Source organism: Talpa europaea (assembly GCF_964194135.1).
Source record: "Talpa europaea genome assembly, chromosome: 4".
Lineage (NCBI taxonomy): Eukaryota > Metazoa > Chordata > Mammalia > Eulipotyphla > Talpidae > Talpa > Talpa europaea.
This window is the reverse complement of record NC_140070.1, coordinates 57,225,876-57,297,964: the sequence shown is the minus strand read 5'-3', so window position 1 is coordinate 57,297,964 and position 72,089 is coordinate 57,225,876. Positions and strand designations below refer to the sequence as shown.

The following is a 72,089-nucleotide window of genomic DNA, read 5'->3' as shown; positions in this document are numbered from 1 at the left end:
CACTATTGAATTAAGTAACCTGTTGTGGGAATAGTTATAAGCAGCATTCATCTCTGTTTTCATCGCTGGTTTTTGTAATTATGTCATTTAAATTTATGAAATTTTTTTTCTGTAAAATTAAACTAAGCTACCTCCAAAAAGTAAAGTAAAATAAAAGGTATTCTACTTTCTCTTAAAGATCAGAAGATTGGACCTTCAGGCTATGATCACGGTGCATTGGAACTAAGCAGTGACATTCCCCAAGAGAGAATGTTCTCTTATGGCTTCTACACTGAAGAGAGAACTCATTGCTATTCTGAGAACTCATTGCTTTTGCTCATCACAACACACTCATTTTATTGTTAATGTCATGCCCCTGTATGTGTTTTCATGAGTCGCTCCTATCCAAATATCAATGCTCCCAGCCATTTTAATATGTTGCCATTATTTTCATCCATTCTACCTTCTTTAAAAATGACAAACATAATAATTCCAGTATCCATATGTGCATCTGGAGAATTGGAAATTACTCTTTCTCCTTTAGCTTCATTCCTCTGGGTTAATGCAGTTTCTTCATTTGACAGATTACAAAGGTCAATTCTAAAAGTACATCAAGGCCAATGGACACAAGCCTTGGCAGTTTTATCTTTTTATTGTTGCATTCTGAAGAGACGGTACTATGTCGTAGCACACAAAAATACAGGTTTGGAATCATCTATATTGTATCCTATTTACTGAATACTCAGTTTCTTCCTTATCTTTTAAGATTCAATTGAAACATTATTTTAGGATTTTTATCCCAGTGGTCAAATGACTGGGGTAGTGTATCTATAGAAAGGGGTCTAATATGACCAAATGAAGAAAAATAAGCAGAATTATATTAAGTAGGAGGTTAGCTTAGAATATCAGTGTAAACTGAAAATAAATATTGACTATATAGCAGCAACAGGTATGAGTATCTTTGAAGGCCATTCCTAAAGGAAAATCATCCCTATGGTCATAGTTGCCAGGAGTGCACCTTTTCATCTAATTTGTGTATGAAGTGAAAGGTGATAATCCAAATCAATTCCTTATCAGTAGCCAAAGGCTTGAACTTCTGGCCTTGGGACTGGAACCTGGAAGACTGAAAGATAAGAAGTATGGGGTAAAGGCACACACACACACACACACACACACACGTGTGTGTGTGTGTGTGTGTGTATATATATATATATATATATATATATATATATATGGAATGGACATAAAATGTGAATAATGTGAATAGTTTTATAGCAGTTTTAATGCCCACCAGAAAAGGATGTGCCACAGAAAAGAGACTATACAACCAAGGAGACAAATTACATAGCCAAATGACATTACCAATTCTTACTAATAATGCCAGACGTAGCACAAAGGGCACTTTGAAAGAATGATCACAGGTAGAGGCACTGCAAGGACACAGCAGCGCTGACTCCCACTTGCTAAGTTCTACATGCTTCTAAATGTGTAACTTTCTCAGCAATAGAGGCCAGTTCTATATATCTGACTGTTAAAAAACAGTTATCTGTTTCCTCTGATATATCTGCATGTTTTACTAGTAGAGGTTGCTAGCCGATTTTGCTCAGGACAATCATTTCAAGGACGTTTGTATAGATTAGTCTTGGAAGAAAGAAATCATTTCTCCCTTTAGCACAAAGTGTAGGTTTGTTTAGTATGCAGTATAATAATGATAACACCTCCCCTCATGAAAAGACACAAGCTTATTCCACATTATAAAATATCTGGGTTCCCTTAGGCTGGGATCCTTGTTCTGTTGCTCAAGTCACTATATATGCATTTCTCTTCACAAACTTTTTTAGGATTTGAGGGTGGGAAAATCAGTATAAAATTGATGTCTCTAACTACTGCCATTACTATACATAATTAACTTTTTTGTCATCAAAAGTCTGATGTCTTCTGCCAAATCTATGAAATTATGTCAGAATAACTTGTAAACATAGTAAAATCTCTACTATTTCAGATCTGGATGGCCATGTGGCACTTTTACTTGAGAAAACCAATTAACCACTTAGGAGGTACATAGACTACTTTGGTCCCTTACATACTGGAAAGACCAGAAGTTCATATCACTCAGAGGGCAATTGTCAATTATGAATGTAGTTTTTTCTATAATTTTAGTAAACACCACTGTATGTTTGTGGGGGGTGGGTAGTTGTTAATCCCGAGTCATGGCTCTCACATGGCATCACACCAGGGGACATACTTGCAACTGAAACTATGGGACTGGACCAACCACCACAGAATGCATTACTTTCAGCACATACCTAATCAACCTCATGGAAACATCTATCCTCATAGAATGCTGGAATAATTTTAAAGGTTCAGCTTCAGAGAAAATTCTCTGAAAGATGGGATACCTCCATTGGTGTGTATCACATGCATTAAATCAGTAACCTCAATGATATTGTGTCCCCCATAGCAAAAGTACATGGATTTGAGAATCAAAAGGTGGAAACAAGGGTAACCCTATGTACCATCACTATCTATGACCTGACGGGATACTTTGCACTTTGTATCTCCAAAACTCTAGTCTGTGCAGGAATCCCTATCTTGAAACTCAGAAGTGGTATACTTTTATCAGTGGGTCTATTAAATCACAATGGCTAGAGCTGCTATGAAGGTAATTTTTCTGCCAAGACTCCTTCTGTCCAGATACCAGTGAAGAATAGAAACTACCATACTAAAGGTGGTAATTGATTCTCAGTAGAGGGGGGAAAGTAGGGCTACTTTTATAGAATTGTGGGCAGTAAGTAACACATTAAACTCCAGTTATTATTAACTTGAGTAACTCATGCTACTCCTTTGCTCCACTGAACAGATCTTCTCAGCAGTCAGACCTGAGAAGGTCATGACTATCACCATACTCCAGATTTACTGAGGTGATCTGAGAACAAGGGAGATTTAGAATGGATTATGCCGGAAAGAAAGAATGAGTGCCACATGTAGATAAAGATCAACTGCAGTGATTAAGGAGTAGTTGATTCCATCTTTGTCTGTTTTAAGTTTCCTGTCTGAAAGATAGATCTGTAGGAATCTTAGTCTGGAGGAATAAATCTGTATGGAACAAGATTATGGCAATCATGAAAATGCATAACAGAGATTTCTTTCCAAAGGGAGTTGAATGAAGTTCTTGGTGCTGCATTTGGAATTCACTAAATATGATTTGCTGAAGTCACACTTCCCACGTGCTGCTTCCAGCCAAAGACTGAACACAAAAATAACTACTCTGAATGGTGAATTTAGCTCAGCTACTCTGGATTGACTTGGTTAAAACTTTCTACAAATTACAATATAAGACTCATCTTCTCTCCTCTTCATCAGGAGTCAGAATTGCATTAAAGTTTTGAAGACTATCCCTACTTTCTCCAGCTCCTTCCCATTTGTCTTGCTTGGTCATTTACTTCTTGTACATCCAGTCCCGTCTTGGTGGCTGCTCCCCACAGGACAGAAGTTAGAACAGCGATTTATTGATATAAGTGCATCAAGAATAAGACCTTATGTCAAGTAAGCCAGTATTGATAGTTTTAAGATTGATCTTCAATGGATCACAAGGATATAGCCATCATTAATTATATTATGAATTATATGGTAGAAATATATGCAAAACATCCTGAGTGCTCTACCGTACCATTATTCTATAGCATAGTGCTGGCATTTTATTGTGATATTATTGAGGTCAAAGCCAATACTAAAATTTCTGTGATCAAGAAAAATGCATTCAACCACTGTTTTGAATGCCGAATGGATTTGGAAATTACCTTTTGTAGTGAATTTGATAATGTTTCTTAATTAATCAAGTCAGAAATTACAAGGCTAGCTTATAAGTACTGATGAAAATATGTATGTGCAAAACTTATACTGCAGTAAAGTCATTTTGATGACAACAAATATTGCTTGAATTATACATAATGTTAAAGTACTTTAAATGTTTCCTAAGTTGTCAAATATTAGGACAAAAATAAATATTTACATTATCAAATAACTTTGCAGGAGATATAATTTTCAAGCTCAAACTTAAGTCTCAATTGTTTATTTCACACTTTGGTTAAACACTTTTTTTTTCCAAGGTCAGAGAAAATTCCCATATTCCAAAGTTCATTTAATTGTATAAGTGATGAATGTTCACATAACTTTCAACTGGAAGTAAATAATCTAAAATGCAATGACATGCCATAAGTAAATATTTAGAGACAAATATAACAGGATTCTATGTTAATATCAGTATTTGGTAGTATTTATCTGTGTGAAAAAGCATTTTCAAAGATGAAACATAAAATCTCATTACAGGTAAGCATTGCAGGTGAAAATTTTATTTTGATGATCAACTTTGAAACCCTATTAAGTGAAATATTATTCTTAAAATAATTCTTCTCATTAACTGATCTATTTAAAATTTACCTTAACTTATATTTTTTTTCCAGGGACCAATCAGCTTGCCAACTTTTTATTGCCAATTAATAGTTCAAGAAAGAATATTAAACATATACACAGCTAACATTGCTATATCATAAAAGAAGTTACTTCAATTCCAAAAAAAAGTAGGAAGGGCATAGTTTCAGAATAGAAAACAATTTTGAATTGAATAAACAACTTTTTGTGAAAAACTCACACATTAATCTTATTTAGAAATTTTGTCCTAGAAAGGAAGCACTAAAAGCACTTAGGAAAAATTGGCTGCCCGAGTCTAGAATATTTTTAAGTCTCCACTCTAGATTTTTCCAATAAACCCTTGGAAATCCAAAATATGAGGTTGGATGTCTCTCCACAGTTTCTCAGAGATACCTGTGAAAGACGCTATTGTAATCATCATCACCCTCCACTGTAATTGTTTGTTTTCCAGTCTGGAGTTGCCATCTGTTCTAGAATATTTTTGATCTACCTCAGTATTCCAAAGCCTATAACATTGCAAGTCCACAGACCATACCCAATACATATTTGAAATAATGATTCAATTTATCAATCTTACTAGTAATTATGTTTTGTTTTGGATAGAGTCAGAGACAGTTTCTGAAGTACAAAATTGTAGCATGTGTAAATTACACAGAAAACATACATATTAAGAATTATTTTATGCAGCACAGGGCTTCTTGTGTTTTGTTTTATTTTGTTTTTCTGTTTTTGTTTTAATAAGGAGTGCATCACAGTTATCTTTACCTGTTCCTTACCTTGACCTGAAGAGGCTTTTCCAACTCTTGTTTTGAAGTGACCAAGTAATCTGTTTTGTGAATCTGCAGATTATGGGCAATCTCTGTTTTCTAGTCTTCTAAATGAGCTACCATGAATTTTAGAGGTTTCTTATGTCTTAACCTACTCCGATAGCCAGGGTGCTTGGCTTTGTAAACAGGAATGGATAGCAAACATCCATACCTAATGATAATGTTTCTTAGTTTTCTTCAACTTCAATTTATTTACTTTTATTAAATTTATTTATTTTTAAAGTAATATTTGGAGACCCCCCCCCTTCATGTATTACCACCATCGTGCACCCACCAGCAAATCACCCATAGTTCACCACTATAGTCCACTGTGCTTCCTTCCCTCTTTGTTCTTATTCCTCCACCTTCCTCTCCTCCCCTTGGTGCAGAGTTCTGTTGTCAGCAATCAAGTGTTAGTTTTTAAACTTGTCTTTATCTGACTTTTAGTTTAGTTAGCTTATATTCCATTTACTAGTGACACCATCCAGTACTTATCTTTCTCCTTCTGACTTATTTCACTTAGCATTATCCCTTCCAATTCCATCTATATTGCCACAAATGTTTTGAATTACATCAGTAGAATTAGAGGAATCCTGTTTTCTCATTTGTTATATAAAGCCCCCATAAGGGTCTCAATTTTGCTTCTTTACCCACAAAACCTAAAATATTTATTACCCATTCTTTATAGTATAGGTTATCCGTATAAGACTTAAAAACAAAAACCATATGCAAAGTCTCATTGTTGTTGTTGTTTTTTGTATTTTACAGAGTTCTATTTGAGAACAATTACAGTATGCCTTCATATTCAAATAAGTATGAAACAAACCAAAGGTTTATAAGAAGCTTTAGAATAATGCCAGTTATATTTTTACAGTCCAGTTCCCCTAATCCTATAGAGCCTGAAGCATTATTTGTAGCTTGACACATGACACAATTAATTGAAATTGTTTTATATTCTCTTTTATGGTAGTACCCAAATATGACATTTGATGCCATATTTTATTTTGTTAATTATGCTGCTACCTAAAAGCACAGTTAGATATATTTAAAGTAATCTTAAACTACAATGTTATAATAGAAATCTGGGGTAGAATACATGACTGCAGAAATTATGTGCTTGGGAAGATAGGGAGTTATTTACAGAATATACCCACCTTGTTTCCTTATCATATTCTTTGGAACATCAGAAAAATACTGGGAATGAGATAAATATGTGGTTTATACTCAGCAGAAGTTTAATAATAAAATATGTTAAATGAACAATGTGCTCACATTGATAATCCTTCAAAAATATGTTACAACAATGGTACCACTAATAATGAAGCTTTTAAAAAATATGCACAACCAAAATAAAGCTTTAAATTAAAAGTAATGAATATTAGTTATATAACTCTTATGGATGGAATTTCAAGACTGTTATTAAAAGTACAAAACAAATTAGATTGAGATTGTTAATGTTCTTTTTATTATTTTAGAAGATAAATGCTTTGTTAGAATTAAATTCATCTTCAATTTATTCCTCAGCATGCTAATTAATAGAACAGGATCATGGATTTGTTAATTAAAATAAGATACCTCAGGGAATTGAAATTAATTTTGATGTCCTAATAGATATCCTTATATCAATAAATCTCCCAGATGTTTTGTCAGCATTATAAGAAAGTGAATAAAAGCATTTTTAGTTTGACTTTGGCAAAAGCAAGAGGGAACTGTCCATTTTAGACTGATCACAATGCTCAAGATAGATTAATGCAGTTTTTCATTAAGACTAATCTTCATGTTTATGTCGGAAATTTCAGAAAAGGTTTCCAACACTATATATCTAAGTCATTTGTTCAAATGTGATCCAGTTTAATAGTCACTGAAAGCTATAACCATCTGGCAGATGTTTTCTAGTCTATGTGAAATGAGTTGAGGGGCTCATTTCTATTTCTATTGAACACATGTCCAGGTCACCAGAAATACCACCACAATTTGCACCCTAATTAGCAACCTCAAGCATGTTGCGGGTTGCATGGTAATAGAGCATGGGCTATTCTCCAAATTTGGAAATGAATCTATTCAGATACAAATAGAAATGCCCCTTTAGTGTCACCATCGGGAAGACTTGCATTTCTGTCTAGTATAAATTTCAAAAACACAAAAGACTTTTATAATCGGTTGAATGTAACACTGAAAAATATTTTCCTCACTAAAATTTAAGATATAATTCAGAGCAAATATTAAGTCATTATGGTAATCAAAATTTTGGGGCCTCCCCGGTGGCGCAGCGGTTGAGCGCTGGGTTGCGAAGCTGCTCCGCGGCTTCTGCGGCGCCGGTTCGATCCCCAGCTGCTCCCCTGCCACAGGAGGAGGGTCCCACATGGCGCGCAGACCTCTCCTGCCGCCCGCTGCTCCCCTCAGCAGTGTACTTCGGTCCTTCTGCCTGCTCTGCTCCCCGCTCTGGCTCTGGTGAATTCTCTCACCCTCCCGCGCTTCTGACTGTACCCAGTGCATGTATAAACAAAACAAACAAACAAACCAGCAAACAAATAAATAAAGCATGCCTCTATTAAAAAAAAAAAAAAAAAAAAGCTTAAAAAAAAAAAAAAAAAAAAAAAAATTTTGCTGAATACTGACTGCTCTGAGAATTTGTTGAAAGCTACAGAAACTACCACAATAAATAAATGTGTGCTTATACCAATATATTGATACAAATTTTTCATAATAATGACCAGCTTGATATCAATAAATACTTTTTTAATTACAATAATAAACCCAATAGAAATTCATGACAATTTTTAAAAAAATAAAAACATCAACAAAAGTGTCACATTTTTCAAAATCTAGCTGGAATAGCAATAAAAGAAAAGTTAAAATCTTTTCTTAAGTAGGTAGCTTTTATTTTGGGGGGCACTATTCATTTATAACACTGTATATTTAGTGTTACAGATTCACACCTTTTCAAATATATGATACCACATCACATCACCATCATGGTAGAAATAATCCTCCACCATAGACCACTGGATCCCTTTCAAACTTGGTTCTCCACCTTCCTCCTCCCACTCTAAAAATTTAAGATTTACAGTCATTTCTAGGGTATGTTTTAGATTTAGTTTTATCTAACACTTGTTTTTGTTTCTCTATTCCATGTCATTTAATTTTAATGATTTTATTTTGATGAACACAAGAGTTTTAGTTTGATGTAATCCTATTTGTTTAGTTCTGCTTTATTCCCTTTACTATTGAAATTGAGCCCTAAAATACATATATGAACCCAATGGGAGTGTTTTTCCTGTGTTTCCTCTATATATTTTAAGGTTTCAGGTCTTACATCCAAGTCTTTTATCCATTATGAGTACATAATATATTTTTTTGCATTTTTTGCTTCTAGGGAAACAATTGATTTTTGTATAATGATTTTGTAACCTGCCACTTTTCTTTTCTTCTAGGAGTTATTTAAAAGAAGAATTGTAATTCTTTCCCAATTTAACACATTTTATATCTATCTCTTACCTATTTTCTCTAACTAGAACTAACAATATTATTTTGAAAACTAGTGGTGAATGTCAACAACCATATCTTGTATGTGATTTTAGAGGAAAAGCTTACAGTTTCTCATGATTTAATAGGATGTTGAGTGTGGGTTTGTTGTATGTGGCCTTTATAATATTGAGTTATGTTCCATCTATGCCCATTTGGGAGAGATTTTATAACAAATGAATGTTGAATATTGTTAAGTATGTCTCTGTATCTATTTATATTATCAAATGATTTTTATCTTTCCTTTTGTTTATGTGTTACATTGATTGATTTTGGGATGCTGAACCATCTTTACATACCTGAATATATACTTCTTGGTCATGAGGCATGATATATTTAATTTATTGTTCAGTTTGGTTTGCGAAGGTTTTCTTGAGGAGTTGTGCATCTATGATCATCAGAGATTTTGATATATAGCTTTCTTTCTTTTTTATGCTTTTGTTTATTTTGGTATGAAAGAAATGTTGGTCTCATAAGATGTTTTAGGAAGCATCCCCACTTCCTCAAATTTCCAGAAGAGTTTACGAAGGTTAGAAATTAATTTGTCTTTGAAGGATTAGTAAACTTGTGAAGCCATCTTATACTGGAATTTTCTTTTGGGGAGACTGATTGCAATTTCAATTTTTGCTTGTAATTGGTCTAATAAGTTTTATTTTTTTTCTAATACAGTATCAAAAGGTTGTATGTCTAAGAATTTATCCATTTATTTTTGTCAATTTGTTGACAAATAGTTGTTTGTACTACTTATTTTATGATCCTACATATTATTAAGATAGCTATTGTTACTTCTCTTTCATTTCTGATTTTATTTATTAAATTTTCCTCTTTTTACGGAGTCTAGCTATAGGTGTGCTCATTTTGTATGTTTTTATGAAGAACCAGCTTTTGGTTTCATTCAGATTTTTGACTGTTATTACTATTTAATTTATTTCTGCTCTTTATTATTACTTCCTACTTGCTATGTCTTTGTGTTTTGTTTTGTTTTTAACTTTTTAATAGTTTGGGCATCCCCTGGTGGCGCAGGCTGTTGAGAGCCTCTCTGTGAAGCTGTCCACAGCCTCTGCAGTGCCGGTTCCATCCTGGCCAGCCAGCAAGGGTCCCACATGGCGCAGCAGACCTCTCCTGTCTCGCCCGCTGCTCCCCTCATGAGTGTATTTCATCAGACTGTCTGTTCTGTTCCCGCTCTGTCTCTGGTGAATCCTCTCACACTCCGGCACATCTGGCCTGTGCCCCAGTTCTTGTATAAACAAATCTTAAAAAAAAAAAAATTAAAAAATAAGTTTTTCATAGTTCCTTAAAGAGTAAGGTAAGATAATTTACTTGAGCTTTTTCTTGTTCTTCATGAAGACCTCCATTGCTGTATGCTCCCCTATTAGTAATACTTTTACTGTGTTTCAGAGATTCTGGTAGTTCATGCCTTCATTTCATTCATCTTCACCTTTTTTTTTTTTAATTTTGCCTTTGATTTCCTCATCAACAATACAGACTTTCAATAATACATTGTTCAGTCTTAACATGTTAGAGGTTATTTCTGCTTTCTTTTGTGGTTGATGTCTAGTTTGATACCATTATAATCAGAGACAGCATTTTATGTGATTTCAGGCTCCATGTACTTATTGACACATTTTTGTGACCCAAGTTATGATCTATTCTTGAAAATGTTCCATGTGTACTTGAGAGGAATGCGTATTCAGCTTTTCTCATATGCAGTGCCTTATGGATGTCTATTAAAACCATGTAATCTAATTCTTCACTTAAGACTATTTTTTTCTCATTGATATTTTATCTGGTTGATCTACATACACATGGGTAAAATTGGAGTGTTGATGACTCCTACATCTATTATGTTGTTTCTAATGTTTATTTTCAGATTTGTTGATAACTGTCTTGCATATTTCTATGCTCCTTTATTTGGTGCATATATACATATACATATGTATATTTATGTGTATATATATATATATATATATATATGATGCATTGGTCACTGAGTTATTAAATAGTGCCCATCCCTGTCTTGTTATTTTTTTTTTGGCAGAAAGTCTATTGTATATGACATAGGTATATTTGTCTTTCCTTTTTTTGATTCCTTTTATTTGTAGAATTGTTTTCTAAACATTTACTTTGAACCTATGTTTATCTTTGGAACTTGCATGGTCTGGAGCAGCAGAGAGTTGTGGCTTGTTTTTTGATCCAACCACCCACTCTGTGCCTTTTGATTAAGAGTTCAGTAGATTTACATTTTAAGGTGATTAAATATGAGGGTCAGCTATTGCCACTTTAAATTTCTTATTCTACCTATTGCTTATTGTTTTTTTTTCTTTATTTTTGATTAAGATAACTTTTTCAATATTTCTTTTTTATTTTTAATATATTTTATTTTATATAATTCTTACATCATTTTTTCATTTTTGCACAATATAAGCATTTTAATTTTGGTTGTATTCCCCATACAGTTCTGCCCCCCCCCCTTATTTTGACCCTAATCCCTCCTCTCCTCCCCACCTCCATAGATGATCCAGCAATTCCTCTCCTAGGTATTTACCCAAATGACACAGAAACATTAATTCAAAAGGGTACCTGCACCCCTAATTTTATAGCAGCACTATTTACAATAGCTAAGCTATGGAAACAACCCAAATGCCCCAAAATAGATGACTGGATCAAGAAGATGTGGTACATATACACAATGGAATATTGCTCAGCAATCAAAAAAGATAAACTCATGCAGTTTGCAGCAATGTGGATGGAGCTAGAAGGGATCATGCTCAGTGAAATAAGCTAGAAAGAAAAAGAAAAATACTGGATGGCCTCATTCATAGCAGGAATTTAGAAAACCTAAATAAAGGACCACGAAAAAGACTAATTATAATAAAGAAAAAAATTCAACATTTCTTATAGTGGTGATTTAGTGTTGGCAAACTCCTTCAGTTTCAATTTGTCTGGGAAGACCTTTATTTTCCCTCTCATATCTGAAATAGTTTCTTGCAAAATATAAGATTGTTGGTTGGCATTTCTTATTTCTTGGCATTTTGAATACATCATGTTATTCTCTATTTGCTTGTAGGTATCCCTTTAGAAGTCTATGAGAGCCTCATGGGAGTATTTTATAGGCTATCTCCACCCTACCCCTAGCCACATTCAATGTTCTTTCTTTGTCTCAAATTTGTGGATCATATTGTAGATCTCATTATTTTTGGCTGGTTAAGTGTCATTTTCACTTTATGGACTTGTATTCAGTTCCATCCCCAAGTTTGAGAAGCTTTCATCTACATTAAAAAAAAAAAAATCTCTGTTTCTTTCTCTCTGTCTTCCCCTGTTAGGAATATCTATTATTCTTATATTGTCTTTACTAATAAATTCAGATAATTCTAGAAGATTTTTTTTCTTTGTATTCTCTTCCCTCCACCTGGGTCCTTTCTATTTTACTAAATTTGAGGTTACCTATTTGATCTTTAATTTGTTCTATTCTGCTTAATTAGCTTTTTTTTTAAAATTTCATATTTTGTATTGGCTTTTACAAACTGTATCTCTGATATTATCATACTAATGACTTGATGTCTGTTTTCTGTTCATTAATTTTTTATATTATGGTGTTCACTTTTTTTTGTTGTTTTCTTACATTTCTCTATTGCTTTATCATGAAAATTTCCAGCTCTGCATCTAGTATGACAATAAAATCTTCCATATCTCTGTGGCTATATTCCAGGAAGTCGTTCTCTCCTTGTGATTACATATTCCCTGGATATTTCAAGGTGTCACGTGCTGATTGTTGTTGATGTTTTTGTTTTTGTTTTTCTGTCTGTCTGATATTTCTCTAACCTTGGAGATTGTATCATAGGTCTTGGTATGATAGACCATACATTTTCCAGTTTACATGGCCTCTACCATTTTATTCATAAATATCAAATACATATTTTGAAATATTGACTTGAATGTTCTCTTCATACTAAGAAAATAATTATAGAATTATGAAAATAGACACAAAGGAGAAAATATTAATTTTTGTTTTACATCAAATTTACATATTATTTATTTGGATGTATAGCATTAGAGAAAATCCATCCATTTACATTAAAAATTATATTAAATTAGAAAGAAATGTAAACCATGTAGAATGAGTTCCAGTCCCTTTGATACTGTGTGTGAGAGATGTACATGAAGAAACAGGGAGTTATGGGATAGCATGTTGTCAACTGTGATGGGGTGACACACTGCATGGTTGCCCCTAAAAGACCTAAGACAGAGCTCAGGGTTTGGGGTGTATTTTTTCTGGAGAGTGCATTTCATTTGATGTTAAGTCCTATGTCCTGTACTGTGACTGAATTATAGGAAAACTATTAAAGATTTAGTTTTGAAAATGCATTTTATCATGGAATTGTTATTGGTGACGATATGGTGGTGATATTGGTGATGGTGGAGTAAGTGTACAATTTTTAGAACACCGAAGTGTTTTGGAGCAACTTTACAGATTTTTAAAAAAATTATTCACAAAATTAAAAAAATACGTACAAATCTAAAAATCATTATAGTGGTATGGACTAATTGGGAGTTGACAGAGTAAGTACCAGTATGTGGAAACAGTTGTTCAAGGACAGGATTTAAAATGAGAATATTAACAAGCACCAAGTTTGTAGTATAGGTAACCCCAAAATCAAAAGCTAAGTAAATACAAGAAAGCAGTCAGAGTTATAAAAACAAAGCCAGAACAAAATAATGTCAGAAAGCCAAATAACTAAAGTGTTTTAAAACAAGGAAGTTGTCAATGCTGCCTTGTCAGTGCCAAGAAGGTCAAATGAATAGAATTTCAAAGCATTTTTTACATTGGGAAACTAGGGAGCCATATGTTACTCTGGAAACAACCATTTCTGTTTAGGAAGATATCTTTGAAATAAGAAGTAGAAGTCAGATTCACTTACCCAACCAGAAAAAAGGTGGGTTGTGGGCAGGTTGAGGAAGTTGAGAAGGCAAATTTGACAAACATTTTAATAAGCTTTTATTCAAAAGGAGACAAAGACTGCAGCATTACAACTAACACAGACACAAATGAGAGAAATATTGCCTCAGGTTTCTTTTTTGTGATATTTAAATTGGTATAGTGTGGTAATTTACATCTGAAAAGGTGTGTATCTATCCCTTAAATCATATATAATATTGCAAGTCAATATTACCTCAATTAAAAAATAATAATAATAGAAAAGTTAATTTTGTAGAAAGTTTTTTCCATACATTGAAGAACTTTCCGGCAATGAGAGGTCAATTAAACATTACAATGAATGACTAGAAATGGTTTGTAAAATCACCTTTCTTCTAGGTTTATCTATCAAAATTACATGTAAAATGTGCCTGAGGGTAGGGGAAGGAAGCATTTAAACTCTGGAGAAATTTTACAACTCTTTATTATTCTTTATTTTCCCCCTTAATTGGTTTCCTAAGAAGCAACTTATAACAGTCAATGTAACACTTCTCATATTCTATTTGGTTGTAAAGAATATAAAATATGTGTGTGTGGGGGGAATTAAGCACAGAAGGTAAATAAACCCTACTTCAATTTTCTTATCTACATATATTAGCAATAAAATTATACAATTTCACATTCATTACTTGATGTTGTTTTATCTGTTTATTTCTACTTGAATTTAATAATTGTTTTAATTCTGGAGTTCTCTTTTATACTAATGTGTGAAAATTTATGTTTTTCATCCCTTTATTTTTATAAATATAAGTATTTTGAAATTGAAAATTATCAAATATAGGTGTTTTCCTTTGTTTACTTTAAACTAATGGATCATCTAATTATCTCCTTTCCTCTAGAACACTAACAAGAATGAAATGATGGGATTTGTGTGATCTCTTAGGGTCTCCTACTTCCCATTTGATATTGCCATTGTAGTTTAAAATAAAACACTGTTTGGGGGCCTCCCCTGGTGGCGCAGCGGTTGAGCACTGGGTGCAAAGCTGCCATTTTCAACAACATTTATGAAGCTTGGGGGCATTATGCTAAGTAAAATTAATAGGATAAAGACAAATATCATTAGATGTGGAATTTAAGTATAATGGCGACCACCAGAATATAGGGGTTGGGAGAATTCAAGAGATGTTTATGGGTACATATTGCAACTAGGAGGATATATAAATCCTGCAGACCTAATGTACAACATAGTGATAATAATCAACTATACTGTATTTTAATATTCAAATTTGCTGAGACTAGATCACATTTTTCCAACCATTTAAAAAATGTAAATTGTGTAACTCAATAAAGCTATTAGTTAATGTTAAGAGACTTCAATGCCCCATTCTCACCAATGGATAAATCAATGAGACACAAACAGGAACAAAGTAATTTTAAAAAATGAATTAGACTATGTTGACTTAATTGATAACTATAGGACTCTGTGCCCCCAAAAGCAGAATACACATTTTTCTCACGTACATGGGATATTTTCCAGGATTAACCACACATTGCACCAAAAGGCAGTATCAATAAATTCATAAAGACTGAAATATTCAAAGTATCTTCTTATCATAAAGGTGTCAAAATATCAATTACACAAAGAAAGCTAGAAAATCCTCTAATATGTAGAGTGAACAACACAATATTGACAGGTCAATGGGTCAATGAGGAAATCAAAGAATAAATTTAAAACATACTTCAAGATAAAAGATAATGAGGACACAACCTTCTAAAACTTATGAGGCATCAAAAACAGTGTTAAGCAGGGAATGTATAGCAATACAGGCTCATATCAAGAAACAAGAAAAAGCTAAAATAAGTAACATTCTCTCTCATTTCAATGAACTAGTAAACAAAGAAGAAAAATATGTACAGGATAAGAAATAACAAATACTAGAGAACAAAAAATGAAATAGAAAACAAAATGACAGTCCAAAAGATCAATGAAATCTAAGATCAGTTCTTCGGTTTAAAAAAAAAATTAACATTTAGTTAGACTCACTAAGGAAAAAAAGGAGAAAAATCAAAACGAAAAAGAAGTTACAACAGACATTGCAGAAATCTATAGGGTAGTAGAGTTTGTCATGAACATTTATGTTCAAACAAGTTCAACAACCTGGATGAAATGGTCAAATTCTTAGAATTAGTCAATTATCCAAGATGGATTAAGGAAGAAATAGAAAACCTGAACAAATAAAACTTATCACAAGCAAAGGAAATGAAATAGTAATTAAACCTCCCCCTCCAAAAAAAAAAAAAAAAAATCTCTAAGACCATATGGCTTCACAAGTCTCTTTTTTTTCTTTTTTTTTAAGATTTATTTATTTGTTTGTTTGTTTATACAAGCACTGGGTACAGTCAGAAGCATGGAAGGGTGAGAGATTTCACCAGAGCCAGAGCAGGGAGCAGAGCAGGCAGACTGACTAAGTACACTGCTGAGGGGAGCAGCGGGCATGGCAGGAGAGGTCTGGGTGCCATGTGGGACCCTCACTGGCGGCTAGGGATCAATCTGGCCCTGCAGAGGCTGAGGGCAGCTTCTCAGCCCAGCGCTCAATAAATGCACCACCAAGGAGGCCCATCACAAGTCTCTCTTTTTTTTTTAATAATTTATTTTTTAATATATTTTTACATCATTCTTCATTTTTTTTTTACAATGTATGCTTTCTCATTTCAGCTATATTCCCCATGAAATTCCCACCACCAATTCACTGTGTACCATCACCATAGTCTCTTGTGCTCTCTTCCCACCTGTTTTGATTCTACTCCCTTCTACTCCCCTGACGCCCCCCCCCCTCAGAATGTCTCTGGTTTGTTTCACAAGTAAGTCTTACTAATCTTTCAAAGATGAATGAAAACATAACCTTCTCAACTCTTTCATATTGAGAAATGGAGTCCTTCCAAATATGTTTTATGAGAACAAAATAATCCTAATACCAAAAACAAACACAAAGAAAACACACAAAAGGAAAACTACAGAGCAATTTCCCTAATGAACGCAGATATAAAAATCATCAATAAAATCTTAGCAAATCATCCAGTATTTTTCTTTTTCTTTCCGGCTTATTTCGCTGAGCATGATCCCTTCCAACTCCATTCATGTTGCTGCAAATTGCATGAGTTTATCTTTTTTGATTGCTGAGTATTATTCAATTGTGTATATATCCACATCTTCTTGATCCAGTCATCTATTTTTGGGCATATGGTTTCACTCATAGCAGGAATTTAGAAAACCTAAATAAGGGACCAGGAAAAAGACTAAATGCAATAAAGTAAAAATCAAAATCAACAAGCAACTATAGACCAGAGACACATTACAGGGCAGGAGGAGGAGGAGAGGGATTAGGGTCAGAAAAAGGGGGTGGGAATTGTATGGGGAATATAACCAAAATGAAAATGCATACATTATGCAAAAATGAAAAATGATGTAAGAATTATATTAAATAAAATAATTCATTAAAAAAATCTTAGCAAATCAATCAAACCCAACAATACATTATAAGGATTAAATATCATGACCAGGTAGGATTTATAGCATGGACACAAGGATGTTTCAACATCTGAAAATCAATCAGTGTAATTCACTATTTCAAAAGAAAGATAAAAACTATATGACCATATGAATAGATGCTAAGAAGGCATTTGTGGGCCTCCCTGGTGGAGCAAGGGGTTAAGCACTGCACTATGAAGCAATCCGCAGCCTCTGCAGCACAAGTTCGATGCCCAGCTGGCCAGAGAGAAATCCACATGGCGAAGCAGACCTCTCCTGTCTCACCCGCTACTCCCCTCAGCAGTGTTTTCGGTCTGTCTGCCTGTTCTGTTCCTGGCTCTGTCTCTGGTGAATCCTCTCACCCTCCCGCATCTCAGGCCTGTACCCCTGCTCTTGTATGCATAAATAAATAAATCTTTAAAAAAAAGTATTTTATAAGATTCAACAGATATTTATGATGAAAATCCTAGAAAAATTGTGGCTAGATTGAAAATATCTTAATATATTAAAAATCCACATAGGACAAATGCACAGCTAACATCATACTCAATGGTGACAAATTGAAAGCCTTTCTACTAAGATCCAGTAAAAAAGAAAGATATGCATTTTCACCACTACTATTTAAGATAGTATTGAAAGCCCTAGCTAGAACAATTAGGTACGAGAAAGGAGATATCAAAGGAATATAAACTTGGAAAAGTAAAACTATCATTATTTGTATATCATAATATACATATGTAACTCTAAAAACTCCAAGGAAAACTAATTAAAACAATAAAATACTTCAGAAAAGTAGCAGGATATAAAAACATTACACAAAAAGTGGTTGCCTTTTTATATGGAATGAGTAAGCTAAAAGAAGACGTTAAGAAAATCATACCACTTACACTCACAACAAAAAATAAAATAAAATAAAATAAAATAAAATAAAATAAAATAAAATAAAATAAAATAAAATAAAATACCTAGGTGTAAAGCTATTAAAGGACATGAAGGACCTATACAAGGAAAACTGTAAGAATTGTTAAAAGAAATAGAAGACACAAAGAAACAGAAATATCTTCCCTGCTAATGGATTGGAAGAATCAACATGTCAAAATGGCCTTCTTACCCAAAACAATCTATATGTTTAATACTCAATGCAAGCCCAATAAAAATTTCAATGGAATTCTTCAAAGAAGTAAAACATTACTGAGATTCACATGGAAACAAAAAAGAATCTGAATAAACAAAGCAATTCTGGGAAAATGATGATATTATATCCCAGACCTCAAACTATAATATAAAACCGTAATAGGTAAAATAGCATGGTACTGGAACAAAAACATACTCACAGACCAGTGGAACAGAATTGAGAGATCAGAAATTAACCACCACCAACATGGAGAACTAATCTATGACAAAGTTGCGACAAATATACACTGGGACAAGAAATGCCTCTCTATAAATGGTGTTGGGAAAATTGTAATGTGACACACAAAAAATGAAACTAGACCATTAATTTACACCATATAAGAAAGTCAACTCAAAATGGATAAAATATGTAGATGTGAGACCTGAAACCGTAATGCACATAGAAGAAAACATAGGCAAAACCCTCTATGACATAAACTTCAGAGATAGTGGGGCCTCCTTGGTGGCACAAGGGGTTAAGTGTCCACACTATGAAGCTATCCGCAGCCACTGCAGCATGAGTTCAATCCTGCCTGCCGGGGGAGAAAACCCACAAGGTGCAGCAGACCTCTCCTGTTTCACCTACTGCTCCCCACTCTGTCTCTGGTGAATCCTCTCACCCCCGCCTCACATCTCTGACCTACACCCCAGCTCTTGCATGCATAAATAAATAAATCTTTAAACAAACAACAACAAAAACTTCAGAGATTTTTTTGCAGAATAAGTCCCAGCAGCACGGAAAAGAGAATATAAAGAAAAGAGAATATAAACAATTGAATATAACCATCAAACTAAAAGGTCTGCACAGCAAAAGAGACTATAACTAATATAAAGAGATACCATACTGAATGGGAGAACAGATTTATGCACCATACATCTGTCAAGCAACTGATATCAAAGATCTCTATAGAGCTCATACAATTCAACCAAAGAGAACAGAAAACCCAATCAAATAATGGGCAGAGAAGCTAAATAGACATTTCTCTTAGGAATACAAACAGATGGTCAACAGGAACATGAAAAAAAAATTCATCATCACTTACCATCATGGAAATGCAAATCAAAATGACACTAGATATCATGTCACACCAGCAGGAATGGCCCACACTAAATAAACCAGAAGCAACACATGCTGATGAGGGTGTGGAGGAAAATGAACACTTTTACATTGTTGCTGGGAATGCAAAGTGGTTCATCTCCTATGGAAGGCAGTGTGGAGACTTCTCAAAAGACTAAAAATGGATCTTCCATACAACACAGCAATTCTACCCTAGGTGTCTACATTAAGAACACAAAAGCACAATTCGAAAAGAAATTGAACTCTTATGTTTCTTATGAATGGATCAAGAAGATAAGGAATACACAAACAATTGAAAACTACTCAGCAATCAAAAAAGATAAATTCATGCCATTTGCAGCAACTGGATGGATCTGAAAGGGCTTATAATAAGCAAAATAAGCCAGAGGGATAAAGATAAATATGGTGTCATATTACTTACATGTGGAATATAGAGAAATGAAACAAAGGGTCACACAAAGACAAACTTTAAAACCAACCCTTGAAAGCTGGCTGACTATAGATCTGAGGCATCGTGTGGGAAGGGGAGGCAGAGGAGGACAGGGTATAAGATGAAAGCACAATGGATTATGGTGGAAGATTATGGTTGTTTGGGTGGTGGGATTGTTACTGTGAACTACTTCAGAGTTAGTGGAACACTACAAGGATGTAAAACAATGATAGTACAATTAAAAAAAATAAGATATACCTATAAAAGTTAAACTGTTAAAGGCAGGGAAATATTGAAGAGGAAATATAGGGATCAGTTATACATATATTATATTTTCTATAGTTAAGATATAAGTATCTAAGATAATTCCCTTAAGATATTTTTTTGATTCCTTCTTTATTAATTATTTGCTGCTATCTATTCAGGTTAATATGCGTACCTTTTGTTAATTATTTCTAGCAGATATTTGTTATTCTCAGTGTATAATCACCAGATCCACTTAATTTCAAATTTTAAAAAATGGAAACATTCTTCACAAACATTTACCTGTAATTTGTTTCCTTCATTTAATATTATGATTGTGATAAATAAACATATTACATACATGTATCTATAGTTTATTCATTTTCATTTATGTGTAATATCATTATACAAGTATGCAAATGCCAATTATTTTATGAATGAACATTTTGGTCATTTCTCATTTTGGGTTCTAATGATCAACATTTGTACAAATATTTGTACATATTTCTCATGGTGAAGATACTGCCAATACTCGATATTATCAGTCTTTTTAATTTTTGCCATTTCATTAAGTGCATAATGGCATATCATTTAATTTTCCTCTGTTAACTATTTAAGGTGAACACAGTACAGTTCTGTCCCTATAAGATTTATACGGGTAGAAACTTGAAACATATATCCCCATATTATAAGTAAAAGTATATTTTTGACACAAACACATATACAACATAGTTAACAATGATTATCTGGAGGGAAAAGAAGTTGAATAATGCTGCAGGAGAGGTCTGCGAGCCATGTGGGCCCCTCGCCCGGTGGCCAGGGATCGAACCGGTGCTGCAGAGGCTGCGGGCAGCTTCACAGTGCGGTGCTCAACAACTGCACCACCTGGGAAGGCCCTATCATTGCTCATTTTTAAATAATATTTGCTTCCCCCTAAGGTGTAGTTCCCATAGAATTTCCCTCACCAATGCACCCGTGTACCATCAGCTCAGTCCCCTGTGCTTCTCCCTCCCTCCCTCTTGTCCCTCTCCCTCCTCCCCCCATGCAGTATGTCTCTGATTCATAATTGTCTGTTTTTGCTTTGTTGTGCTTTGTGCTGTCATTATTTTTTTACACTGATGTCTTATTTGGTTCCCCTATATTCCTGCTATAAGTGAAACCATCCAATATTTTTCCTTTTCCTTCAGGCTTATTTCACCGAACATAACTCCTTGTAGCTACATCCACGTTGCTGCAAATGACATGAGTTTATCTTTTTTGATTACTGAGTGATATTCCATTGTGTATATGTACCACATCTTCTCGATCCAGTCATCTATTTTGGGGCATTTGGGTTGTTTCTGTTATGGGGCAGCCCCGATATAAAACGGATTGCCTGGCTGTGGGTCCTCACCCGCGCACTTAAAAGGGACTTATTAATACTCCACTGCAGGCACACACAAAAGGTTAATAAAAGGTTTATTTACAAGGGAAAGGGAATTAAGGAAATGTACAACTCAGGGAGAAAATAGGGAAATAAAGTCTTTAATGCGTCCTACCCGATCCGCCAACCTGGAAACCCAAAGCCACTCTCAGAGCTGGCCTAAAGCTGCGAGGTGGCGGAGAGCCAAAATGGGGGAATCTCCTCCAAAGCCCACGTGTCTGGCTTTATACCAAACCTAGCTGCTTCACACCACCCTCAGGTCCCAGCCACCTTCCCTTTGGTGGTGATGGGATTTGGAGTTCCCAGTGTCTTTTGGCTTTGGTCTGGAGTCAGGGCTGGAGTCCACAAAGCCTGTATGGAATTAGCTTTAGGACATCCTTTTCCCCCTAACATTTCCAAGTTTTGCCTATTGTAAATAGTGCTGCAATAAACATAGGGGTACAGGTGTTGATGTGTCATTTTTACTTAAAATATGCATTCAAAATTGTATAAAATTATTTGAAAAACACAATTTATGTTTAAGCAAACATGCAAGATTAAAAAACAACTTTTAATCTGTCACTAACTGTATCTTTTACTGGATACATTCACTAGGAGTTCCAGATCCAATATGGTAACCACTAGCCAAGTGTGAATGTGGATTACATGAAAAGTTGCTAGTACCATATGTTGAAATTATATTTTAAATAGTAAGTTAAATAAAATATATTATTTATCTTCATCTGTTTCTTATTTTTTTAGTGTGTGCCTTAGAATGTTTTAAATTACATATGCAACTCAAAAAACATTTTTATATTTCTGCTGACAACACTGTACTGGAATCTAATAGCACAAGAAAAATGTGACTAAGGAGAATCCAAAAGGAAAAAGAAAAGTGCATTAAACATAATTTACTTCAGATTTTACAGACAGAATTTTTTTCTAGACATGCCCAAATTACAAAAGCATACCTACAAACCTCTTATTTAAATCACAACTGACTATAATGTGAAGTCAGGAGCAAGACCATAATTTTCTTCCATTTTTCATTTTTCATAAATTTGCTTGCAGGCAAAATGATGAAGCAAAGTAGACCCAAAAAAGAAACAATGATTTTGGTAACATTTATTCAACTTTTTTGGGGTTTTTTCCAGTGAGAATTTCAGGAATGTTACACGAATCAGGACCTGCATTAGGCAATGACAACATGAAAAAGCGTGTACACAGATAGCAGAAAAAAAAAAAACCTTTAATTTTCACTCTCATACATTGAAGCAATGTTATACATAACACATAGCATCTAGCCCACTTTGCAGCCACTCTTAGCAAAGCATGCATTCAAAGACAGTGATATTTTCTCAATGGCCTACCCTATAAATAGCATAAGAAGTAAACATTAAACATGCACTTTTGAACATTATTTAACTCTAATGTATTTTGCCTATATATTTATTTAATACATATTTATTGTAATAATTATCTCATTTTTAAACTGCATTTAAGGGAATACAAGCTTATTTTCAATGCTGGAAATGAGAAGAAAATATGTTGCAGAAAACAATTGGTGTCTAGCTGGTACTGAATTACAGCTGCACTAGCTGTGCATGACATGGCTGCTGTCAGTGCAGGCACTTGTATGCAGATCACTGCTGGGCTGTCAGCTGCAGCTGCTGAAAGGTTTGTTTCAGAATTTTGGTGATAGCTGAAGATGCAGGCAGATGTTGGGAAGATGAAGTGACCAAACTGAGCAAGGCACAAGGTAAGTATATTTAAAATAATGGTAGAAATAAAGAGATTTTCAAAATGGTAAAGCAGTTCTTTGTGGAGAGCATTTGGAGTCCTGAAGATTTTTAATGTCTTCATTCTCTCAATCTACCTAGTAGCTCCAGTTTCCTATCGCCCTTTCCTTCTCTCTCTCCCTTTCTCTTTCTACTCTTCCCTCTTCTCATCCCTCTCTCCCTCCCTTCCTCCCTCTCTTTCTCTTTCCTCTCTCCCTCCCTTTCCCCCTCTCCTCTGTCCTCCATCACCCTTTTCCTCTAACTTTCAAATACACACATAAACATACAAACTACAGGATATTGAAAGATTTGTACTGTGTCATATGATGATTGAGTAAAACTTTCCACCTGCAATTTCTGTTTATTTAAAGAAAGATACTTTTAATTAACAATTGAAAGTCTGTATATGCAAAACAGGCCAGGAAAATGCCAGAAGACTAAGACATAATAACAATAGATTAGTTCAAAGAACTCCATTGAATTTAACTTTGTCTTAACTGAAGAAAATGTAAGAGTTTGACAATTTTAAAGAAATTTCTCTAAGCAAGCACAACTTTTACTTCTGTTTGGACTTTACAATGTACTGTTTTGTCCACAGGATCTCTGTGTACAAGTCCCTAAATTGAATATTTCTATGTTATCTTGAAACCTTTTAGATATGTGTTTTAGTCACATATATCTATGCTAAAGTCAATTTTATCTTCCACATGCCTAGTTTCCACTGTATCCAGAATCTGTTTCAATTTTTCTAGTCATTTGGATCACTATTATTTTAAGTAGGCTGAAAGGGGATAAAAATATCTATCTTTTATGAGCAGCCAAGGAGAGTGATTCAGTTTATCTTTCTTTAAGAAAGAATATCTTTTTTTTTTTTTTTTTTTTTTTTTTTTAAGAAAGAATATCTTAAGTTATTTTTTTTTTCTTTTATAGATCAACAAAGTAAAGGAAAATTACACATGTATATGTGAAAAAAAATATGCTCATTTGAATGATATTTTACTGATTCTAATTAGTTTTTGCTTTCCGGTGAGAGAATAAGTTACATAATTTTATTTTCAAGAAGTAGAAACTGATTCATGATTTAAAAAAAAAAAATCGTGTTCCTGAATTGTGATACTGCAATAGAATACACATTCCCCCAGAATGGAGATCATACCCTCACATCATTAAACTATGATGTTTAATGTTATGCACATAGAAAGATTAATAAATGTTTGTTGAATGAATGAATGATACCATCAAACTGACAGGTTTGAACAAGATAACAAAGAAATGCACATAGAAAAGACATTTCCAAATTGTGGATAAATGACTATTGAAATAGGAGTTGCAAATTTTCAGGGAAGAAATACCTAAGTCTACATTAGGGGACTGGATATTTTATATTTAACTGTATAGTTATAAATCAAACATTTATAATAATATTTCTATTTCCATTGTTGTTTTGTTATTTAGTTAGCTAGTTATAGTCCCTGACTTGATACACAGTGAATTTTAGTATGGGATATCATAAATCTGGAAATAATATTTATGCATAGAAACACATGGCTTAAGCTCTACATAACAGCTAATAGCAGATTCACATTTTAGCAGATCACACATGAATGTCACTAAATTATAGTTCATTTGTACATCATTCCCTTCCCATGGTAGTTACTTTTATAGACTTTTTAATAAAATTTGCTATTAATTATTCTTTCATGATACAGTATGATAGGAGCTGCTAAAAACATAAGCACAAAGTTGTTTATATAATCAATAGTGTAATTAAGACCTGTGGACACTTCCTTCTCATCAGGTAATATTTGGGACTCCCGTACTTAATTTCCTATTATACTGACTAAGCAGATGTTGGAGAGGATATGTGGACATAAGAACACTTATCTACTGTATTTTGGGGAATGTAAAGCGGTGCAAATGCATTGGGGATCAATTCAGTGACAGCTAGTAAAGGCAGTTATCATCATACACATAAAACAGTATTTTTATTTCTGGATAAGTACCTTAAAGGAACTGCTGCACATTTGCAGGACCATTGTCTTACACAATGGAAACAACTGAAAAATATAGCAAATGACCAAAATTGTATTCATAACAATAATGTGCTCTCGATGAAAATGAATGCAATTTTATGCATTATTGTAAGTTTTAAAAATATATTATTTAAGTGAATAAAATATATTATTTAGAATCTCACCTAAAATAACTACATAAATCAAGAAAATAATTTCTTATCCCATATATATTTGAATATATATGTGTATATATATACATATATTTGAATATATACGTGTGTATATATATATATATGTGTGTGTGTATATATATATATATGCATATAAGTTTTGAAGACACATCCTTGTATAATAAAACTGGGGTAGAATAACCATAAAACTAATGAAATATTTCTAAAGCCAATTCATCTCAGTCCACAGTCCTTGGTCTTTCCCCAAAACTCCAGGTTTACAACTTTTTACAGTCCTTATCTTTTTCCCAGAGGATGCTATCTGGTGCATATTGCTGTCTGTTTTTGCCTTACTTTGTTTAATAACAGGTAACATTTTTTTTCCAGTCACTATATAGATATAAATAAATTATTAGGCTTTCCCTTTATATAGACAGACAACTTGGGGGAACTACCCTCTCAGTTTCAGAAATCGTTGGTCAAATATCTACCCATTTAATAATTAAATAAAGGAGAATTTGTGAACAAGGTAAAACTGAATGCATGGACCTTCAGAAACAACTGTGCTATGCGTCTTGTAAAAAGACTAAAACTGAAGAAAGGGGAATATAAAATCTCCTTTCAGAGGTGACCTAGACAGAAAATGAAGAACATCGTCAGTGAAGAAGCAGCTCATCATCAGAGCAGAGGCTGGACACAGGGAATCTCTTAGGGGTTCCCTGGGAAGGGGCAGGCCAGGTGATCCTAGGTTTTCTGATATTCATTTCTAAGTTTAATTTTTTGTGCTGTAATCCTAGTATTTTATTTTCAGGCCTTGGGCTCTCTATCGGAGCATGCTACCTCTCATAGTGTGTATGTTGTAGAATCAGGGAATAAAACAGAAGATGCAGGTTGATAGCAAAGTGAAATTGATTCTCCCTGGAAAAGTTAAGGGCTTCGTGGCACAGAGCTCATAGGTTAGTGTGAACATTTTAAGTATCGAAGAATGGTCCTGGATTTTCTGTAGAAGTAACGGTTTCAGGAGAGAAGGACTGAGAGTACTGTGAAGGTAAAGCTGAATTACAGCAGCAACAACAACAGAAGGGGTGAGGACAGCTCCTGGAGTAACATGCTTAAACTATGTGAGTGCTCATGCACAGGACACATAAAGAAAAGTTTTGTGAGCCACTCCTGAGAAAGGATGGGAAATAGAAGAGAATGAAGGGAAAGGAAGCTTCAAATTGGTATCTGCTGGGCTCTTAAAAAGAAAAAGGAATGTTGCTGTTTTCTTTGATAGGACAGAGGGATAAAGCATATAGAAAGAAATAGGAAGTCCCGCCACTTCACCAAGTTACATGACATGAAAATCTTTGTTACAAATGAAATATTAAAATAAATGTTAAAGTATTTAGTATTAAAATACTAAAATTTTAATATTATACGAGCAAACTAGGTGACCATCAGTCATATGGTCATTTCCAAATACATAAATGGTTGGCCTTATATAGACCAAAATATAAATTCAATTCACTTTGATTTTTACATTATATTTGTTGATCTGTAGAAAATAAAAGTTAATGAATCACTTAAAACCATAAATGAAAACACTGTATTTGATAGTATTAAGCAAAACTTGGTTTCATTGTATTAAAGATTTTCCAAATTCCCAAAACCAACATTTAGAAAACATAAAATATAATTTAAAAATATTAATCATATTATGCAACTTTTTTTGCAAATAACAACTCAACAGCAGTTTTTTCCAACATTTCATAACTAGACAAAAAGAACAAAAAGAAGCATCTCTTCACCAACTAAGAAACATCTGAACATTTGGCTATCTACACACAAGACCGACTTTATAATTTTTCATGACTATCTACGCCTTCTAAGGCAAATTAGCTATTTTCAGAAGTGGACAGATATTGCTGATGAAATTGGTAAGTTCAACTTTTGCAAACCTGCATCCAGTACAATTGTCTTGGTGAAAAAGACTCCAGTCATCTGGTCAACTGCAATATAAACTATGAGATATCTAGTCTAAGTTGTAGCATTTCATTTATTCATTTATTTATTATGCAGTTCAGTTAAAATTCACCTGTATGTTTTGATTAACCTAAAACAGTTATTGATGTTTATGATTTCAAATGGCTCTGACTCATTAAATTCAACTGAAAATGAAAATAAAGATATATTTATATTCATAAATAAGAATACATCTACTCCTGTTTGTTTGGTGTAAAAAAAGGGAATAGGAAAATACCCTGAGAGTAAAATAAGAATAATGATGTTCATATACTTTCAAAATATGATAATTATATTTAGAAATGCTAGTAATTTACACATGCTGAGCTATATTATCATAGATTCTGGCATAAGACATATCTAGAAATTAGAGAATATTTTCCAAAGTAACAAAAATTTTAAAAGTACATACTTCAAATAAAAAAACAAAAAACTAAAGGAACAGGCCTCTTAAAATAATTGCTATGTATTTTCTTGTCTGGTGTTTATTATCTAAAAGTTTCTTTTTCTTTCCAACACCCAAGATATGGCTTCTGAGCAGTGTTTACCTTTGGTGTTAGCTTGGTCTCCCCCTCTTGTCCAAACAGATAAAATCGAGCCCACTGGAAACAGCAAGGCACTCCCTTCCTCTGTTATTTGTAAGTTGACATCAAGTAGAGAAACACCTTCTGTAGTTTCATGCATGCTGTGTTTTCTCTCCTTGCTGAAAAAAGAAAAGCCTTTTCTTTTAACCTGGCTGCCTTTGAAGAAGTGACTTAGACATCTTCATGGCCTCTAAAGGTAAGAGAAAATATAACCAACTTACAAAGTTTTCCTTATAATATGATTAGAAATAGAGTTGCAGGGGTTCAGGTTTATATTTAAAATATGCCATTTATCACTTTTGAGCATTGAAATTTTAATACCAAGGAGCATGTTTCAGAATTTGAAAGAAAAAAAAAAACAATACTCTCTTTGCTATAAAAGTTAAGATGTAAGCAATGTTTTAGTTATCATAAATATAAACAGAGAATTGCTAAGAAAAAATATATAAGAAAAATTATAACGGTAATATTTAATGCCAAACATAAGGACAGATTTATACTGCAAATTTAAAGGGATTTGAAGTTTTGTTTCAACTCCCTTAAGTTGTATAAATATCATTAGTATTATTTCACTTTTAAAGAACTCAAAAGACAAGATATGTGGATTTTTTTAAGATACTGAGTTGCAGTCTCACTAAAACATTTGTGAAATTATGTAAAAAATGAAATTATAATGTGTTCTTATTCTATTATTAGAACAAATCATTAAACACTACACTATAATGAAAAGTTTTAGCATGCAGAATAATGATTGGTATAATTGGTGGAAACCTTTTAGCCTAATTACAACTAAGATAATATGGTCCACCAAATTATAATATCCTAAATTAATGATCCATTCAAAGAAAGTGAAAATACACTTTTGGGCACTACTTTGTATAGAACAAATGAGGTAATCTTTTCATCTTTCATCAACATTTAATTTATACCAATCCCTGAGTATCATTGGAAAAGCACGAATTGTAAAATATATACATGAAATAACAAATTGAATTTTAATGTGTTGCTTCATTTATATAATTGAACACACAAAAAAATATATTGACAAGTATTTTCATTTAAGAATGACACTTTGTCCAAAACACTTCATCAATTTATAAAATAAGAGATACAGCAACAACTGCACCCTGTAAGGTAAAGAGTTGCAGAGGATGTGAAATATTTATAAGCTAGTAATACATTTTTAAAAGAGTAGATAGGAATTCAAAGCCGGATAGAAATTCAAAGGAGTTCCTTCTTCATCTGGTGGTCTGAGTCTTTGAAGAAACTTGTGACTAGAAAGGACTATTATCAAAATATAACTAATGTAAAAAAAAAAAGTTCAGTAAAGATAAGGACTCAAGACTAAACTTAGAGGTAAAACTTCATGTGAAAGACTAATACACCTTCTGTAACCAACTCAAAATATTTAACATGTAGCTGTTAAAGACCTTAAATATAAAATACTATATAAAATAAGTGAAAATAAAGCTTCATTTTGAAATTGATACCTGGTTTGAGGGAACAAGTCAGGTTATCATCATATTTTATCTAAAATATTTTTGTGGATATCATATTTAAAATATATTTAAAGGCATCTTGTACAGTATCATGATGCTCTTCATTCCATCAAATTGTGTTGGCAATTGGCATTTTATCAGGGAATACAGGCATTGAAATTTTCACATTTCATAGGCACCACTAAGCCAAAAGACAGCAAGCATATTGAATGTCATTAGAACTGAATAAATATTTGTGGTATCTGGCGCCCATGGTTTAGTACAATTAAATACAATTTAAGAACAGCTTGACCTCAAACCCTAAGTTTGACAAAAACAGGAGTTTCCTGGATGATCTACATTGAAGAGGAGTTATCCCTATATATTAGTGCAAAGTGAACTGGTAGCCCCGAAGAGAAAGTGATCTCAGAAATGTGGTCCCCAAAGTCTCCAGCTGAAATCCCTTCATCCTAGATTGCCAAGTAAAGATTTTGGATGTGATCTCCTCTGGGTCCCAAGAGTATTCATGTCCCTAAACCTGCTGTGAGGCCTGAGGACCTATAGACATGGTCAGGAATGTAAAGCCACCTGTCAAACACTCAAATCTATTGCATTTTGTTGTAGTCATCATAGCAATAGGTTAAAACTGGAATAATATACTAAACTTTTTAGCAATAAATTTGACGAGAATGAATCGAATTTACCAGATACTATAGGAAATTGATCTCTACATGTGATTTTTTTAAAATGAAAGGATATCATGTATACAGTAAGGTTTATATAGAGCACCAAACTTAGACTTTATAGTAAGTAATCACCAAGATCAAGAGATAAAACATTTCTGGCATCTCATAAAAGTCCCCCTTTGGTCAGTAGTCATGCTCCTCCATTCCTAAGTTGAACAGCCATTATAAAATTTAATATTATGAACTAGCTTCCCCCAGATCATACTTTCCCTCTGATGTTGTTTCTGTCAACTGGGAAAACATGACAAGGCTAAAAAGAAACAATAATATGAATTTAGAATCTTAGGTTTACATATTAGGGAGCATATTTGCAGTCCAAATTGTGCCTCATTAAGGAAATTTTCATGAGCAAAATAATATGGGAAGAAGGTAGCATTGAAAAACCTTTTTAATCAATAATTAAGGTTTGTTATATATTATATTAATTATAGTCATTGACTTTTAATCAAATTGACTTTGATTACTAGAAGAGAAGTAAAAATGTATCTTGCAGAGTTTTTGAAGGAGGTTGTGCCTATCTAGAAACCAGTTATTGCAGGTGAGTAAATAGTTTTCAAAAGTTAAAAACTTAGTAAGATTTAATTTGAGCACAGGTGAAGTCCATTAGTCTGACTCAAACATCCCTCTTCACAGTTCTTTGAAAGTCAATGAAAGGAGTGCTCTCACATTAATGCTGGAGAAGATGTTGTCTACCTTTTATTATTTTCTGGTTGTTATTGTGATATTGGCCAGTGACTCTTCTTCAAATTCTTACCTGATGTTGACAGAGTCTTCCCTCAGTTTACTGCTTGGGCTTCCACTCAAGCCCTTTTTTCAAGAGCAAGAGACATGCAGAGCCTATGATGTATGTGTCTGCCCAGATTTAAGAAAAATTCAGGGTGGGGTCTTTGTGGGAGGGAGACATGTGTGTGTGTGGGTGGGGGTTTCAAGTGACAAATTTATTTTCACGTGGTCCTCATCCTACCACCTATCCAAATTCTAAATGTTAAAAACCAATACAAATTTAGGGATGCATGTGGGATTATTGCTACATCCTTTAGGTTAAATATATAAAGGAACCATCTTGCAGTTATCTCTCGCTGACACCACATGTACACACAACCATAACAAGTTTATCAATGCCAGAAACAGTTTATGCTGGTGTCCAGAGGAATATTGCTTGGATTGCTTATATTCCTTCACCAGTTTTTATTTATTATATGTATTTTTTTCTTTAGTTGCTTTCCTGATGCTCATCTAGGCTATACTTTTGTTCACTTAATAATGGGGGACTTACTATTTCCAACAGCAACTAAGTTGATTTTTCAAATTAATATTTAGAGATTTAAAAGAGTCAATAACTCTCCTCACACAGCCCTCTTATATGGATTTTAGTGTCAGTCCTGAAGAAAGGCCAGTCTAATATATTGTGAATTTTATAGATGCTACTCCAATTTTAGTATGTGTACAAATATTTGTGCAGCTGATATAACTTACTTTCTTATATTAATTTAGAACCAGATTCCTGTCTTCCCCATTCATGTATTTTTAGGTAGTCTGAATTGTTTGTCTTTATAATATACATTTAATATTAGAAAATACCTTCCTGTAAGCTTACTCCCTATGCTCAATCTAAACAGCATATCATTGATAAACTCAGTGAATACATGTGAGAATGTTTATATTTTATGGACTAATTAAGATTAGAAGTAAAAACTGATAATCCTCTTTAAAAAATGGCATCTAATATGCCCAAGTGGCAGCCATGTGAGAAGAAAAAGGAAAAATAATTGTAGAAAGCTTATAATTCATAATTATTAGCAAAATAATTTTTCATGTACCACTTAATAGAATTTTTGCATATCATTGCAAAAGCTCCAGTTTGATGCAAGGTATATAAAAAATCTAGAAATGTCAATCTAAGAGATAATTGAAATAGCCACATTTTTATTAAGCTATAATGCAGAAAATTTATTGTTTCTTTAAAAATCACAGTGGGTCTCCATGGTGGCCTAGGGGGTTAAGACTCAGTGCTGTTATTGCTACTGCCTAAGTTTGCCCTGGTCAGGGAGCTAACCCACATAGGGTACAGCAGACCTCTCCTGTCTCGCCCACTGCTCCCCTCAGCAGTGTATTTCAGTAGATCTGCCTGTTCTGCTCCCTGCTCCATCTCTGATGAATCCTCTCACTGTCCCCCTCCCCCACAGATCTTTTGCCTACACCTCAATTCATCTATGCAAAAAATAAATAAATCTTTAAAAAAATCATACTATTATGTTAATATTTTTCTATTATAATATTGGGTGAGATACAAAGGGATTCACACTGTCAAAATGTTTGATGTTTTTGTGAAAATACAAATCATTGCTCAATTGGATATTATAAAATCTTTAAAAAGCTTATAAATTAGTTATGAATATTCTCATATTATATAGAACACAATCATTTATGAAAGTATAGCCCCAGACCAACAGCATTAGCTTAACTGGGAATTTATTTGAAATGCAAATTCTCAAGATCACCCCTCAACCCAAATACTGAATCAGAATCTCTGGAGGAGGATCCAACTTTCTTCCATGTCATTGGGATGTAGGCTAAAAAGTATAAGAACCACTCATTTAAAATGAAAAATAATAAATAGTATGATTGATACAAGACAGAAGATGTCCTTGGAAATTATAAGGACACTTGTAATATGTGGGGGATGGGGAATATGCTTTGAAAGTCATAAATGTAATTCAAAGGTTATCTATTCCCTTATATCACTTAATTTTCTTTTCTAGCTTATAATTCTTTAACTTATCGAACAGTTTTATATGACTACAAATAATACATTTTCTGAAATCGTTAATTTTGTCCATATTCAAGTTTTCCTCACAGTATTACTTTCATATTGCTTTTTTTGATCAGAGGGGTCAAGTAGTGGTGTCAATGAATAGAGAAAATTAAAAAACCTTCCTACCATGAGAAGCAGCAGAAAATAATCTACCCTCTAAAATAAGATGTAATAAATATTATTAAAAAATACTAAATGAAATGCCCTAAATTCAAAGATGGCCTGATATTTTAATTCTATTGCAGATGGACAGAAACAATGGAGTAGAGGTCTACCTGGATTTCTTCCTGGAGCACCAGACCCAGATCACAGTCTTCCCGTCTCACCTTCTGGTCCAGGGAACCAAGCATGGCAGCCGGACCAGTCTCTGCCTAGCAGTCCCCCACCTGGTCTTGAATATTTAAGCCAGGTGTTTTGCTTTTGTTTCATTTTATTTTTTAATCTCTATTTCTACAAATGTTTTTCCTTTAAATGAATACAGACTTAGTTACTTGCTTGTCAACCAAGTTTGAAGTACTTCAACAAATAACTTATTGAAGTCAGAAAAACATGAAATTTAATTTTTTGTTTGTTTCTATGATTTGGAGAAAAATTGTTTTCTTTTATTAGAATTTCTATTTTCCATATTTATTTGACAGAGTGGCAAAACTAAACATTTTTGATTTAGCAATTTAGCACATTTATCTTCCTTCTACTCATAGCTCAAGGTGACAGTGACTTTATCCTCCAGGGATTCCCTAATATGTTTAGTCACCTATAACTGTAAAATATTGAGTTGTTGTTATAATCAAATTATATAAGAAGCATAAAACTTAGTCCCACTCACCCAAACATTCTGCAATGTTATTGACAAGGCAAAAAAACATGTTGACAAAATTGATAAAACCCTGATATGCACACAATAGTAAAAGGTGGTGTCTAAAGAAAAATTAAGGCAGAAGTACTCAGGAGAGATTCCACAAGGAGCGGAACATTTGTCTTCCAATGATTCCCAAAATGTGGATGAAAATCCAGCTGGAAGTTATCAAGTTAGCAGTAATTATTCTTTGATACTTTCTCCAAGACAATTTGCTTGAAAGATGGAATTGTTGTTAGATATAGTCACTGTGCCAGTCATTAGAGGGTAAGAAATGAATCAAATTTTGTAATAAGACAATCAAGAAGTGACATCTGAATTATATGGCACATAAACAGCAGTTGATATTTATGTATTATTGTTGCTTTTTATTTTATACTAGAAAAGATTAGACATACACTTACACTAATATTGAGATGTCAGCACATCTGCTGCAATTTTCAGCTTGTTTGGCATTCTTTCAAACTATAAAGTCTATCTCCTTTATCAAAATCAAATCTCTGTGTTAATTCCCTTAAGGTACAAGAAATTTCTGTTATGCCTGATAGGGTTTAAGCTGCATGCAGCATATGTTCCTGGGAAAATGTTTATAATTGCAGATGCCTTCTCCAGAAACCCACTGGCAGACAAATGTACATTAGAGACTGGAGAGCTCAGGGAGATATGTAAAAGAGCTGGAAAATCTAGCCCACTATCTTCCATCTGCAGAAAGGATCAGCTGTAATAGCTGACTAGAGTTGATTAACTGCTGCAAGCTGTTTGGGAATGTTGTCAGACAAGGTTTTGCCAAGTATAAAAGTGATATACCAGTGCCAGAGGGCTGGGGTTTGATGATCACATATGGTCATCACATATCCTTCTTCCATCCATGAATGATGACACACCCAGAGCCAGATGCTTGACATGAGTACATTTTCTTCAAGCTCAGTAAATAGAGATATGAACCTATTGGCTTCATCTAAAATGAAGTAAATTTTTAAAAAGATATACCTCTGGTAATCTTTTTCAGAAAACAAAAATATGTCACAAGCTGGTGAATATTTTACTTCAAAGGGAAAGATAATATACTCGCTTTATACTAAAAGAGCACTGATGGGCTTTAAGAGAGTGTACATATAGCAGGGGTTGTAAAAGACATATAAAATTAATTTTATGTGCTAATTGTTGTCTAAAAATCATACAAATCAAATAAAATAACCAACATTTGGAAATAAAACATTCTTCAAAAATAAACAGGAGATATACCAAAAAATTCATCTAAATTAAAATCAGAGTGAAATTTATAAAATCATCTATTCTTTCTTAACCAAGTCCATCTGATGACTACAGAAATTTTTGTTTCCATAAACAACTTGAAAATAAATTCATGTATATGTGTTATATGTGTGTGTGTGTGTGTGTGTGTGTAATGCTGTTGTTCATATAGATTAAATCTAATTAACTTAAATTAAATCTAATAATAAAACATAGATTATTTTTCTAGATTGGCTTATCGTGTTCACAATAGTCAATAACATTTTTTCATAAATGCCAATGGATAATCTTTGTAATTTAGTCATCTATAGGTAAAAGTAGTGAATTAGAGTCTACAAAGATACGTGAAAAGATCCAATTTCCTTTGATACAGATGTTAAGCAGAATCACTGATATTTTCAAATCTAATAATTTATACACTAAATGAATCTTCATGCTATATATTCAACATTATCATTGAATTTCATTTTGTAGCCTTCATACTTAAGGAGAACTTTACTTGCTCTGACACCTGAATATATAATCCAATCTATTTAAGGCTTCCAACAATTCCTAGTCCATCCATTAATGTTCCAGAGCCTACTTAAGGAAATTACAAAGACAACCAAACACAAGATCCTCAAATCCAGAAAATTGCCCGCCCTCCGAGACAAATCAAATGTTATTACAGGGTGTGGGTAAGTAGAAGAGAAGAGAAAATAGGGAAGAATGGTACTCAGAATTTCCAAAGTATCACTTAAAAGTTGTGTCTCACAGATCCTAAGATTAGTTTAGTGATGCTGGTATGATAAAATAGAAAACAGGTTGAAATTGGCAGCATTATGACCTGGGTTCAAATCTCAGCTTACCTATTTGTAAGCACTGTGATCTTGGGCAATTTACTTAATCTTTCTGGGATTGGTTCCTCATGTGTAATATGCAATGACATCTATCTCTCTGAAATTTTGTAAGGATTAGACAGTTTGTCAAAATATCTATCACAAACTATCTAGCACCTTAAGGTAGTCATTAAGTAAACAGCTGCTATTTTTAGATATTAGAAAAATACAGCTTCCCTTTTTATTGTGGAGTGTATCTCAATTGATAGTCGATGTATTTCAAGACTAACATTTGACACATAGCAATAACAATAACATTCAGTGTTCCTAAACTCAAGTCTTTGTCTTGTCCCCATAGTTACCCATCCCTAAATTATGTTACATCAGCCCACTGCTAGAAAACCATGGATCTCCTCTTAGAAGTTTACTTCTCACCATCCCAAGAGAACCAACAACAGTACACTACAAAACACTTAGTCTAACAAGAGCAACAAAAAAAGCTTTGCCTTGATTATTATACTAAATGTTAGAATATATTAAATCAAAAAAATTTTTTGGAAAAGCATTTTTGTGACTCTTTAAAAAAAGATGGTACGCACACTCTTTTATCAACAATAAGATTTAAATAGAGGAAATGATGTTAGTTTTACCTTCATCTCAGGCTATACAAGGAGAATGAAGTAAATAACAATAGAACAGAAATTCTGGGTTTGTGATGCCAAAGCAATACCATATATTATAAAATATATGCCTACTTCAGTTTAATAATTACCAGTGAGTATAGTATTGCAAAGGAAAAGTAAAGTGAAGAATTTTTTAAGGCAAAGGAGAAAATGAAGTATTCCAAGACATAATGATTGACATTAAAATAGTATTCATGATTCTTTGTGAATCTTCAAGTATTGAATATCAAACTTAAAAATACACAAAGAACACTTAAGAATAAGTTTTTACTATGTAGTTTTAAAAAATAATCTGTATGGTAACTTTTAATTTAATCCTCTCTCAGCAATCTCTGTAAATTAACTGCAATTCTAATTATATCAGGCAAATTTTATCATGTTGTATTTTATCATTTTGTAACATTGTTTTTTGGGGTTTTTTTGTTTGTTTGTTTGTTTGTTTTGCTTAAATTGGTATTTAGTTGGCACTAGAAGGATTTCTGTTGTGAAAGGAAAAAACCTGTAGCACAACCTCTTTCAGTTTTAACAAATATATCTCATTACTATTAGGAGTGGTTTCAGTATGACAGAGTGAAAGTAGTCAGGGCTGAAAGGAATAGCAAGGTATCAGTTCATTATTGCTTTGCTGCATTTCCTTTTAAAAATTTGGCATTTTCACACTTCTTTGGTATTATTAGTCAGCTGTTGTTCAAAAATTTTCTCAAACACTGTTTCCAACTTCTACTCTTTTATCCCATTACCACAGAAAATGTACAAATGTTAACCACAGTTCCTATTCTTATTCTGGCAATTCTGCATTAGAAGTTTAAGGGTTATTGTAATTTTTCACTTTCATTTCAATAAAAACAGTTTATCTTCCTTTTTATCACCAAAAATTAGCTGTTTTAAAAAATGCAGCCAATAAAAAATATGAAAATCACCGAATTTCATGTAGTCTAGTAAACAAATTAATCCTATTCTCTTCAGAGATTTTCGAATGTTGTGATGTAATACTTTTTATTTCCTTTATGTCACCCTTTAACAGTTAGACCTGATCATTATACACCAGCAAGTGGAGCTTCTTGGAAGTAAGTATAATGTATGTTATACTCCCACTAATTAAAACTACTTAAAACACTTTACTTTTTTTAAAAAAGATTTATTTATTTATTTATACAAGAACCAGGGTACAGGCCAGATGCGTGGGAGGGTGTGCGGACTCACCAGAGACAGAGCGGGGAACAGAACAGGCAGACTGATGAAATACATTGCTGAGGGGAGTAGCGGGCGAGACAGGAGAGGTCCACCGCACCATGTGGGACCTTCACCCCGGCCGGTGCCGCAGATGCTGCAGACAGCTTCACAGCACTGAGCTCAACCTCCTGCGCCACCAGAGGAGGCCCAAAACACTGTACTTTTTAAAAGTTTCTTCATATCTATTTAATAAACAATAAAATTAATAGCTTAGAGTAAACTTAGATCAAAAAGTACTATGAGTGTTATAGTGGTAGTTGTGGTGTGTTGACATACATCTAAGGCGCCTACTCTCCTAAATGTGAACCTATTCTCCTAAATCATATATTGTTTTAAAGCAATGTTACCTCAATAAAAAAGAAAAATACTTGGTCTATTTTTTCTAATATAAAAGTTGAAAGTAAAATTATTAGTCAGGGGCCTCCCTGGTGGCACAATGTGTTAAGCGTCAGCACTATGAAGCTATCCAAAGCGACTGCAGTATGAATTCAGTCCCCAACCAGGGAGGTGACCCACATGGTGCAGCGGACCTCTCCTGTCTCACCCACTGCTCCCTTCAAAAGTGTATTTCAGTAGATCTGCCTGTTCTGTTCCCCACTCTGTCTCTGGTGAATCCTCTCACCACTTCATCCCCGGCCTGCACCCCAGCTCTTATATGCCTAAATAAATAAATCTTTAAAAAAATAAAATAAAATTACTAGTCTGATTCAGATAATCTTAATAGTATGAAACTCTAAATCTTTAGTAATATTGTCATTAGTAATCTAACATAAATTTCAACCTTAAATAATAAAAGATATATGATAATTAATTTCCATGGTTGCTAATAATTTGAATTTCCCTCATAATTTCAGGGCTGTCAAGCAATCTTGAGACTGACAAAAGCACATCAAAATAAAATTTCATCAATTTCATTGATTCTTCAAATAGGCAAATTTTTAATGCACACATTTACAGCTATGACTACCTGAATTCAAATTATTTGACTATATATTAATTATAAAACATTTCAAAATTGAAATAGCAGAATAGCAGAAATAAATAGATCTACATTTGTAGATATAGTATCACATAAAGATTTTTAGACAAAATCTCAGCGAATTCCAGTTGCTGTGTTCCAGTGAATTCCATAATAATGAAAGAATCATTTTTCAAGTCCTAAATTTTTCTTTATAGCATTGCTTTCTTAACTGAAAACAAGAAAGCAGGTCATATACCAAGAGTCAAACTGTATTAATTGAACACCTTTGTTCTCAGAGATTACTTTGTTTTCTATGTCTAAGTTCTCAAGTTTTAGAGCACAGAAGTAGATTTGTAAGAAGATGCCATCTATTAATAATTGATTACTGTTTTAATAGCACTTCTTTTATTCATTTAAGGGTTTGATATTAAGCAATAGCTTTATATGATGCTTTTTTTTTTTTTTTGCTTCATTAGTGATACTTGGCACTGAAACCTCTAACAAATATGAGATTAAAAACAGCTTGGGACAAAGAATTTACTTTGCTGTGGAGGAAAGCATCTGCTTCAATCGTACTTTCTGTTCCACCCTGCGATCTTGCATTCTGAAAATCACAGACAATTCAGGTAGAGAGGTGATTACAGTAAACAGACCCTTGAGGTGTAACAGCTGCTGGTGCCCTTGCTACCTACAAGAGGTTAGTCATTGGCTTTACGTGTGTTTTTTTTCCCCCCTCCTTTGGAAAGATTGGCAATTATCTTTTTAATGACTGGCATTTATTTTGTTTTATTGTTTGTTTGTTTTTAATAATCTATATGATTCTTACTTCATTTTTCATTTGTGCACAATGTATGTATTTTCATTTTGGTTATATTCCCCATACAATTGCACCCCCCCTTATTTTGACCCTAATCCTTCCTCTCCCCACCCCTCCCCACCACCCACAGTGTGTCTCTAATCCATACTTGCTTGTTGATTTTGATTTTTACTTTGCATTAATTAGTCTTTTTCCCGGTCCCTTACTTAAGTTTTCTAAATTCCTGCTATGAGTGAGACCATCCAGTATTTTTCTTTTTCTTTCTGACTTATTTTGCTGAGCATGATCCCTTCTAGCTCCATCCATGTTGCTGCAAACTACATGTGTTTATCTTTTTTAATTGCTGAGTAATATTCCATTGTGTGTATGTACCATATCTTCTTGATCCAGTCATCTACTTTTGGGCATTTGGGTTGTTTCCATAGCTTAGATATTGTAAATAGTGCTGCTATAAACATAGTAGTGCAGGTGCCCTTGGAATTAATGTTTCTGTGTCATTTGGGTAAATACCTAGGAGTGGAATTGCTGGGTCATATGGAAGCTCTATGTTTAGTAGGTCCAGAAATCTCCACACAGCTCTCCATAGTGGTTGGACCAGTTTGCACTCCCACCAGCAATGCAATTTGAGATCTCTATGAGCTAGAAAGAACAGGTTTTACTCTCCATATTTTATAATTATGGAACAGATGCTTAGAGAGTGGAGGTGATATACACATTTATGAAATAACATGTATTGGACTTGATCAAGGTCTCTTTAGAACCAAGTTTCTCTATTAAGACCTGGAGAGTCTGGAAGACCACAGTGCATGTTTTCTATGATCCAGCAGACCAGGTAAAGGAGGAGTCAGAGTCCCCAGTGGCTTTTTGCAGGTCTTTTTACTTAGATTACCAGGTACAAGGCAGGCAGGGGCGCTGAGGGGCTGGGCTCTCCGGCCTTCTCTCAGCTTCTGCTTCTTTTGCTTCTCTCTCGGCTTCTCTTTTGGCTTCTTCTTGGCTTCTGCTCATTCTTGTTCTTGGCGTCTCGGCTTCTAATGGCGTCCTCATGACGCCGCCCATAAAAGCCCAGTCTTAGCCCAGGTGAATCCCAACTACCTAAGCCCACACCCTATTCAAGGTGCCCGCCATCAGTCATGCATTCAGGACCGCAAGGATCCATCATCTATGCCTACTGGCGGGAGGGCAGAAAAGCCTGACATTTTTCCTTACCCTACGAGACCTCTGTATAAGTATTCTACTTTCAATGATGTGAAATGTATATTAATATGGAAGTAGATTAATCAATGATTAATATGGAAAGAGGTTAATTAGGCAAGTTTCTACATATATATGATAATTCTCATATATATTATAGGCACTTAGACAATTAACTGGTTAATTGATAAGATATCTAAGGTTCTTATACATGAAGCTAAGAATTTCTGCCCACCTATTGAGAATATTTAAGCTCAAATATACACATGATGGTATAGTCAATAAATCACAAAATATGTGACATTTGACATTTCTGACATTGATGCTTTATGTCACAGTAGTCTGGTGTCATACAAATATAAGATGCCTCTAAATATTAGTTAATAGTTTTTTAATTTGGTCAAAATCAAACCAGTTACAGTAAAAGTGATCTCAGAGCAAATTTATATAATTTCTACACTCTCTTGTTGAAACCCCCTTTGTCTACACAAGAACACTACTACAGATATGCACCTATGATGATGAAGTTACACATTAAGAAAAACTAAGATCAAATTATGAACCTCTGGTCTGATTTAAAAGAAAAGAATTTTCAAAGTTTATACTCAGCTCCATCATACTTTACAAGGACTCTGATTAGACTACATGGATATGTTATAAATTATAATGAAAAATAAAGATTCTAGGGGAATGAAGGGTACTAGAGTAAATACTAAAGACTAAAAATGTAATTACTAGTTTTGGCACTTTGAAAAAAGTAAAACAGCAATCAAATTGATGTGTGATAACTGTAACTCTACAAGTAACATTTATTTTTAACTGAACACAGATAAGATGGAAGTTCACTATCTGAAGATATTAAATTTCAAATGTATGAGGTATCTCATATGAAATATCTTCAATTCTTGAAAAATTGTTGTACTTGGAACACAAATAGCAAAGAAGTCATTGTGTGGGCTCCATTTTCTTTATGGAAGATCGAAGATAAGGATTTTTAGAGCATAGTGACAATATATTTAGAGTGAATTTGTTTCTATAAAGTATTTTTTAAAACACTGCTTTGCTTCCTTAGAAGCAAGGATTTGGAATGATTTACAGAACATGAAAATAATTTCAAAACAGTATACTCTAAGAGATAGTTGCCATAATAGTAAAATCTTACATTATCTCTTCTTACAGTTAGAAATCCAAGCCCCTCCTGGCACTACAGTTGGCTATGTTGCACAGAAATGGGACCCGTTTCTCCCTAAATTTACAATTCAAAATGCGAACAAAGAAGATATTTTGAAAATTGTTGGTCCTTGCGCAACGTGTGGCTGTTTTGGTGATGTGGATTTTGAGGTATGATTGACAAAATGAAGAAAGTTTTCACTTAGATCGTGATTTTTTTGGAATACAGCTCATTAAATGAAAAGCTTCAAATCAGGAAGTATCACTGAAATAATTTATAGAAGAATATATATGTGAAATAATATAAGGAGTACATATTGTTCATGTTTATTTTAATTCTAATTTCAATAATTCTTGTAAAATATACTAAAAAAATCTGAATTATGTGAAATTACAGTACCTATAGTATAAAGCAAGTAGCAGAGTTTAAAATGAAGTAAGTTGCATTTTTATCCTATGGTCCCAGTGGTAACACATTCTAGTTCAGATGTTATCTCAGAAGCATAAGCCAATTAAATATCACTGATTTAAAAACTCTATTCATAAACTTCATAACTTTGTTTTGTAAAACAGTCTACTCTCAAACACTTTTCTGTAAGTTGAACATTAAACACTAGTTAGTCGTAAATTCAGTCTGTAGCAATGTGAACTTTATTTCCTAGAAATGGCCTAATTTAAAGTTTATATTTATTTTTAATTCATTCATTTATTCATGCATTCACATATATTCCTCTAGGACATCCAGTTTCCATGACTACAGAGAACACTATTCACATACAATACAATGTAAGTTTTGCAAAGTGAGTAGTCCCAACTCCATCCTACTTCAGAAGGAATAGGTATAGCTTTCCTAGGAGTCAAGTATAAATATTGCCTGTTTTCAAAGAGAAACAAGACTTTAGGATGTTACTATCCGTAGTAGAGGGATATCCCAAGTAGCTTTCTTGTTTTTTTAACTTCTACTGCCATACAGAAAGTGAAAGTTTATATTAGATTACTTTCAGCCTTTGAAGTGACTCAGGGAAAGCCCGTGATTAGTTGACACAATTTAATTGTAGATCTCTAGCTAAGGACTAGAGATATTTTAATGTCAATTTATTCTGAATTTCTGTGTAATACATTAGAGTTTTTAACGCAAAAATAGGACATAGTGTTAATTATAGGAGAATATAATATACTACAATATAAAATGAGATAAAGCAATGTCTAATAATACTTGTGTCGGTAATTATAAAATCAAATAAGTTTACAAATAGTACCTAGCAATTAATTTCTTTCAAAATGCTTGAGTTCTTTCAAGAATTTACTTATTTTTTAGTGAAGAAAATAAAATTTGAAATTTTGACTTAAGGTATATTTATTCGCAGTTAAATTTCAGTCATAAAACAGGATCTAAGGTTTTGAAAAGAAAAGGATTATTTTTCATGGTTGACAATATAGTTGAGCCCGTGTCCCTGCTGCCATCTTGTGGTAGCCTGGCCTCATTTATTGCTATTATTTTTTTACCACCTATAAACAAACAAAAGCAATTATGATAGATTAGAAAACTGTTATAAAAGCAAAATTCCTGAAAAGTGAACCAGTAAGTTAAATCTACACACCTGTAATTCTATAAATGGATTAGTAATACCAAGTTGTAATTTAGAAGATGACAAATAAAATAATTCATGTTTCTCATGAAGGAAACATACTAAAAGAGTTGTAAAATCTTGTTTTGCTTTCAAATTTAACACCTCTTATTTTATTTTCAAAGGTGACCACCATTAATGAAAACCTTACAATTGGTAAGATTTCAAAGTACTGGTCGAGATTTGTAAATGACGTCTTCACAAATGCTGACAACTTTGGGATTCATGTTCCTGCAGATCTAGATGTGACAGTCAAAGCAGCGATGATTGGTGCTTGTTTTCTCTTGGTAAATATGGTCTTGCAAGAGTAGGGGTACGGTAAATCTCATTTTACACAGCATTTACCCCAAATACTAAGCTTAATGCATAGGGGGCTAGTTTGGGACAAGAAATCTTTAGAAATCAGAATGTAGGAGTCTCAATTTCTATTAGGCACCCTTCCGCGGTGACTGACTTCCTCTCTCGTCCCACTCAGCAAATGTTGAGTTGCCCTTCTCTTTCAACTTCAATTTAGAATTTCGGCTTATTTTTACTTCCAATGAAAAAATAAATGAACATAAATATGCATTATTTATCCTAGGAAAAGTTTCATTGTTTAAATATCAACAACCAGATATTCTCTTAAATGTTATATATACATAGTTTAGATAGATAGATAGATAGATAGATAGATAGATAGTTTTCTTGTCCTTCCAACAAATACATAGATAAATACAATGACAGGGATGGATGGATATGTACTAGTTTCCATTATTACAAAGATATTGTATCTTTTACTTTTCTTTTCAACTCATAATTTCATTCAGGACATTTTTTAATGCTCTGTTAATGTATATGAACATATACAGATATATATATATATATATATACACACACACACATGGGTTATTGCTCCAGAAACATTAGGGAAATTAGTGTTAATTAGTTATTTTTGTAAGAAGTAGAATTCATGGATGTTGAATGCTAGAATTTCATACTTATTAAATAGTCATGTTTCCTCAATTCCCATTTTTATCTACAAATCTAAACAATTCTTTCAGTTTTGCAGATCATCTAATATTTCTTCAATTCCATATTCTCTTCTATAACTTTGACAGAGTTTTTAATTTTCCACTTTCAGCTTACCATTTGTTTTGGCCTTTATTATTATTATGTACCATTCTTAATGTTTATATAAAAAACAGGCCATCTTAAATATGTCCTATTCATCTATTTTATGGAACAGTCTGATGGCATGCTTATATTTTTGGTTGCTGCATAGTATTCCATTGTGTATATATGCCACATTTTCTTGATCCAGCCATCTGCTTGGGGTCATTTAGGTTGTTTCCATATCTTAACTATTGTGAATAGTGCTGCAATAAACATAGGAGTACAGGTTTCCTGTTGAATTAATGTTTTTGTGACCTTTGGCTAAACTCCTACACGTGGAATTGCTGGGTGATATGGTAGCTCCATTTTTAGTAGTTTGATGGTCCTCAAGCTTTCCAAATATGTTGGATCATTTTATGGCAAAAAATGTACTTTCAGTAATTCCCTTTGCACTATAAATTAGAGAAGCAATAATGTAGATAATACTCCAATCATCAGAAAAGATTCTTTTAACTCCAGTGTCTGATGGAGAAACATAGGCAATGGAATTATCTAACAACTCAATATATTTTTTATTTATGCCATAAAATAATAAAGCTCTTGATTTATTTGGCCTATATAAACTTACAGTTTCCTGCCTATATTATGAAGATAAATTCCTGACTTCTATGTATAATTTTATAGGAAAAATTGTTGTTATTTTTTTAATACTGTCTACATTTTATTACCCTGTAGTGAGAGATCTTTAGGAAGGTGCCAGTGTGAGGTTATTCCTTGATCCAAAACACAATTCACAAGTACTTCCTACTTTTGAATCTACTCTGGTTCAAGGTTAACACACCACAGACCACAGCTCTGCTACATCATGTTCCTTCTGGTGTAGTTTCCAATAATTCCTCAGGTGACTGACTAAGTGCTAACTACACACCAATAATATAGCTTATTATTTAAAAAAACTAACTAAAAACAATGAAGTCTATTGTAACTTCCTGCTGGAATTTTATGTAACTGACAAAAAAATAATTCTAAAAAGTAAATTTATCATTTACTTCTACTAATAAATGACATATTGGTAGATCACCACTGGGAAACATAACTGATACATATAATTAAAGCTTACACTTGAGACTCTTGATCCTCATATTGCCTTTTTTGTATTTATTCAAATTATTTATTTGTAGGATTTTATGTTCTTTGAACATTCACTGGCTGGATTATAACAAGTAGAATGACAAAAACAAAATATGCAGAACATATGTCAGTAAGTAAAAGGCAAGTTTTAAATGATTCCGTTCCCTTTGAAGATGTCTATATTTGATGCTGTCTAATTCTTTTTCATTTTCTTCTAGAAATCCTTTGAGCTCTGGATTTAATTTCTGAATGGTTTGATTATTTGCTTTTTTGTATCAAAGTGTTAATTATTTTATTCATTAAAGCATAGTGTAATGAAGTAGTGATTCAGTTGTGAATGCATAGTGGCTAAAACAAGATTACTGATGCTAGCACAGAAATGCTTGAAGAGATTATCATTCTTTCTTTTTTTCCTTTTGAAGTTATTGTATGGGTAAGCATGAAAGATGAGAATGAAGGCCTACAGCATCACTGATGAAAATTCAATGTTTAGAGAGAACTTTGAAGTTTCTTTGGTACTAAGGCTGATGACTAATCAAAAGGAAAGTATTTTTAAAATGTGGAAGAAATATTATATTCCATATCTAACTAATATTTACAAATCAAACTGTGTTTTTAAATATTAGCATATGAGCAGAAACTTTATTTTTATAGTTAAATTTCAGTGAAAAAATGGGGTCTAAGTTTCTAAAGAAGAGATTATTCCAGGACCTAAAAAAAAAAAAAAAAAAAAAAACCAGACATAAAACCTCAATACATGAAGCAAATGCAGAAGTCAAGAGCACAGTTAATTTATTTAAATAATATCTTCTAATTTAATGTTTTGAATCTTTCAGATTACTACATCCAGTTATCCACATCATGTGTTTTTAAAGTCCACATGAAAAGAAATATTTTTTTATGAATAACCTGTGTTCCTCTCCTCTTTTCAAAATGAGGAAACAGATTTGTTAAGCAAAGAAGCATGTAGCCATTAGACTTGACTTCAGAATTATACAAATTCTCCCCCAAATTTCCATCCACACATAAAGATGCTTTAAGATGCTCTTTGCAATCCCCCACTTAGTAGAGGCAGTATATACCAAGCATCAGTTCTTAAGTTCATTGTTCAGAATTAGGGATCTCTCATGTAGAAATAACATTATGTGTAGTAGTTACTTCACCAAATAGTTCATAAATATCAATTTAGTTCTGTGTCTGGTGGTAAGGACTCTAGGTGGTGGAAGATAGAAAAGATATCTCCTCTATTTTTCAGTCCATTTCCTATAGCAGTTTTGATCCTAACTCTTCAACTTCTGTGAGAGGTTCTTGCCTTGCAGAAACTTTATGTTGCTTCAGTCCATCACAAAGAAATTAATGGTGGGTTAGAATGATTTAAGCACTAACCACCAAAAAAATAACCATTCTTCAAAATCACATGCAATTGTTCTCTTAACACATACACTCATTAGTGTCACTGGGTCACCAGCATATTCAGAGCAGTTAGTCAAAATGTAACAGAAGTCCTGTGTGATCGATCTCCCTTCCAATCTAGGTCTGTGGGCTAATTACATACTCTGTCATATAGACTTTCTGAACTCCTCAAATTTCCCATGTGTTAGCTTACACAGTTATAGGGATGAGTAAGAGGAGCTCAGTGTTTTCTGCCTTCCCCCTTAATCTTTTTTAACTAAAATGCTGTGATTTATGATCATTTATAACCAGCAAAATTAAATGACATTTTAAAGCTGATGTTTATTAACTAATAAAATGGAGAAAAATTGCTAACATTTCCTTAGGGTTTATTATATGCCAGACACTACGCTTCACATGAATTTCTGATGGGGTAACAAAATGAAATGAAAATGAAGGAAAATCAGGAAGATTGCCTGGAAATCTGTCTTTATCCAACCCTGTGAATTACTGCACCCATCCCAAATTTTCTTCCTTAAAATCATCCTTCTTTCCTATCTTCTTTTTGTCTTTTACTTTTGATTTCTAAAACTAAAGGTTTCAGCCGCTGATGTCACAATAACAACAACTGAAGCTGTCACAGTGAGCAAGAATGAGAGAAAAAAATCCATTTATAAATACTGCAATTTAATGTGACAAACTTTTCTGGATTTTTAAAAAATACTTAAAGGAACTCTAAAATAACAAAAAGAACTACTTCACACCTACATTCATGAAGGCTCACCAAAGATAAAAACCCTTCTTGGATATAGCGCTCATTTTCTAGTTGACTGTATAATAAAAGACCCACTAGAGTACTATGCTCCTGAATTGGCACACTACAACCAACTAGGACCCATCCTGGACCCCCTTCCTCAGTAACATTCAAATTGGTTTTTAGATCTCTTCCAGGCTCAAGGTGTTTATATTATTATTATTACTATTATTTTATTTTTGAAGGGTTCCATTTTTACTTCTTCATATGTGCACATCTTCCAGTCACCATTCACCAAACCAACTCTTCCCCTTTCCCCATTCCTTTTTCCCCTCATTTCTCTCTTTGGTAGCTTATAAATTTTTTCACTATGTCAAAAAATTTTGATGCATTTTTCCAGTGTTTACTTCTTGGTTATTTATATTCCAAAGATAAGTGAAACCATCTAGTAGCTGTCTTTTACTTTCTGACTTATTTCACTTAACATGATCACCTTGAGGTTCATCAATTTTGTTGCAAAAGATACTATGTCAGGGCCTCCCCGGTGGCGCAGCGGTTTGAACGCAGCTCTGTGAGGCTGTCTGCAGTCTGCAGCGCCAGTTCGATTCCCGCACTTCTGGCCTGTACCCCAGTCGTTGTATAAATAAATAAATCTTTTTAAAAAAAAAGATGCTATTTCATCTTTTTAAATAACTGTGTATTATTCCTTTAAGTATATATTCTACATTTTTTTTATCCATCCGTCTGTCAGTGGGCACTCAGGTTGAGTGCCCTTGACTTGACAGTTGTGGATAGAGCTTCTGTGAATATAGGAGTACACATTATTTTTCAGATTCGAGTTTTCTTATTTTGGGGATACAGACCTATCAGATGCATTGCTAAATCATATGGAATTTTCAATTTTATTTCCTTAAGAAAACTCTGTACTGTTTTCCACAGATGCGCCAACTCGCATCCACAACACCAGTGGATAAGGGCTCTTTTTTCTCCACATCTTCACCAGCACTTATTTTCTGTTCTTTTTGTTATGGGTCACTCTCATAGAGGTGAAATGATATTTCATTGTGGTACTGATTTGTATTCCCCTTATAATAAGTAATGCTGAACAGTTTTGCATTGTCTGTAGGCCATCAGCATGTCCTTTTTAGAAAACTGATCATTTAAGTCCTTTGCCCAACTTTTTGATTGGGTTGTCTTTTTTTTTATTGTTGGATTAAGTAAGTACTTTGTATATTTTCCAATGACAAGGAAAGTAAATCTAAAATAAATAAGGGGGACTACATCAAACAAAAAAGTATTTGTACCTCAAAATACACTATCATAAAAACCAGAAGGTAATTTACAGAATGGGAGAAAATATTTGCAAATCACCAGACTCTCACTTCCCTCTCCATCAATTGTGAGTCCATAGGAGACTAGTAAGTCTGTCACTTTTCACTGAAATTTTCAGAAAAACATACAGCTCCAGCAGAAGGCAGTTCCTTTGTGCGTCACTGTTTCCTTTTACTGTCTTTCCTTTGTCCACTATGTTGTCAGAACACACTTCCAACTCTGTTTTCTGATATCTACTAGGAAAAACTTGTCCACATTCAAATTCATTCATTGTTTATTAATTTAACAAATATTTATTGATTCCCTCCTATACACCAAAGTTATAATGTCTCACCATTTATGGATGTTGTATTTTAAAGAAATAGTTCTATCCCAACAGTAACACAAATAAAGGTAGATTTCAAACATGAAAAGTGTTTCTAAGAGCTGGACAAGGTGCTAAGTAATATAGGGAGTTTGATCTGGTCAGGGAGTGAGGAAATGATGGTGGATTTAATTCATGAATCAATAGTAGGAGCAGAAGAATGATTTTGATTAAGGAGGCAATATTTGCAAAAGTTCTGTGATGGGATAAGAGGATAACATGACAATCTCAACTTGACAGAAGAAGTCTAGTAACTGAACTGTGGACAATGAGGTTGAATATAGTACACGCTGTGGGCAACTGGCGCTGGAGGCCATGTAAAGATTTTAGATTCTGTCATATTAGCACATTAGTATAAAACATCTAAGATAAGTTTATAAGGAGAGAGTTGACTGATAAAAGAATATTTTTTTAATGGACTCAAACATTCTTAGGGAAAGATATATGCTGGTACAAAAAGCTTATCTCAAAAATATATGAAAATACAAATTATATGAATGGTTCAAAGAATATCTTCCTCTCCTGGCTGTTTGTACTTTGTCCTTGACCAAAGCATCATCATCATCTGAAGGCTTTGAAAATTGTTTAGAATCTAGATTGAACTTAGAAACTGAGTCTCATTGAACAAACAAAGAAAAAAAATAAAACTTTGATTATCCTTCCTATCACCCATGTTTCCCACATAGAAAGTGGTTTTGATACATTATGTGAAGAGTCAATGTATAGTCCAAATATTATATATAGCAGTTTGCTATAATTCTTATTCACTTTACCCTTAATTATTAGTTTATATGCATTTATTTAGCTAAATTATTAGTGTAGAGACACTTATTTTTAGACTTACTAAAAGATTCAATTTCAGCTGAAATATAAGAGATTTCAAAAAAATTTTGATATTTGGGCTTCAAATAAAACTAAATGTGATAAATAATTTCTTTCAAGAATGTATACAAGCTGACATTAATGAGCATGTTGGATATTGTACTTGACTTCTTACATAACACTACTCTAAGGCCAATGATATACAATAAAATGTCAAGTATTACAGAATTTTGTACTTGAAAAATTTTGTTAGGTTGATGTCTACCTTCTACAGTAAGAATAAGTGAATGGGAAATAGCAGAAGGAAAACTTTTAAAATACATGGACTGAAAATACAGCGACCTAGGGCAGAGGTGTTCTCATCCCTCTATGATTTGAATAGGTAATATCCTCAGCAATATTATATGCCAGCTCCATCTAGAAAAGCAAATCTTTCATCCAGGAACATTATGTCTTTGGTGCCATTTTTGTGAATACCAAATAACATATTAAATAGATAATGGGCAAACCTGAAAAAAGTAATTTTTTGAGAACATGTTTAAGTCATATTAAAGTGGTTTGAATCATTGAAGTAACATTGTAGAAAACGTTGTATATGATTTTTTGTTATAGGTTCACTCTTTAGATATGTGTTAACACATCACACCCTTCACCAAATTTCCTTCACCACCGAGCAATTTTCTTAAAGTTTGATGGAATATAAAATACTGAGAAAATATATCCTGGTATCAATAAATCTTAAGGCTATTTTGTTCTACCATCAAATTGCTTTTTCAAAATTAATTTCAGTATCAACAAATAAATATAAGGAATCCATTTGTAACATATAGCATTTCCACAAGCACTCTGAGTATTTTATAAATATATTAAAGTTTTAGGCATCTTGAAAGCTGGCAGCATAAATACATGGATTAATATGGAAATTAAAGTTATTACACTTTTTAAATAACTTGTTTAAAAAAACAGCAAAATATGTATAGGTAACATTTAATAATTTTTTCATGCTGTAGGTGGCAGCAAAACTTCACTTTATCAACACTGCTTAGCAATACCAGCAGAATCATGGAAATAAAATTCCCATTGAGTATTCACTCTGTAATCTGGGAAAGAACATGGGCTGATTTTGAATAAGAAAGAGTGAAATTTGATGTCATTTTTCTTATTAAATGAAACAAACCATATTTATGCATTTTACACAATGTAAAAATTTAATTAGTGTTTTTGATAAACAGATTGAATATAAATTCAATTAATTTAGTGAATGCATATGTTCTTATTTTTCCAAGGAACCTGGGCAATACTCTCATCAAATATTCAAATAAAGGCAAACATAAAGATTAGGAATATAGTTGAGTTAGGTATATAGATTTTCATATCTGATTTGCTATACCTCACTTAATACATAATATCTAAAATTATTTAAGATCACCCAGGAAAACTTTTCATGTTTGTCATTTGTATGTTGTATCTCAATCATATTTACAAAAAATTTATAGGCAAAGTTATGGCATACCTATGGAGTCAAATCTCTTCCTGATTTAGTGATTCAGGGTCACCAGGCAAGGGTGAGGTGGTATGATCATGGATGGAAATGCCCCATCATTTTTAAATAGGTTTCTAAGATAATGAAGTGATAAGAATGCAAAAGCAATAATGAATATTCAGCTCATAATGATGGCATGAGGAAGCAGGGTAAGGAAAATTCACTGTAAAATAAATAGAAGTTAACTTTATCCTATGTGGATGATTTTCAATCCAGGTTGAATGTTCAAGTGGCTTTTTTTAAAATAACATTGGATATGGTAACATACACCTGAAGGGTTTGATACTATATGTCTAAATTGCATATAACATTGTAAACTGATACTGGCCCAATTAAAAAAATGAATAAGATAAAAAGTGGGGAAATTACCAGTAGTTGAGAAGTTTTTAAAATGTCAACACTCAGGTCTCATTCCTGACCTATTATATAAAAATCTTAGGAGTGTCTCCCGGTCATTATTCTTTATTGAAAATCTTCCTGGTAATACTAATGTGCAATTCATATTGAAAATAACTTCCTGCTCAATCCTGACAAAATACTATAAATTTTAATTTTAAATTCAAATCCCAAATTTGGCATTTGAAAGTTTCAGTATCCTGACTCTGGTTTAGTGATATAAACTTCCCAGGATTTTGAGTCTTTTATATTTCAGTTCTGGCCCTCTCTGAACCTCATGCAGACTCCTAGTCTAGTCTCCTTGTATCACGTTCCCAATGTTCTATACTGAAAGACTGCAGAATCACAATAACAATAATGGTATCATCTACACATTGGGAGAATTATTTGGCACAGTTCAGCATTCCCTGAGTGTACAAATGACCTGAGCAGGAACTCACAAAAAAACAGAGGATTTCAACTGCACATTACTTTGGCATTGACCAGGCAACCTCCCTAGATTTCAGTGGTTGACAGTAAGTAGAAAAATTAAATAACTTTATTCTATGTCATGCTTATCAACCTTTTTATCATACCAGACTTTATGTTAAAAAAAAGTTAATGAATATACAAAATGTTAATGAATATACAAAATGTTCAACAATGGTGGGTAATTGTTCACATATAGAATGGAATTTGCTTTACTTAAAATTAGATTATATATGAGAGAGATGATCATTAGAGTACATAGATATATAGGCACATAAGATGGAAAATATATCATAGTGGGTATAGGAAAAGGAAGTTACTTTGCAGAAACATGCAAAATCATACTGTTATGAAATAAAAAATAAAATGATTACATGCCAGGTGTGTGTTAAAAGAGAAAAGTATGAAAAGTTAAATTTTCTATTTGTTATAGCAGAAGCACAGGTATGCAATCAAAAACAAAACATAAAGTGGTTTTAGGGCATCCCTGATGGTGCAAGGCAAAGGGTTAATTCTTAGCACTATGAAGCTATCAGCAGCCACTGCAGCATGAGTTTGATTCCTGGCCAGGAAGGTGACCCACATGGTGCAGCAGACCTCTTTTGACTTGCCCAGTGCTCTCCTCAGCAGTGAATTTCAGCAGATCCGCCTGTTTTGTTCCCTACTCTATTTCTGGTGACTCCTCTCAAACCCCACATCTCTGGCCTACACCCCACCTCTTGTATGCATAAATAAAGTAAATCTTTAAAAAAAGAGCATAAATTGGTTCTATATATACACTGATAAGCATGACAGTCCGAATGTAGTTCTGTTCTGTAGAACTATACTCTCAACCATTATTTTATCAGTTTCTTTGTAACCCTATGTAACTCAGTCCTCATTATTTAAACATAACCATAAATAAATATATCAGGGCTTCCGATAAAGCATTTACTTTCTGCTAAAAAGGGCAAATGTAACTGACCCTATTTTTCTGCCCACCTCTTCATCCTTGGAACTGGAAGTGATGGCTGGAAATGCTGTTGCTATCTTGTGACAGAGTCAGAAAACCAATATGCAAAGAATGGCAACTCAAATAATTGATGACATGTTAGGGTTGTTGTACAATTTTGGATAATCTGTATCCAAAATTCTTAAGTTAGGAGATCATGAATGGTTTATTTTTTAAGACATTATTGTTCAGATAGTCTGTAGCATGAATCTCAAAATATCTGATATAATTAAAATCATAAATTAAAATATGATTTAAGGTCACACAAAAGAGAAATTTAGTTACAAAATTATTCCATTAGTTACTAGAAGATTAATAATTACTGTTATGCAAAATATATTATTAAGAAGAAATAGGTGGAAATTTTGGTATCATAAAGATGATAGATTCATAGCAGGGAAAAAGCTATAAATATGAGACAAATATTTTAAAAAGACACAGGCATATCAATGAACAAGAAATTCACTACCAAGGAAATATTGCTATTGAGTAAAAATAAAATTATATTCAAACTGCCTATGAAAGAAATCAACCAATTTAGAAGTTCCAAAAGTTTGAATTATCTGTTGTTACCAAAGGTTCAAGAAAGCAACACTTTTTATAAAATCACAGTGGAAGAATAAATTGACAAATTAAGAGGAATATTTGGTATAAAGTTTCAAAAACAGAATAGCAAAATGTCCAGTATACACATTAGTAGTCTTTTTTTTCCCAGGAAGTTACTCAGCGTAAAGACAACAGTACTGTGCAAGGTGGGAGTGAGGAGAATGTTTAAATGGAATGTTTGTGTATTGAAATAATGTGCTACTCAGTTGCCCCACACTGATTTCATTTTTAACCTTTCTCGCTTTTCTCCATGTTCCTTGAACATAGTGATCCAGCACTATACTCCTGGGCATCCAAAAAGCTTTTATAGAATTTTAATTAACTCTATAATCATAAGGTTTCTAATGTTTCTGAATGGTTTCTGGGGCAGTGTAGAATTCTCCTATTCTAGCATCCCAAGAGTGGCTTCTCCATCTGTTCTCCTAAATTGAACAAGGATTGTTATTACCTGAGCTCCCAGCCCTCCCTAGTCCTACTAGTGGGAGACAGCTAGCAGATAAACAGGCATACAGTGCAGAGGAGACTGACAACTTCCACTAGTCATCTATTTGTAAATTATGAATAAACAGGATCATTCAATATAGGGAGAAAAAGAAGAAAAATAGAAATAAAAAATGCTGATTAAAGGAGAAATTAATATAATCAGGGAACAAAAGAGAATTCTAAAAGCAAAATATCAGTATATACTGAAGAATTTGAAGAACTAATACATCCACTAAAGCAAGCTATGGAAAACAAAAGAACTCTTGGAAAGTGACATACTATTATGTTACTGGGAATTCTGTGGGTTTTGTATCATAATCTAAAGAAAATCTAATTTTTTTCAAGATTTATTTATTTATGCATACAAGAGGTGGGGTAAAGGCCAGAGGTGCGGGGGGTGAGAGGATTCACCTGAGACAGAGGGGAAGAGAACAGGCAGACTGACTGAAACACACTTCTGAGGGGAGCAGCAGGCAAGAAAGGAGAGGTCTGCTTCTCCATGTGAGTTTCTCTCTGGTATGCCAGGAGTCGAACTCATGCTGCAGAGGCTGCGGATTGCTTCATAGTGTGGTGCTTAACCCCTTGCGCCACCAGGGAGGCCCAAAAATCTAAATTTTCTATTTGAACTGAGTTTTAGCTCCTTCCTAAGAAATATTTGTTATATTAATAAGCAATATAACTCACAATTGTAAATATTGAATATTTTAATTCTCGATGAGGTAAATGCAATAATTAATACATCCATAGCCAAAATGATTAAAAGCAAAAACATGTACATTATATGTAAACAAAATATGCAATCACATGTCAAATGCTTGTTTACACAATACACACTTTGGCACAAGATTTGGAAGCCACATTTGTGTATTAAATAAATAAAAAAACTTAATTCTTTTTCTATATTATTTCAGTGCTATAAAAGATAATTATAAAAATATTAACCATGCAAATAATTCACAAATAATTTACAAACGACTGATTCGTTTAGATTTTATATTGCTCTTTCAAACAGTTAAGAATATTATAATTTTTTTCAGCCTACTAGAGTTTAATATACTTTTTCCTTCTTACCTACATTCTTTTAATAACCATTATGAATAAACGATGCAACAGACCAAAAATGAGCCCTCTACCGCGCTGAATAGATGTATTTTAATTTTTATTTTTTTTTAAGTTTTTTTTTTGTTTTTTGTTTTTTTTATAGAGGCATGTTTTATTTATTTGTTTGTTTGTTTATGCATGCACTGGGTACAGTCAGAAGCGCGGGAGGGTGAGAGAATTCACCAGAGCCAGAGCGGGGAGCAGAGCAGGCAGAAGGACCGAAGTACACTGCTGAGGGGAGCAGCGGGCGGCAGGAGAGGTCTGTGTGCCATGTGGGACCCTCCCTGGTGGCCTGGGAGCAACCGGCGCCGCAGAGGCTGTGGGCAGCTTCACAACACAGCGCTCAACCGCTGTGCCATCGGGGAGGCCCTGAATAGATGTATTTTACAACAGTGATTTTTACAGCAGAGAAAGCAAATTTAATACATGACAGGACAAGTATGAAGAGAACCGCTGGCTCAAATGTGCCTCCCAGACCTTTCGTTACAAGGTTTTGGGCTTTAAAGGGTGAATGCGAATTAGGATAAATATGTTGCTGGATAAGGGAAGACGATGAGCGGCACTCCCATTGTGCGGGCTTAATGGTTGTTCAAGTCTCTTCATGAGTCACATGTTCATTTTCAGGTGCGCTAAGCTTATGCTCCGGGGCATTTGGAAGGTTTGAGATCATCAGATATTCCCAATCACTTCTACTGAGGCGTGGACGCATGTACCTTTGAAGAGAGCTGCTCAATAACCTGTTAGACTCTGTTTGGACTGGTTTCTGCAGAGCAAACTCTGCTTGACCTTTCCCAAACAAACTGAGAGAAGTTTGTAGAAAAGGCAGAGGGAGTGTTCTATGGAAGACAGCGAGGAGCATATTTTGACCACTTCTCATGATACAGGCTTAGACTTTGCAAAATAGTTTTTGAGCACAGTTACATCATTAAGTATCAAATGTCTAAAAATATCATTGAATTGCTTTGTATTATAATTAACATATATTCTATAAAAATGAATACCAGTAATAAATTAGAATGTATAAATATCATTTATTAAATTATTCAATAATTTATTCAAAAAGAAATGCCGAATGATTAAATATTTCACTTTCTGTGGGTTCAGTTGACAACGATGACCTGACAACAATGGTATTAAAATATTACATATAATAATATATTTTGAGAAAGAGCACATTCATATAACTTTTTATTACAGTACAAGGTAATAATTATTCTATTTTACTCTCATGCTAATCTCGAGTTTAATTTATAAATTAAACTTTATCATCAGTTTGTATATATAGGAAAAACACAGTGTAGATAGAAATTAATTAATCTGTGGTTTCAGGATTCCACTGAAGTTCTTAGAACATATGACCCATGCGGGAATACTAAAACATTTTTTTTCATTAAGTACATTATAGTTCTCCCCCTCATTCCAGTAAAGTAGGGTTTATATGTGCATTTATGAATGCAAGGAGCATTACATGGATGCAACATTCTCTGATATTTTTCCAGTTGTGGCTTATAGAGAATCTTAAAATATAAATCCCTTCACAAATGTTTTTTTTAAAAGATTTATTTATTTATACAAGAACTGGGGTACGGCCAGAGGTGTGGGAGGGTGAGAGAATTCACCAGTGACAGAGCAGGGAACCGAACAGGCAGACTGACAGAAACACACTGCCAAGGGGAGCAGCAGGGGCAACAGGAGAGGTCTGCCACACCATGTGGGTATCTTCCTAGCCAGCAGGGACTCGAACCCATGCTGCAGAGGCCGCGGACAGCTTCACAGTGCTGCCCCACACAATGTATTATTTCAATCACTCAAACAGCATGTGGGACAATGCTGAGGGCTGCTGTGGTCTCAAGAATCACTGAATTGGCGGTAGACTTTGATCCCTGCCATTCATAGACTTGTGAGCAATTATATATATATATAAAAAAGCCTGCACATAGATTGATTAGAAGGCAGTGAAATTCACTCTTAAAATATTAAATCATCATTATGAATTTTTTCAAATTTAACTCTGAATCAACAAATATGAGATATTTTAGACTTTAAATAATCTTAACCTTACATGCTTTATTCATATTCATCTATGTTCCAGAAACTTCACCCTGACACATTTTCATGTTTTTCTGCCTGTCCAAATAACCTTCCTCATTTAATGACAATATTGTTTCTTCCTCAAAATTCTTATAGCTTTATGTCTTTGGCTATGACATAGAGCTATATGTCTTTGGCTGTGATTCATCTTTTTCTTATGAGATACTTCTAAGAAAAGTACCTGCCTCTGAAATATTTTTATGTCTGTCCCCAATGGCATTAAGAACACTGTGCCTGTCATAAAGTTAATTTCAATATTTCTTTCTTGCTGTGGAGCAAATGAAAATTTCAGATAAGTATAACAGCTCAGACTATTCAAAATCTTAAAAATTTAAAATTGGAGGATTTGCCAACATTTCATGTAAAAGGAAACCAAGATTTGAACTATAAGCTCAAGTGACAACTAAAATCATAATTTTACTCAGATGAATTAGCAGAAATATAATCTCCATAATGAGAGTAGTAACTATGTTGCTATATACATCAATAATTCTCTATCTAGGGCGTTATAAACACTATAATAATACATATCAAGTTTTATGAACTGGAAGACCACTAGAAAAGAATAATTAAAAAGATGAAAATTAAGAGGTTCTGGTTCAAGCTGGCAATATAGGAGGCTCCTGATCACAGTTCATCCCAACGAATCATCAAATCAATGACTATCAATTTCCTATGAAAGAAAAACAGAAACTAGCTGAGCAACTTCTGTATACATTGGATGAATGAGAGCACACACACACACACACACAGACACCCCAGAAATGGGTAGGAGAAGTTGAGAAAATGTCCCTTCAAAAAATACCGTTCTCAACTCAGTGACTCACAAACAGGAGAGAACTTGCAACTCCCAGGCTTTTCTTTGGGAAAACAAGGTTTGGGAATGCATATCTAGGACCCCAACTTTTAACTCATGGGATATGAACCTCCAAATCATTTGGTTTTGAAAGTCACCTTAGAAAAAATTTTTAATAGACTTGAACAGATTTACTTTGCAAAAAATCCCTCAGGTCCAAATACATAGGCAATCGACTGAATTAAACTCAGCTTTTCCCTGAAGGAGGTCTATTTACTTATATTAAAAGCTTTTCCCACAGGCATATTTCAAATTTTAAATAACACTAGGGGCCAATTACATAAATCCCCAGAGATCACAGAAACCTCCAGGCATTATCTTCCCACTCTTTCTTTTTTCATCTTTATTTATTTTTTAATTAATGATATAACATTATTTTACATCCTTGTTTGTTTTTCACAATAGAGAATTTCTCCCATCAGTTGTGGTCACCATATTTTCCCACAACCAAAACACCCTTAGTCCTCCACCATAGTCCAGTGTCCTCTCCTAATCCCTGTTTTTATCTTTCTTTCTTCATCTCCCTACCCTACTGAATGACTCCAATATATGGTGTGCTTTCAAGGATTGGTTTTAAAGTTTTTCTTATTCTGATCCTTTGGTTTCCCAATATTCCACATATAAGTGAAACCATTCATTATATATCTTCTCCTTCTGGCTCAATTCACTTAAAATAGTCACTTCCAGTTTGATTTTTGTTGTGGCAAAGGGCTTAAGTTTCTCTTTTCTGATCATTGAATAGTATTCCATTGTGCATATGTACCACATCATCTTGATCCACTCATCTGTTCTGGGGCTTTTAGGTGTTTCCCTATCTTGGTCATTGTAATCAATGCTGCTATAAACATAGGAGTGCAGGTTTCCTTTCAAGTTAGTGTTTTTGCATTCTTTGGATGGATACCTAAGAGTAGAATTGCAGGGTCATATGGTAGAACCATTTTTACTTTTTTGAGGAATCACCACACTTCTTTACATAAGGGCTGTCCATACCCACCAACAATGAAAGAGGGCTCCTATTTTCCACACTCTCACCAGCTTTTATTATTTCTGTTTTGGATTTTTATGTGGGCATTCTCACAGGTGTCAGGTGGTATGTCACTGTGGTTTTATTTGCATTTCCTTGATGATAAGTGATGAACATTTTTCATACATCTGTTAGCCATCTGTACTATCTGCATGTATTCTTTGGAGAAATGTTTAGTTAGTTCTTCTGTCCATTTTTTTTATTTGGCTGTTTGTTTTATTTTTGTTGGGTTGTAATGATCTCTGTGGATCTTCAGTATCAGTCCCTTATCAGATGTATGGTGCGTATATATATTCTTCCATTCAGTAGAGTGTCTCTGTTTTGGTTACTATCTCCTTCCTTATACAAAAGACTTTTTGCTTGATGTACTCCCAATTGTTTGTATTCTCCTTTGTCTTCCTCGTTACTGGAGATGAGTCTGAAAGATGTTTCTGATGTTTATGCCACAGAATGTTTTGTGTGCATTGTATTTTGTGGTTTCACATATTATATCCAAGTATTTTATCTATTTTGGGTTGACTTTCATATATGGTGTGAGATAGCGGTTTATCTTCACTGATTTCATGTGACAGTTCAGTTTTCCCAACACCATTTATTGAAAAGGCTATCCTTGTTCCAGAGTATACACGTCACTTCTTTGTTAAAGATTAGTTGTCCATAAATGTGTGGTTTTATTATGGACTCTTAATGCTATTTGATTGGTTTGTGTGTTTGATTTTGTTCTAGCAACATGGTGTTTTAATTATTTGGGCATCATAGTATAGTCTGAAGTTCAAAATTATGATTCCTCACTTTTTCCAATTTTTGTGGTTGCATGTGAGTTTCAATAATCTGTTTTATTTCATTGAAGAATGTCATTAGGATTTATTTTGGGATTGTTTTGCTTAGGGTAACCATTATGACAATGTTTATTCTTTCTATACATTAGCAAGGTATATCTTTCCATTTCTTTGTGTCTTCTATTTCCTTTACCAATGTTTTATAGTTTCCTTTGTATAGGCCCTTCATCTCTTTGTTAGGTATTTAATTAGTTTTGATGAGTTTGTAAATTGGATGGCTGTTTTATTGTCTTCTTCTTCTAGTTCATTATCTGTGCATAGGAATACAACAGATTTTTGCATGTTGATTTTTTTTATCCTGCCACTTTGCTGAACTAGCTTATTGGTTTTTTTTTTGTTTTTTTTTCCTCTATTTTTTTTTATAAATTTTATTGTTATATTCCCCATACAATTGCAGCCCCCCCATTCTGACCCCAATCCCTCACCTCCCGCCCCCGCCCCCCTAAAAGTGTCTCTGGTTCATAGTTTTTTGTTGATTTTGATTTTCACTTTCTTATAGTTATTCATTTTCCTGGTCCCTTATTTAAGTTTTCTAGATTCCTGCTATGAGTGAAAAATACCATCCGGTATTTTTCTTTTTCTTTTTGGCTTATTTCGCTGAGCATGATCCCTTCCAGCGCCATCCATGTTGCTGCAAATTGCATGTGTTTATCTTTTTTGAATGCTGAGTAATATTCCATGGTATATATGTACCACATCTTCTTGATCCAGTCATCTATTTTTGGGCATTTGGGTTGTTTCCAAAGCTTAGCTATTGTAAACAGTGCTGCTATAAACATAGGGGTGCAGGTGTTCTTTGGAATTGATGTTTCTGTGTCCTTTGGGTAAATACCTAGGAGTGGAATTGCTGGATCATATGGAAGCTCTATGTTTAGTAGGTCCAGAAATCTCCACACAGCTTTCCACAGTGGTTGGACCAGTTTGCACTCCCACCAACAGTGCAGAAGAGTTCCTTTTTCTCCACACCCTCACCAACATTTGTTGTTGCTAGTTTTTTTAATATGTGCCATTCTCACTGGTGTGAGATGGTATCTCGTGGTAGTTTTGATTTGCATTTCCCTGATTACAAGTGATGTTGAACATTTTTTCATATGCCTGTTGGCCATTTGCATTTCCTCTTCAGAGAAGTTTCTTTTTAGCTCTTCTGACCATTTTTTGACTGGATTATTTTCTTTGTTGTTGTTGAGTCTCATCAGCTCTTTGCAGATTTTTGTGATCAGTCCTTTATCATTAGTGTTGGGTGCAAAAATGTTCTCCCAGTTGGTGGGGTTTCTCTTTGTTTTTGTTATTGTCTCTTTTGCTGTGCAAAAGCTCTTTAATTTGATGTAGTCCCAGCTGTTTATCTTTGCCTTCACTATCACTGCTTTGGGTGATGTGTCTGTAAAGATGTCTTTGATGTGCAAATCACGTAGTGTTTCGCCTATATTTCCTTCTATGTATTTTATGGTTTCAGGTCTTATGTCTAGTTCTTTAATCCATTTTGAGTTGATTTTTGTGTATGGTGTGAGGTAGTGGTCAAGCTTCATTCTTTTGCATGTAGCGACCCAGTTTTCCCAGCACCATTTATTGAACAAACTTTCTTTGCTCCAATGCATATTCTTTGCTCCTTTGTCAAAGATTAGTTGACCATAAATCTGTTGGTTTATTTCTGGATTTTCTATTCGATTCCATTGGTCTGTATGTCTGTTCTTGTTCCAATACCATGCAGTTTTGATGATTATGGCTTTGTAGTATAGTTTGAAGTCTGGGAGTGTGATGCCTCCATTCCCTTCTTTTTTTTTCAGGAGAGCTTTGGCTATTCGGGGTTTTTTGTGATTCCATATGAATTTCATCAATAATTGTTCTATTTCTTTGAAGAATGACATTGAAATTTTGATTGGAATAGCATTGAATCTGTATATTGCTTTTGGAGGGATGGCCATTTTAATAATGTTTATTCTTCCAATCCATGAGCAGGGGATGGCTCTCAATTTCTTTGTGTCTTCTTCTATTTCTTTTAACAGTGTTTTATAGTTTTCTTTGTATAGGTCCTTTACCTCTTTTGTTACATTTATTCCCAAATATTTGATTTTTTTTGTTTCAATAAAAAAAGGGATGGTTTTTTTGATTTCTTCTTCAGATTTATTGTTTGTGTATAGGAAGGCTACTGACTTTTGCGTGTTGATTTTGTATCCTGCCACTTTACTGAACTGATTGATGAGTTGAATTAGCTTTTCTATGGAGTTTTTGGGGTTCTCTATGTATAATATCATATCGTCTGCAAATAGTGCTAGTTTGACTTCTTCTTTTCCTATTTGGATTCCTTGGATGTCTTTCTCTTGTCTTATTGCCCTGGCTAGGACTTCCAGTATTATATTGAAAAGCAGTGGTGAGAGTGGACATCCTTGTCTTGTTCCAGATCTTAATGGAATTGCTTTCAGCTTTTCACCATTGAGAATGATACTGGCTGTTGGCTTGTCATAGATGGCCTTTATGATGTTGAGGTATGTTCCTTGTATCCCAAGAATTTCAAGGGCTTTTATCATGAATGGGTGTTGAACTTTGTCGAAAGCTTTCTCAGCATCTATTGATATTATCATATGGTTTTTATATTTCTTTTTGTTGATGTGTTGGATAACGTTGATTGATTTTCGGATGTTAAACCATCCTTGTGTCCCTGGAATGAATCCTACTTGTTCGTGGTGAATTATCTTATGGATACATTGTTGGATTCTGATAGCTAAAATTTTATTGAGGATTTTTGCATCAGTGTTCATTAGGGAGATTGGCCTGTAGTTTTCCTTTTTTGCGTTGTCCTTGTTCAGTTTTGGTATTAGTGTAATGTTGGTTTCATAGAACGTGTTTGGTATTGTCCCTTCATTCTCAATTTTTTGGAAGAGTTTGTGAAGGATAGGCACTAATTCGTCTCTGAATGTTTGGTAGAATTCATTTGTAAATCCATCAGGTCCTGGGCTTTTGTTTTTGGGGAGGTTTTTGATTACCATTTCAATTTCACTAATTGTAATTGGTCTGTTTAGGTGTTCTATTTCTTCTTTATCTAGCTTTGGGTGATTGTAGAGTTGTAGGAATTTGTCCATCTCCTCTAGATTGTTAAACTTGTTTCCATATAACTGTTCATAGTAGTTACTGATTATTCTTTTGATTTCTGCTGTGTCCGTTGTGATTTCTCCTCTTTCATTGATGATCATGTTTATTTGTGCTTTCTCCCTTTTTTCCTTTGTGAGCCTGGCTAGGGGTTTGTCTATTTTATTGATTTTTTTCAAAGAACCAGCTCTTGGTTTCATTGATCTTTTGGATTGTTTTTTTAGTTTCAATTTCATTTATTTCTGCTTTGGTTTTTATTATTTCTTTTCTTCTACTGGTTTTGGGGTTTTTTTGTTGTTCCTTTTCTAGATCTTTGAGCTTAGAGATTAGGTTGTTTCTTTGCGTTCTTTCTTGTTTCTTGATGTGAGCTTCTATTGCTATATATTTTCCTCTTATTACTGCTTTTGCTGCATCCCATACATTTAGGATATTGGTGTCCTCCTTGTCGTTCAATTCAAAAATTTTTTTAATTTCTTCTTTGATCTCCTCATTAGTCCAATGGTCTTCCTGTAGTGTGGTTTTTAATCTCCATGAGGTAGGAAAGTTCCTTGCATTCTTTTTATGGTTTATTTCTAGTTTGATGCCTTCATGGTCAGAAAAGATGGTTGATATGATTTCAATCTTGGTGTATCTGTTGATGTTTGTCTTGTGCCCCAGTATGTGATCGATCCTGGAGAATGATCCGTGTGTGCTTGAGAAAAATGTGTACTCCGTTTTTTTGGGGTTTAGTGTTCTATAGATGTCTGTTAAGCCCAATTGCTCTAGGTCCTTATTTAGAGCTTTGGTTTCATTACTTATTTTTTGTCTTGTTGATCTATCCATTGTTGATAGTGGTGTGTTGAAGTCTCCCACTACGTATGTGTTTTCTCTGATGTCTGTTTTCAGAGAGGACAACAGTTGTCTGATATATTTTGGTGCTCCTTCGTTTGGTGAGTATATGTTAATGAGTGTTATTTCTTCTTGAAGTATTGTCCCCTTGATCATAATGTAGTGACCATTGGGGTCTCTTTTTATCTTTTTGAGTTTGAAATCTGTTTTATCTGATATAAGTATAGCTGTTCCTGCTTTCTTTTTTGGTCCATTTGCTTGTAGGATTGTTTTTCCATCCTTTAACTTTGAGCCTATTTTTATCTTTTGTAGCTAAATGTGTTTCCTGGAGACAGCAAAAGGTTGGGTTTTGTTTCTTAATCCAGGCTGCAACTCTGTGTCTTTTTATTGAAGAGTTTAGTCCATTTACATTTAGAGTTAATATTGATATGTTAACATCTGTATTTGCCATTGTGTTTGTCTTTCCTTTGATTTTATTTATTTATTCTTTTAATAACTTTTTTTTTGGCCTTCTTTCATTGTTATTCGTCCCTCTGAGGTTCTGGCTTTAGGACTCCTTGTAGTATTTTTTGGAGTGGGGGTTTAGTTGCAATGAAATTCCGGAGTTTCTGTTTGTCTGGGAAGGTCCATATTCTTTCTTCAAAGAGGAAGGAGAGCTTTGCGGGATAGAGTATTCTTGGTTGGCATCTGTTTTCTTGGAGTCTGTTGACTATGTCCCTCCTCTCTCTCCTTGCCCGTAGTGTTTCTTCGGAGAAGTCTGATGTCAGCCTGATTGGTTTTCCTTTGAATGTTATCTGTTTCTTCCCTCTTGGCAGCTTCATTATTTTTTCCTTGTCCTGGATTCTTGGGAGCTTTACTATTATGTGTCTTGCTGTATTTTTCCTTTCGTCGTGGAAGTTTGGTGTTCTTCTTGCTTCTTGTATATCAATTTTCAGCTCCTTCTTCACATTTGGGAAGTTCTCTTCAATTATCTCTTTGAATATTTTCTCTGTTCCTACATCTCTCTCCTCTCCTTCTGGTATTCCTATAACTCTTATATTTCCTTTCCTCATCGAGTCAGATAGTTCCCGAAGTCTTTCTTCGTTCTTTTTCCTTCATACTTCTCTTTCCTTTTCTGTTTTGGTTCTTTTTATTTCTGTGTCTACAAGGTTACTTATTCGTTCTTCCATTTCATCTATTCTGCTTTCATTGCTTTTCCCAGAATTCTTTAGTTCTTCCATTAATTCTTTGATCTCCTGCATTTCTTTTACTTCCCTCTTTAGGGACTCAATTTCTTTCTTCTGACCATTGTTTTCCCTCTCTAGGGACTCAATTGCATTCTTCTGATCGTTGATTATTTTTCCCTTATCATTGTTTTCCTTTATGACTTCTGTCAGTTTTTTAATCACGGCAATTTTAAATTCTCTTTCTGGAAGGCTCAGAAATTCTTCCAAGTTATTGTCCTTGTAATCTGGGGGCTGGTTTTCTTTTTGTGGTGTGCTTTTTCTCTGGAGAGTTGCTAGGTTGCGTGTGGTTCTTCTCCTCCCTACTGTCTGTTTTCTAATTTGCCGTATGCGTTGGGACACTGTGTTGTTGGGACTGGCCGGCATCTTGGGTGGGCTTCTCTTTTCCCCTCTGGTTCCTTCAGGAGTCATCTGTCAGTTTCAAGCAGTCTTTACTGGAGAAAGGTCCCTGTTCTAAAATGCCGATGTGGGGACACACTCCCCTGTGCACCTGGTCTGCCCCGGCTTTGGGTTCCTGCTCCTCTCTGGGCTTGGACTGCAGGCCAGAGGGGGTCTGGCGTGGGCGAACTTCCCCCGCTCACCTCTGGCTCCTGAGAAAGCCTTCTGCAGGTAGTCTTTACTGAAGAAATGTCCCTGTTCTAAAATGGTGATGTGGGACACACTCCCTGCACATCTGGTCTCAGGCACACTCTTCTGCTCGCCTGGTCTGCCCCGGCTGTGGGTGCTCGCTCTCCCTGTGGGCTCAGACTACTTGTTCGAAAGGGGCCCGGTGTGGGCTAACTCCCCAGCTGGCCACTAGCTCCTTCAGGAGCCTCTGCTGGCTTCAAGTCTCTAGGTGGCGCCAGAGATCTCTCCTAGAGCCCTTGGGGAGCTGATTTTCCACCCCGTGGGACAGGGAGCAGAGCGGGGATGGTAGGGTACACCTCAACGGCTCTAGGGTGCTGTGTCTGCCTTGTGCCCCACCGTCGTGGGAAACCCACGCCCCTAATTTCGTGCCCCGGGTCTCAGTTCCAAAGCCCTCAGTTCCAGTATGCGGGCTGTAGCCCAGATCAGTGGCGCAGGAATGGCGCCTTTTGAATCCCGCTCCCCTGCCTGGGCGCCTTGTTCCTGCTCACTCAGGGAGGGCCTCCGCGTGTCTCCCCGCAAGCCTAGGTTGCAGGTGCGGGGACCTGGGCAGCTGCGATCCGATCCGGATCCGCGTCTGCTTTTTCAGCGCGCCGCTTTCCGCGCAAGCTTACCGGGCAGCCTGTGTGCTGGTGCTGATCTCCTCCTGGGGGGCGGGGCTCTCTTTAATGGCGCCTGGAGCTCACCTCCGCGGCGGATCCTGCAGGGTTCGCCTCAGCTCCCGTTCACGGGGTGTGGTGGCTGAAATAGTTCCTTTCCACTCACAGTCCCACTTGCTGTGTCCGTTGTTCTTGTTGGCCGTTTTGGTTTGTTGTTTCCCTCCTCTCTGCTGTTCGGAGAATGCCGACTTTGTGGGCGGGGGAGGGGAGCAGGGTTCTGCGCTTCCCTCCCTTCTGGTCCTCTTTTATGGCAACTTTCTTCTTCGGGCAGTTTGCTGGAGTCGTCCATTTATCTTTCGTGTCCCAGTTCTCACTGGGACCTGCCACTTTTCCTCCCTATTAACTTTTTTTATTGGGAGATCTTACTCGCAGCGTCTCCTCGCCGCCATGTTGCTCCGCCCCCTCCTAGCTTATTGTTTTGATTAATTTTTCCATCAAGTCTTTGGGGTTCTGTGTATATATTCATATCATATACAAAATAATAAAGCTTTTCTTCTTCCTTCACATCGGGATTCATTTTAGGTTTCTTGTGTCTAATTACTCTAGCAAGGACTTCTACTAATATGTTGAATAGTAGTGGTAAAAGTGGACATCTTGTCCTGTACCAGATATTACTGGAAAAGAATTCATTTTTACACCATTTAAAATGACAATAGCTGTGGATTTGTCATATAAGACATTTATTATGTTAATATAGGTTTTATTCATCCCTAATTTTGAAGGGTTTTAATTAAATATGGATGCTGAATCTTATCAAATGCTTTATTAGTACATATTGATATCATCAAATCTGTAATCAGACATTGGCAGCAACACAATAGTGTTGAAAACTTCAAAAACATATTTTCACCAATGAATAGGGGAGCTATACCGAAAATCAACATAAAAAAAATAGTATTAAATGAGGAATTAGACTGCATCAGCATGAAAGATATTTATATATTTCTGCACCCCAAAAAACCAAGTCCACACTCTTCTCAAATGTATATGAAACATGCTGAATCCCAAAAAAGTATCAAATATTCATGAAGATTGATATCATTATCAACTATCTTCTCTGATTACAGTGGTTTCAAACTGGAAATCAACCACAAAAAGAAAGCAGAAAAAATATCTAATATATGTTGATTGAATAACATACTAATTGACCAGCCACTGTATGAACGAGGAAATTAAAGAACTTAAAAAAATGCATAGAGGGCCTCCTGTGGTGGCGCAGCAGTTGAGTGCTGGGCTGCGAAGTTGCCCGCAGCCTCTGCAGTGCCGGTTCAATCCCCAGCCCCCAGTGAGGGTCCCACATGGCACGACAGACCTCTCCTGCCACACCCACTGCTACCCTCAGCAGTGTATTTCATCAGTCTGCCTGTTCTGTTCCCTGCTCTGACTCTGGTGAATTCTCTCACCCTTTCACCATTCTCTCACTGTATCCAGTGCTTGTATAAATAAATAAATAAATCTTTTAAAAATATACATAGAGACATTTGAAAATGTAAACACAACCTATAGAAACTATGATACAGACAAAAATTCATTCTAATCAGAAACTGCATATTAACTCATAACCACATCTGAAATAAGAAAGACCTCAATTAAAAAATCTTAACTGCCTCCTTAAGGAACTAGGGGAAAAAGAACAAACACAATTAGAAGTCAGTATGAGGAAGGAAAAAAATAAACAATAAATTAGAACAAAAATTTAATAAAAATGCCAGCCTAACTGACTAATTAAACCAAAACAGTGTACTTCGACAAAACTTACAAAAGAAACAGAGCTCTAGGTAGACTCGCTAAGAATAAAAGGGAGATAACTAATTATAACATACATTTCAGAAATACAGAGGAGCATAAGAAAGCACTACAAACTTCTATATAATATATTGTACTGCAACCATCCCAAACCGGGTGGGTTCATCACCAGTTCAAGCAGCCATGTTGGTGTTCTAGTTGCTTTCATGTTTGCTGCTATATGCTGCCACACTCTGCCACACTCCACCTTACTCTTCTGTACTCTACACCACACCTCGCCACACTTACCACACCATCCTCTGTCCCTCCTTCACTGAGTGGGCACTTGTGTAGGGTGGAAGGGCAGAAGAGCCTGATACTGTTTTACTTACCCTGCAATCCAGCTCCTCAGGGTTTTCTGCCATATAGTCTATATACAAGTATATACAAGTTTCCCTTGGCAAATATAAACATTGTAGCCATGGGGCCTCCCTGGTGGTGCAGCAGTTGAGCGCTGGGCTGCAACCATAGCCTCTGCAGCACCAGTTCAATCCGCGGCCACCAGCAAGGGTCCCACATGGTGTGGCAGACCTCTCCTGTCTTGCCTGCTGCTCCCCTAAGCAGTGTACTTCGTCAGTCTGCCTGTTCTGCTCCCCACTCTGGCTCTAGTGAATTCTCTCACCCTCCTGCGCTTCTGACTGTACCCAGTGCTTGTATAAAAAAATAAATAAATATTAAAAAACAAAACAAAACAAAACATTGTATCCATGGCCCACAAAAGAAAATAACAATGAAACCATACAACATAACACAAATAAGTCCAGGCAGAGCTCCAACCTAGTGGCAAAAGACAAGATTGTTGGCACCAGCAAGTGATCCACCAAATCTGTTGCCAAAGGCATTGTTCATACAGGGAAGGGGAACCACTCAGGCATCTGCTGTCACACACCAGAAGCTGTCAGGCTTCCTGGCCTTCTCTCACTATAGTCTCGGCCACAGCCACACATCACATCCACCCCGAGGATGTATGTACTCACTCTTGGATTGGCGATTCTGTACTCTTTGAGGGTAATTGCCCAATCCTCAGTGTTTCTGTCTGTGGTCACTCCAACACCCAGCTTTCATAGCCACCAATGCGACACGCAGACCCCTGCACTCAGGCCAACCCATTGCACATGCACATGGGTTAGGGATCAGTGGATACAAGCTCCACATGCAGCCTCTCTTGGGTCCCCTCTTTGGTTGTGGGCTCCACCACAAGCTATGCTCCCCACGCATCCCCCAAGGACAGGTTCCACAGCTCCTCACCCTCACTCAACAAAGTGCAGGGTATCACACGCCAGTGATTTTAAGAGACTCACTGGCCTTCTTTAACAAACTTAGGCTGCTTAACAGCTGCTCAGGGCTTCCCTATCTCAGCACTAGCCTTTGCTTTTGGATACAAAAAGCAAAGTTGGCTTTTGGATACATCTCTGCCTGACTGGAGGGAACTTGGTGAGGGCTCTTCCCTCAGCCTCTTGAGCTCTTCTCATGTCTGCCCTTTCTTCTACTCTACTCTGGCCATTGCCTCTCTGGGCTGTGACCCTAGGATGGCTGGGTAGTACACAGGCTGCTTTTGGCCACCGGCCATGCCTTATTTTCATCTCCCAGGGTTTATAAATGATACCATCCACCCGAATGGTCCCAAAAACTTAACCTCAACCTGCCGAAGTTCCTCCTCCTTCTGGTGGGATTGTCAGTCCAAGTCCATTGGCTTTTACCTATGTTAGCACTGGGCAAGCTCTGTATAGTGGTCATCTTTCTTCTACGATTCTGCTGCTTCAGGGGTAGTGGGCCAGTCCCCTCAGGTAGTCTCCTCCACTCGAGGTCTTGTTCCGCAGCTCTTGGATGTTGTCCACCTCCTGTGCTCCTGCAGTGTCTTTAGCTCTTCCCACAGATCCTGGACTTTGGTCACCACCTGCACTGCCATGGCACATCCAGCGTTGTCACAGGTTCACAGTCTGCTACTCTTCAGTCCCTCCTGAGGTCTTCGGAGGGCTCCACACTCATCTGCTTTGAATTATCTTGCTGATTTATGCCAACTGCATGGCCAGGAAGGCACAGAGCTGGTTCTCTCTGATCCAAGCAGACAGGTACAGGAGAATCCTGAAGCACTTGGTGGCTTTTTCATGTAGTGCAACAAACAGGTACATAGCAGGCAGGGATCCAGGGGGGGCCAGGAGACCACAGGCCTCTCAGGACCTGGTGAATATTCACTGTTTACTTGGCTCTCTGGCATTCTCTCTCCCTTTTGCCATGCTGTTCTCTCTCCCTTTTTTTGCCTCTGCTTCTCTTGGCAAATATAAATACTGCTGCCATGGCCCACAGAAGTAAACAATACAACTAAATATAACAACATAACAAAATGCTGGTGCCCAACATCAGCCTCGCAATCTTAATGGCAAGAGGGCAGAAAAACCTGAAAATCATTTACCCTACATATATAGTCGTACATATATGAATAACCTAGATGAAATAGACAATTTCTAAAACTTTATAAGATTGAATCATGAAGAAATAGAAACAGAACATACACAAAGAAATCAAAATAGTCATCAAAAGTTTACCAAAAAACTAAAAAACACGCCATTGGTTTCATTTAATGATTTCTACCAAATCTTCAATTGAACTAAAACCAACCCTTTAAAAATGCTTTCAAAAACTGAGGAAGATAGAATGCTTTCAAACACATTCTCTGAAGCCAATTTCACTTTGATACCAAAAGCAGACTAGACATGAGAAAAATTGAAAAGTACAGACCAATATCTTGTTGAAGTAATCTTCCACAGTATCTTAGCAAAACAAATTCAACATTACATCATATGACATGACAAAGTAGGATTTATTACAAGGACACAAGTATGAACCAACATCTGAAAATAAATATCGCTTGCCAAATTAATGAAAGGA

General features: G+C 34.7%; 1 protein-coding gene across 1 annotated transcript; it reads left to right on the top strand.

Moving 5' to 3' along the window:
• Positions 1–23,120: 23,120 nt before the first annotated feature.
• On the top strand, positions 23,121–46,024 carry LOC311170231 (phospholipid scramblase family member 5-like; the record flags this gene model as incomplete). Its single annotated transcript, XM_084232618.1, has 9 exons — positions 23,121–23,188; positions 27,347–27,393; positions 28,066–28,116; positions 33,347–33,510; positions 37,737–37,779; positions 39,383–39,603; positions 42,094–42,255; positions 43,838–43,999; positions 45,986–46,024. The coding sequence occupies 9 exons, from the start codon at positions 23,121–23,123 to the stop codon at positions 46,022–46,024; spliced, it is 957 nt and encodes a 318-aa protein (XP_084088744.1).
• Between the last annotated feature and the right edge of the window lie 26,065 nt (positions 46,025–72,089).